General features: G+C 44.5%; 1 protein-coding gene across 1 annotated transcript; it reads right to left on the bottom strand.

The window, feature by feature from the left end:
* Nucleotides 1-30,063: 30,063 nt before the first annotated feature.
* Nucleotides 30,064-53,175, bottom strand: LOC141052506 (uncharacterized). The gene is made up of 5 exons (XM_073549758.1): nt 53,084-53,175; nt 52,358-52,517; nt 51,162-52,247; nt 30,340-30,424; nt 30,064-30,123 (listed from the first exon to the last, which is right to left on the bottom strand). Exons 1-5 carry the CDS (start codon nt 53,127-53,129, stop codon nt 30,064-30,066), a joined length of 1,437 nt encoding a protein of 478 aa, XP_073405859.1. The 5' UTR covers nt 53,130-53,175.
* Nucleotides 53,176-72,089: the final 18,914 nt, after the last annotated feature.

The raw sequence follows: 72,089 nt of genomic DNA, 5'->3' as shown, positions 1-72,089 counted from the left end.
TCCTAGTACAGCGTGAAAATCCAGCAATTTTAAAGGGGTTCCAAACATCCCTTTTGAGTGCGCAGAGAAATATTTAATTTTTATGTGGTATGGTTGAGTAGATTTTTTTTTTTAGTGCCTTACACACTTTCTTGACACTATTTTGCTGAACCCAACCAAAAAAATTCATACAGGCCACGTATTTTACAGTGTGGTATATCTGTGACATGCCTCATCCATCCGTCTGCTAAAATTTTTTGTATTTTTAGCCCTAAATTCAATTATGTTTTGCTGTATGTCACTGTATACAGCACTATTTAGCAAAAAAAAACAAGCCACACATTTGTCATAGTGATACTGTATTTCCGTGCCAGCTGATATCTGTGCATGCTCAAAGTTTGGCCAGTTTAGGCCGGTTTTCCTTTTTTTGTCCTGGGTGTCATAGTACCTATATACAGCACTAGTTAGCCAACAATAAAAAAAAAACAGGCCACACATTTGTCGTAGTGGTATCTCTGTTCCTGCTGATATCTGTGCGTGCTCAAAGTTTGGCCAGTTTAGGACGGTTTTCCTTTTTTTGTCCAGGGTGTCACTGGACTTATATACAGCACTATTTAGCCAAAAAATAAAAAAAATACAGGCCACACATTTTTCGTTGTGGTATCTCCCTAATAGGCCTCATTTATCAGTGCCAAAGATTTGGCCATTTTAGGCCTACACATTGTATTTCTTTGCAGTCTGTTAACGTACTTATTAAATCTGATAAGGCAAAGCACATTTTTACCTAAAGTCCAGATAGGTAAAAGTGTGGTTTTCCAGCACACGTATCATATAAAAGTTGCCTCCCAAATCACCCTTTTGTAGTGAACGTGTATAATATTGTAGTCCATTTACAATGGGCAAGGCACATGGCAAGGGACGGGGAAGTGGACGTGATGGTGATGGTGCAGGCTGAGGCCATGGGCAAGCTGAAATTGGCCCACCAAAAACACCCACATCTTCTCGCTGGACCTTAGTGTCGAAAGTTCTAGGGGACCACGGCAAGACAGCACTATTGAAGCCCGAGCAGTGTGAAAAGGTTGTTGGTTGGATAGAGGATAATACTTCCAGTTACTTATCCACCACCACCAGCACCCTGTCTTCAACACGGACAAGTCACAGTAGCCGTGAATCTGGACCGCATATTCCTTACTCTGATCCTCCTTCCTCCCACCATGCTGAGTGCCCTGAGACAACTGATCCCACACTCGGACACTCCGAAGATCAGTTCAGTTTTCCATTTGGAGATTCGTGCCTCTCACCCGGTTCACTTGAAGTGGGGCAAGATGATATTCCATGTAGCGATGCACAAATCTTTGAGCAGCCATGGTCACAAGAGGTGGACGATGATGAGACACAATTGCCGGAAAGTCAGGAGGACGACCAGGGTGGGGAAGTGGAAGATGAGGTGGTGGATGATCTAGTAACAGACCCAGCCTGCCAGGAAGACATGCAGAGTGAGGACAGCAGCACACAGGGGGAGGTAGGTGTCGCACCACTTCAGGCAGGAAGAAGCAGTGTTGTGACTGCAGACAGAAGGAGTCCAACCGTTCCCTGTAGCATCAACCTGACGGAAGTTGCAAGTTCAACTGTTAGGTCTTCCCGAGTCTGGTTATTTTTTAAAGACTCTGCCAATAACCCCAAACAGGCCATTTGCAATACCTGTCATGCCAGAATCAGCAGGGGTAGCAAAACTGCCATCTTTACCACCACCAGCATGATCAGGCACATGGCAGCAAAGCACCCGACTTTGTGGGCCCAATCCCATGCTTCAGGAACAGTGTCTGGGTGACACCACAGCTTCTTCCAGTGTTGTGCGTGCAAGCCAATCTCCTGTTCACGGTGCAGGCGAAGATGCCTCCTGCCCTGCACCTGCCATTGCCCACAGTCAAATAGCACCATCATCAAGCACATCCATGTCCTTGTCCCAGTGCAGCCTTCAATTGTCCATACCCCAGTCATTGGAATGTAAGCTGAAATGCGCAGCCAACGCCCCACAGGTCACAGTACTCAATTTTCATATTTTTCGTCTGCTTGTGGGCGAAATGTTGCCTTTTAGGCTCGTGGAGAAGGAAGCTTTTCACAACCTGATGGTGGCGGCCATCCCAAGGTACTCGGTCCCCAACTGCTGTGCCATCCCGGCATTACATAAGCACGCGTTCCAAAACATTACCATGCCCTCAACAATGCAGTTACTGGGAAAATACACCTAACCATGGACAAGTAGACAAGTGCTTGTGGCCAGGGACAGAACATCTCGCTGAGGGCACACTGGGTTAACATAGTGGAAGCCGGGACCCAGTCAGACCTTGGGATGGTACACATCCTCCCAACATCAAAGATTGCGGGCCCTACATCAATCAGGGTTGCCCCCAATGTGTACAGCTCCTGGACCTCCTCCTCCTCTTCAGCCTCCATGTCCGAAATGAGCACATCAGTCACAAGCTGGAAGCACTGCAGCACTGCCAAAGCAAAGTGGCAACAGGCTGTGCTGAAGCTAATTTGCTTAGGTGACAAATTGCACAATGCTGAAGAGTTGATGACAGCTCTGAAAGAGAAGGCAGATGTGTGGCTGACACCGCTTAATCTCCAGCCAGGCATGGTTGTGTGTGACAATGGTAGGAACTTGGTTTCAGCTCTGAGGAGAGGCGAACTGACACACGCACCATGCCTGGCCCATCTGCTGAACCTCATTGTTCAACGTTTTCTAAAAAGCTATCTGGAGCTGCCGACTCTGCTGGTTAAAGAACGCCGCCTGTGTGCACATTTTAGAAAGTCAGCTACAGCTTCAGCCGCCCTTGCCATGCTTCAGCAGCGATTGCAGATTCCGGCTCACCGACTGGTGTGTGATGTCCCCACGCATTGGAACTCTACACTGCATATGTTAGAAAGGATTTGTGAGCAGAAGCGGGCAGTTGTTGAATACCAGCATCAACAAGGCCGTCGTTTTTCAGGTTTGACTCCACACATAAGACCTCAGGAGTGGACATGGATGTCAGACATATGTAGCATCCTCCAAAAGGTTGAGGAGTCCACCAAGATGGTGAGTGTCGATGACTCCATAATTAGCGTCACCATCCCGCTCATCTGCATTCTGAAAAGCTCTCTGCTCACAATGAAAGAGGATGCATTGCAGCTACAGCCAGTGTCTAATTATAAACAAGGGTGGGTGGCTATGCTGCACGTAGAATACTTGTTCTGAAAAAGGTTGAAGTGTACCCCACAGGGGAAATGTTTGACAGCCCATACACTAAGTGTATGGGCATTCCAAGTCTATGAGACCTGCTCCTAGACATTGGGCCTACTATTTTAATCAGGCCTTCCTCCAAGTCTCATCATCCACCGCCACTAGATCAAAAGGATTTACGTGTTCCGTGCAGCTACAGCCAGTGTCGAATTATTAACAAGCGTGGTTTTGCTGGTCGTGAAATACTTGTTGTGGAAAAGATTGATGTGTACCCCACAGGGGAAAATGTTTCACAGCCAACACACTTAGTGTATGGGCATTCCAAATCTATGAGACCTGCTCCTTTAAATTGGGCAAAGGTTTTAATCAGGCCTTACTCCACGTCTCATCATCCGCCGCCACTGGATCAACAGCGTTAACGTGTTCCATGATGTTACCGCCAGTGTCGAAATCCTAACAAGGGTGGGGGTTTTTGCTGGGCGTTGAATACTTGTTATGGAAAAGGCTGAGGTGTACCCCACAGGGGAAAATGTTTGACAGCCAATGCACTTAGTGTATGGATATTCCAAGTCTATGAGACCTGCTCCTGGTGGGTACATGGCTTGAAAAGCTTATTGGGGTGCATGTAACTTTGGGGTAAGCCAGGCCATGCATTCAATGCAACATTTTTTCGGGAAGCCCTCCTGGACCTCTCGTGAAAGGGGTATTGGGTTGCATCGTAATTCTTGGCAGCCCATCCACTCACTGCATAGGCAATAACAGTTTAGGAGACCCACTGTTTATTAATTGCCTTTTAAGAAGATTAATGCCGCCTGATGTAAAAATAGGCTCTGTGACTTTGAGTCCCTCCTTTATAAATGAAACAAGATGGGTCTGCTTATGTGTCACACACCACATAGCCAACTAGGGTTGTTAAATGTTACAATGACATTTCCCAGTGAATGCATTTGTATTGGTTGAAAGCAATGTTAATGTTGAAAAACGCTTCAAAAGCGCTGTGTCTGAACATAGCCCAAGAGGTGGAGGAACATTTTGGTCTAGGGTTATTTATTTTGCCTTATATACAAGTCATTAAGCTGGAAAGGATGTACCTTAACATATTTCCCAGCAAAATCTGTTTTGGTTTCGTTTTGGTTTGTTTTTTGGTGCACCTGTAAAAATGGCATGAAACTCTGACAACATTGTTTAAAGCTGTGAACTAGCAGTCGGAAATGCTTCCAGGGGCGATTCCCATAATATCCCTGTATCATTTGAGCAGTGTTTCCATCATTTTCAAATGTTTTTAGACCTTAAAAGGACCCCCGGGGGGGGGGATCGCGGTAAAAATGCTCGGGTCTCCCATAGACTTGCATTGGGTTCGTTGTTCTGTCCAAGTACCTGAGTATTCCAATTTGCTCGCCCCGAGCAACAAGCACCTGAGCATTTTAGTGCTCGCTCATCACTAGTAATGTAGCAAAATAGGCAAAAAGTCAAGGAGGGGTGAATACTCTTGCAAACCACTATATGTGTATATATACATTAGTCACAAAACATTCGGGATATTTGGCTTTCACTGCAAACTTCAGGATGAACCTCAAATGCACCCTAACAATTTCAAATAAACCTAATGTGACCTTTGCAAAATTTTTGAATGCACGTTACCAACTGTTCAATGTTTCAGCGCTTTTGCACAACTTGTTGTTATCTAACAAGGAGCTTAATGTCAAAATTCACAACACATATTTGATCCATGAATCAGCCAATATATTTCGGGGTTCAATTAGAATTGATATTTAAACAGTCCTCCTAATTACGCTGTTCACATTTTGACATCATGAGACCAAGACAACACCTAGTAATTGATCAACAATGCTTCAGCTTTGTGAGGCTTCAAGCAGGATGTTCTCAGACGGCAGTGCCCACTGAGTTTAGAATGTCAGCGAGTGTCATCAGCAGGTTACAACAGACATACAGAGAGAGAGAAACTGGAAGAATCACAGAAAGGCACAGAATTGGACGTTCTTTGGCCACATCCCACACTGATGACCACTTAATTGTGAACAATGCCCTTCGGAATCTGAATGCCACACAACTCCTGACACACTTAAAGGAGATGCGAGTTACCCAAGTGTCATGTCAGACCATTCAAAACCATTTACATCAGTAGGTACACACTACCAGGCACAGGCGTCATCGTATTGCATGAGCCAGTGAGGATCCAAGCTGGACGAGGGACCAGTGGGTCCTCAGGGCAGTTCACTGATGAAAGTCGATTCACACTAAGAAGAAATGATGGTGAAATGATGGTGCAAACGATCTTGGAAATGTCAGAGAGCCCTATGCATCAATCACTGTTGTCATCAGATGGTGATGATGTTACAGTGTGGGCAGGTGTGTCAATACAAATCTGCCCTACACTTTGTGAATGATACAGTGACAATCCCATACTACTTGAATAGCATCTTTAATCCAGTCATTGTGCCTCTGCACGAACAGCACAGGTCTAATTTCATCTTCAAGGACAACAATGCTCTAGCTCATTGAGGTCGCATCATTATGAAATGGCTGTTGGATACTGGGGTACCTCAAATGGAGTGGCCTGCAATTTCTTCAGGCCTGAATTCCATAGAAAATTTATCGGAACAGATTAGTTGGCAAGTAGAGGCTCATAGCTGTGTGCTCCAGAACCTTAATCACCTGAGGACCACCCTTCAAAAAGAGTAAGATCCCATACCTCAGCAGACAATAACTTGACTTGTGATCAGCATGAGATGTTGTTGTCAAGCTGAAAATTGATGCTCAAGGAGAGATGACAAGTTTTTGAGACATTGACATTTTTTGTTAGTGAATACCTGCCACTGTTGTTGGCTTTTGATTAAATAGTTTGAGATGAGGAAATCACCATCGCATGCTTCTACTTGAAAGCCCTACTTTCATGGTAAAATATCACTACAGTGTCAACTTTTGATGTATTCAATAAATTTTGCCCAAAAGCCAAATATCCCTAACTTTTTGTGATTACTGTTTGCTTTTTATGTTGTTTTTAAAGTATTTTTTATCTTGTGTGTCCGACCGTTGCTGTCACAACTAGAATGGGTTCCATTGTTATATGGAGTGTACTTAAAATGTTGCCTTGTGGTCTGTGTTTTAGAGTTGTATGTTTTAGGCTTGAGAAAGGCCAATTATGGCTGACATGTTGCCTGCTCTGTCTTCTTGTTTTAACTAGTATGAAATAAAGATAACATTTTTATTAAGAACCTGTGGTTTTAGTGTCTTGGCTTCTCTGAATTTTCAACATCTTCAACATCTTCCAGCCATGACTCGTCTACTTGTACAGATCTCTCACATTAATTATTGCCCCAAAAGATGGGTTAGGTCTTATTTTCAGGAGATGTCTTCTTTTTTTTTCATGATCAACAATTGACATTTATTCTTGAGCAAAAAAAACAACAACATTTATTCAAATACAGTATAATGTCTTCAAATTCTGGAACATCAATATAACTCTCCAAACTCTGAATTCCATCATGAATTTTTTGAGATCCTATTTCCTTTTTCCATGTACAACAATCTACTCTTTACACAGGCTGACAAAGAATGATGGGGTTAGAACGATGATTAATAGTTAATTCTGTCCCCATGCATATCATATTATCTGCATAACATCTCCTAATTTCCTATTTACACTGGGCAATGTGCTTATGAGAATAATGGCCCTGATTCATAAAGACTGAAGTTGTGCAGGCCAGTCTTAATGAATGGAGCCTCTGGAATAAGACGCATCCAATTCCTTAAAAGGAATCTGTCAGCAGGTTTTTATTACCCTGAGAGCAGTATAATGTAGTCAAAGAGAACCTGGATCCAATGATGTATCACTTAGTTTACTTGGTATAGAAGTTCTGACACAGTTAGAGTATTTAAATTTAGCAATGTAGCAGAGCTGAGAAAGCTAACGCTGCCCACACTAGGCTCTGTATATACAATGTCTATAGACTCTGTGATGCTTATCACAGGAGGGGATGGAGTCAGACAAGGAGATACAGGCTGCTGTGTCCAGCAATGATAAGCTACTGGTGCTAAAATAATCATTACAAGTAAACAAAACCACTCAGCTTCATAAGAGAGGCATCCCTGAAGTTTGTGTTTTCACCCCTACCTCATGCTGTCTTCAGATTACATAGCAAAAACCTGCTGACAGATTCTCTTTAAAAGGTGCACACCACTTAATAAATTGGGAATCTTAAAAGTGCTGTGTGCCTCTGGCAGAAATGTACATACACATGTATATGCACACACTGCACATACACATGTGAGCAGCGTCGGACTGAAGCACCTTGGGCCCATCAGACAAAATCATTCTTGGGGCCCACTATGTAGCTACATAGAAATAAATACAAGACCACCAATTGTGTGGTAAAACACACTAATATCAGGGTATAATATAAGGTAGTACAAATCTTAATTATGTAGCAGGGGTTGACGTAGAATCATAGAATCATAGAGGGGTAGCCCCCTCATAGAATATAATGTAGCCCCCTCATAGAATATAATGTAGCCTCCCTCATAAAATATAATGCAGCACCCCACAAAATATAATGCAACCCCCTCATACGGTATAACACAGTCCCCACCATAGAATATAATGTAGCACCCTCATAGGGTATAATGCAGCCCCCTCATATAGTATAATGCAGCACCACCACAGAATATAATGAACCCCCCATAGAGTATACTGTAGCCCCCTAATATGGCATAATGCTGCCCCACTCATAGTATGATGTAGCCCCCCCAGAATATAATGTAGTTCCCTGAGAGAATAATGCATCCCCACCACAGAATATAATGCAGCCCCCCACAGAGTATACTGTAGCCCCCTCCTATATTATGATGTAGCCCCCCAGAATATAATGTAGTCACCTGATAGAATAATGCAGCCCCACCACAAAATATAATGCAGCCCCCCATAGAGTATACTGTAGCCCCCTCATATAGTATGATGTAGCCCCCCAGAATAAAATGTAGTCCCCTGAGAATAATGCAGTCCCTCACAGAATATAATGTAGCCCCCTCATAAAGTATAATGCAGCCCCTCTCAAACCCCCATCATTGTCCTCATCACCACCTCCATCATTGCCTTCTCCCCCACCACCCCATCACTGCCCATTCCACCACCTCAATCATTGCCTCCTCCTCACCATCATTGTCCATTTCATCACCTCCATCATTGCCTCCCCCACCACCATCATTGTCCATCAAATCCATCAATGCCTCTGCCACCGCCATCATTGTCCATCACCTTCATTATTGCCTCCCCCCACCTCCATCATTGCCCATCATCTCCATCATTGCCTTCCCCCACCATCATTGCCCATCACCTCCATCATGGCCTCCCCCACTGCCATCATTGTCCATCACCTCCATCATTGCCTCCCTCCACCAATATCATTGTCCTTCCCCACCACCCCTCTCTCTCTCACACACACACACACAGCACCGCATCACTCTAACACACACACAGCACCTCATCACTCTCTCACACACACACACACACACACACACACACACACACACACCCCACATACACACGCAGACACACAGCACAACTCACCTCCACACAGCAGCAGCACATCCCAGAAGTCTCTTTCTCTCTGGCAGCTTTCTCTCTGAGACAGTACGCAGGATGATGACGTCATCCAGCTGGTCTGTCTCAGACAGGAAACACCCAGAAAGCAGGACGCCGGGATGTGCTGCGGCTGCTGGGAGGTGAGTTGTGCTGTGTGTCTGCGTGTGTATGTGGTGTGTGTGAGTGTGAGAGAGTGATGTGGTGCTGTGTGTGGTGCAGTGGTGGGGATGGTCTTCCCGGTATTAAAGAGGAATGGTATTCACGCCTCTCCATGCCCATAGGGACGTGGGGAAGCGTGAATATTCATTTCGCTTTAGCAGCGGGGACAGGATCCTGTCTCCCGCTGCTGCTAGCTGGCACAGGGCAGGCCCCCTTGACTCAGGGGCCCCATAGCCATAGGCTTGGGGGCCCCTCAAGCAGTGGGGGCCCTGGGAGCAGTGGGGGCCTTAGGCACCTGCTGGCCAGTATGCCAGCAGGTGTCAGTGCCTGGGCCCACCGTAGGATCCTCCGGTTCTCCGGTGGGCCAGTCCGAGCCTGCATGTGAGTATATATGCACACACTGCACATACAGTGCATACCAGACAGTCTCCTGTTCAGATCTCCAGATTCCTGCAGTTGACCTTTGGTGACATTATGGTCACATGAGTGTGAAGTCACCAAAAGTCCTCAAGCAGTCTCAATCTCGGAATAGAAACGCTGGGAGCCCCTAGGATAGTATGAGGTCTGTGGAATTGTCTAATTTGACTCCTCTTAATGCCAGCCCTGACTCTAACTAGGGCTGCTTTTTGGAGAAGGGCTTATATTTCAATAATACTGCAAAAATCCTGTAAAATCATGCTAGGGCTTATTTTCAGGATAGGTCTTATTTTTGGGGAAACACAATTTTATTTTATACACATATACAGTACATATACACAATACATATACACAATATCCAGTGGGCATATCCCACTTACCCTTAATTCTTTACAAGTTCCTGAAATGTGACCTGTCTCCCACCTCCAATTCATTACAAGTCATTGTCTTGTGACCTCTCACTCACTCACAATTCATTACTAGTCCCTGTCCCATGTAATTTCTCTTACCCACATCCACTTTTTAAAGGGAACTTGTCACCATGAAAATGCAGTCCATCATGTTTTAGGGCAGGGGGATCTGAGCAGATTAATATATAGCTCTGTGAAGAAAACACAGGTTATACTGAATCTTTTCCCATTTGCTGTTCCTGGGACTTTGTGTCCAGCGGGCGGTCCTTTCAGTGATTGACAGCTATCGCTATGTGTACACTTATACATAGAAAGCTGTCAGTCATATGTTGTGATTAATGTATGATGGGGTATAAGGAGCAATAATTCAATACTTGCAGAAATTGACTATTTCAAGAGGGAGGGACATATATGAGCTCTATACATCGTGAACGTTTTTAAGGTGTTATGAATTTTTATGCTTTTTTTTAATCGTTTATGCAAAACTAGCTACAAAAAATATATGGATATTTAGGTATAATATGTTTTGCTATGTTGTAACTTATTTATGTTTGTCAAAATGTAAAAATTAGCATCGCAGCTAAAAGGTTAACGTGGTTTGTATTTTCTGTCTGTGTGAAGTCAATATATTTTTTGGCAAAAATAGATGTGGATTCCATCAGATGAAAGCAGGAATCTTTCCTTGTTTTTCCTTTGATGGGGTTCGTTACCATTATTGGAAATTAATTCATGGACATTCCACAAACCATAAATACAGCTGTGTTAGAGGCTACCTATGTTAACAATTTACTATTTTGATCAAAGGTAAAAACAGTTCATCTCTTGCAATAAATGTAAAAAAAGTAAAGATCACAAAACCAAGGAGCTCAAATCTGCACAATCCACTTTGGGTTGTTTCCCACCTGAGACTAGAAGTATAAAATCTTGCAATGTAAGAATTTGCTTTTTTTTCCAGTCCCTATGTCATAGATACTGGTCTAATGTCCATTATAAGGCAGTCTTCACATCTAACAGAGTCCATACATCAGGATCAACTATTTTTCAAGATTCCATATAAATTGCCATATTATGAAAGCCATAATGTTATTTAATGTTCAGTTCCTTATGTCGCAAATTCATAGTTGTCAGCCTCAGGCTCAATAAAGGTTCCCTAAATAAACGTATTCTAATGTATTCGACAATTTCACAAGTCTGTATTTTTTCATATTTTCACACTATGTATACTATGTCCTTTCTATACCATATAGTGTCTGATAAAGGTACATGTTTCTGAACTAAAACATCACTGTAAATACTGTGTATATAGGAGTGCCTTAAAATGAAGAATTAGCATTAAATCCAACCTTCAACCCATGGAGGGCCATGTATTTCGATATTTTAATCCACAATAATGCATGCGGCCAAGATCAAAGTAATAATAGTATATGAAGCATCTGAACGTCTCTGCTTTATAACTTTTTGGATTTAAAATGGAGTCTTATTGCAGTTTACAGATATCTCTAGGCCAAGTATAAGGAATCCCCTTATTGTGACAAGTGAGGGTTTTTATTTCAACATGTAAGTATTTTCAATTTGTGGGCAACATTCATTTGTGGTAAAAAAAGACCACAAGTCACACAAAAATCCTTCATATTCTCCAAGCAAAAGTTAGACAGATGATATTTCTAGAGACATTTCTTGTAGATTAATGGAACTTAAAAGATTTGAACACTTTCACAGAAAATTTATTTGGCCCCAGTAAACCCAAAATGAAAAACATGCAGTAACTTTGCAAAAAGTCTTGAAATTTCCTATATTTTTATTTCTTCAGCTGCTATTCAAACTATGCTTTTCCATGTAGCATATGGTGACAAACAATTTTTGTGTAGTGTAAAGTTTTGCACACTCATATTTCCTTTATCCCTGTCACGGAGTGACTGGCCCAGTGTGACACGACCCACCAATTGGTCGGTCACTAAATGGTAAAACAAAAGACACAAAAAGCAGCAATCCCAATTTTTTTTTTTGTTCTGCTGAGATGAAGAAAAAAAAACTGCTTCTGCTGCTAGCGATTTTGCCTGTACAACACACCAGTCACTGTGCAGTGCAAGGGGAGGCTATATAGTGGTGTATCAGTAGTGTTGGTTGTTGGGCTGCCTTCTAAGGCTTCCTGACATTCCTGCATTGCTGTTTACCCACTGCTCCGCAAACTGCTTTTTCAAAAGCAATCCCAATTTTTTTTTTTGTTCTGCTGAGATGAAGAAAAAAAAACTGCTTCTGCTGCTAGCGATTTTGCCTGTACAACACACCAGTCACTGTGCAGTGCAAGGGGAGGCTATATAGTGGTGTATAAGTGGTGTTGGTTGTTGGGCTGCCTTCTAAGGCTTCCTGACATTCCTGCATTGCTGTTTACCCACTGCTCCGCAAACTGCTTTTTTAAAAGCAATCACAATTTTTTTTTTTGTCCTGCTGAGGTACTGAGCGTGCATTTTTTCACACCATACAGCGGTGTACGCTCCTAACACAGTACCGTGTAATGGCTGTTATCACAGCCACAGTGAAGCTATCAGTGAGTCACTCTGTGAGAATAAGTCGAGGACATGTTCCGTTCTTACAGACCTGCACTCTAGGGAGATTCCAATTCTGCCCAATTCTACATACACCTTGTAGTTTGTGATACACTAGCCAATTTCTGCCTGTGACATAGCGCTCAGATACTCAGTGGGCCTCACACAATCCATAAGTGTCCAGTGTCCACAACTGTGTGCAGAAATTCAAAATCTCCCTTATCCTCTAGTCACTTTGGTCACAGCTCTGCCATCGAGCCTGTGACAGAGCGCTCAGATACTCAGTGGGCCTCACACAATCCATAAGTGTCCAGTGTCCACAAGTGTGTGCAGAAATTCAAAATCTCCCTTATCCTCTAGTCACTTTGGTCACAGCTCTGCCATCGAGCCTGTGACAGAGCGCTCAGATACTCAGTGGGCCTCACACAATCCATAAGTGTCCAGTGTCCACAAGTGTGTGCAGAAATTCAAAATCTCCCTTATCCTCTAGTCACTTTGGTCACAGCTCTGCCATCGAGCCTGTGACAGAGCGCTCAGATACTCAGTGGGCCTCACACAATCCAAAAGTGTCCAGTGTCCACAAGTGTCTGCAGAAATTCAAAATCTCCCCTGTCCTATAGACACCTTGTACCTTGTTTTACATTACTATATAGTTTGTTGGATTTTGTCTACATTTCTACCAAAAATGAGGAAGGCTGGTGGAAGAGGCCGTGGAATTGGGCGGGGGTTGGCAGCTGGTAATAATGGTGTTGGTGGTGGATCTGATGGTAGTGGCAAGAGCAAAATAGGACCGAATGCAGGAGGTGTTGAGCCTGCATCATCGTCTGGCTACATAAGGCCTCGAACGCTTAGTTTTCTAGGAGTTGGCAAACCGCTTTTAAAGCCAGAGCATGAGGAAAAAGTTTTGTCTTACATTGCTGACTCAGCCTCCAGCTCTATCGCCTCCTCTTCTGAAGTTGTAAAAAGTAAAAGCACTGAGTCGTCATTGGAGGCTCATGTTCATGAACCACACCTTTCCTTGTGTCCTTCACCACAACCAAGATTGAAGGATGACGCCATACTACTGATTACTCCATGGAGCTGTTTTCACATACCATGCCTGGATTATCAAGTGAAATGGTGAATTACCCAGGCCAAGATGAATCTGACATGGAGTGCACTGATGCACAGCCGCTGATGGATGATTCTGCTGGTACATTCACTCAGAGCACTACATTGTCCTCGCAGTGTACAGAGCCAGATTCTGACCCTGATGAGACTCAGGTGCCCCTTCCCACACACTATACCACCATACACGGTGACACAGAGGAAGGTGCACATGACATAGAAGAGGAGGTGATGGATGACCCAGTTGTTGACCCAGATTGGCATCCATTGGGGGAAGAGGGTGCTGCTTCCAATAGCTCAGATGAGGAGCATCCACAGCAGACATCGACATCGCAACAGCTGTTATCTGGCAGGCCCGGAGCACTCCAAAGACAGGTTCCAAACATCAAAAGAGTTGCTGGACAGCTTGTCCAGAGGGTCAAAAGATCACAGCGTGCTAGGCCGCAAAATGTCTGCCAAAGTAGGAAGAGTGCAGTGTGGCACTTTTTTGAACAAAATCCTCATGATCAGGCCAAGGTTATCTGTAAGAAGTGCGCAAAGACCTTTAGCCGAGGGAAAAAATCTGAAAAATTTGAATACCAGTTGCATGCTTAGACATTTAACCAGCATGCACTTGCAAGCGTGGACACAACACCAAACCTCAAGTGCCACATGTGCAACTGATCACAACGAAGGTAGTCAGCAACGCTACATTGTTTCCCCCACTGTAAGCCCACCGGTTAGCACAGCAGCAAATGTTGAGGTGTCGTTGCAATGCCACAGCAGTCAGGGAATCCCACTGTTATATCAACGAAAGACTGATTCTAGGCCATCAGAAAGAACAACAACTCCATCACCATCATCAACCCTCTCTCAGTCCGCCCTGTCCACCGCTACTTCCACCATATGCAGCTCTCAAGTCCAGCTCACCCTCCCAGACACTATGAGTAGGTCAAGAAAGTACTCAGTCTCTCATCCACGTACACTGGGTTTGAACGCCCACATTGCCAAACTAATCTCATTTGAGATGATGCCCTTTCGGTTGGTGGAAAGCGCAGCTTTCCGCCAACTCATGGCCTATGCAGTACCACGCTATGACCTACCCAGTCGCCACTTCTTCTCTCGCAAAGCCATCCCAGCCCTCCACCATCATGTGAAAGACCGCATTGTCCATGCACTCAAGCAGTCAGTGAGCGGAAAGGTGCACCTCACAACTGATGCATGGTCCAGTCGGCATGGCCAGGGCCGTTACGTGTCCATCACTGCGCACTGGGTTAATGTGGTGGATGCAGGGTCCACAGGGGACAGCGGTGGTGGGACAGTGCTGCCTAGCCCACGGTATAGGAAACAGTTGGCTGTAGGCGTTCGACCCTCCTCCTCCTCCTCCTCCAGAAGCGAAAGCTCGTCCACAGAGCGCAGTCGTACGAGCACTCCATCTGCAGCTGCCACTGTTGCACACGATGTGTCCCCCTATCGAGCAGCTAGTGGAAAGCGTCAGCAGGCTGTGTTGCAGATGATGTGTTTGGGCAACAGACACACCGCCGAGGTACTGGCCGAGTACTTGAAGCGACAAACTGAGTCATGGCTGGGCAGTGTACATCTTGAGGCAGGCAAGGTGATAACGGCCGTAATTTTGTGGCAGCCATAGCCCTTTCAAAACTCAGCCACATACCTTGCTTGGCTCACACCTTGAACCTGGTGGTGCAGTGCTTCCTCAAAAATTATCCGGAGTTAACAGCCCTGCTCCAGAAGGTGCGAAGACTGTGCGCGCACATCCGCCGGTCGCCTGTACACTCCGTTCGTATGCAGAAGCTGCAGCGATTGCTCCACCTTCCCAACCACCGCCTCATTATCGACATTGCAACAAGGTGGAACTCCACCCTGCACATGGTGGAGCGGCTGTGCGAGCAGAGGCAGGCCATAATGCATTTGTGGGAGGATACACGGACAGGCACTTTGAGAGCAGACATGGAGTTGACAGGTGTGCAGTGGTCGAAGCTGAAAGACCTCTGTAAAGTCCTTCAGTGTTTTGAGGAATGCACACGGCTGGTAAGCGCAGACGACGCCATCCTAAGCATGAGCATCCCACTTAGGCTACTTTCACACATCAGTTTTTTGCCGTCAGGCAGGATCCGGCTTTTTTTAGAAAAAACGGATCCGGCATAAATTTTGGAGAACTGTAGAAACGGATCCGTTTTTTTGCTGGATCCGTCTCTGTTCCTGGCGGCTGGCCAATTGGATCTGAGCATGCGCAGACTTAAAAAAACGGATCCGGTGGCTGGATCCGTCTTTTTCTGGATCCGGCGCATTCCGGCGCCCATAGACTTTCATTGTAGCAAAAAGATGGAAGCGCCGGATCCGGCGCTTCCGGCTTTTTCGCCGGAGACAAAAAACGTTACAGTAGCCGTTTTTTCCAGACGCCGGAATGAGACAAGTTGCCGGATCCGGCAAAAAACGGATGAAACGCAATGCCATCCGGCACGATCCGGCGCTAATGCAAGTCAATGGGGAAAAACCGGATCCGGCATTGCATTTTGCCGGATCCGGTTTTACAAAAAAAAGCCGGATCGCGCCTGAAGGCAAAAAACTGATGTGTGAAAGAGGCCTTATGCGTCTGCTCATGCAAACTTTGACGCACCTTAAGGAGCAGGCGTCTGCAGCCAATGTTGATGAGGAGGAAGAGGAGGAGGGAATCCTTGATGACATTCAGCCATTGTCTGCTCAGGGACCTCTCCTGGACGAGGTGGAGGAAGAAGAGGAGGAGGAGGATGATGATGGGGATGATTACTTAGGGGAGGAGGATGCATCTCGTGGGGCAAGTGAAAATGTTGGCGTGGCAAGGTCTGGTACAGGGTTTGTGCGTGACTGGAGGGATGTGGATTTGCCAGAAAGTGCTCCTCCAACCAGCACTCGCAGTGCATCATTGACACCGGGAACATTGGCCCACATGTCAGATTATGCCTTGCAGATCCTAAAAAGGGACCCCCGCATTGCCAAAATGATGAACGATGACGACTACTGGTTGGCCAGCATCCTGGATCCACGCTATAAAGGCAAATTACAAAACATCATGCCACAGGAGAACCTTGACCTAATATTGGCTAATAAACAAGCAACTCTGGTAAATCGGTTGCTTGAGGCATTCCCAGCACACAGCAGCGGTGATGGTTCTCACACGAGCCGTTCGGGCCGGGGGCAGCTTGGCAGAGGTGTTCGTGGTGCACACAGCAGAAGTGGCGTTGGAGACAGGGGTTTCATGACAATGTTGTGGACTGATTTTTCAAATACCGCTCACACAACTGGTAATACTGCATCGATGGAAAGTGACAGGAGACAGCAGTTGTCAACTATGGTTACAAACTACTTTTCCTCCCATATCGATGTTCTCCCACACAGGTCATTCCCCTTTGACTATTGGGCCGCTAAACTGGACACCTGGCCTGAATTGGCACAATATGCCTTACAGGAGCTCGCTTGCCCAGCTGCAAGTGTGCTATCGGAAAGAGTCTTCAGTGCAGCTGGATCAATCCTGACAGAAAAAAGGACCCGTCTGTCAACCCAAAATGTGGATGATCTAACCTTCATTAAAATGAACCATGCATGGGTTTCCAAGGATTTTGTCCCACCTTCCCCTGATGACACATAGGGTGACAGAAAAATGGCTTGATTTGGTCCACCTCTTCCTGGGACTTCACCTATTTCGCCTTTTGCATCAGCTGAATGTCCAACACAACATATGCCACTTTCTAAAACTCCCTAACTGTGCTGCCTCCCCCCCCATGGCCGGGGTCACCACCTAGCGCACGACACCGTGCGAGTGCCGTTGCCCTGGACAGGTGGGTAGGCCGACTCTTGGGCGCGGGCACTGGCACAGGGTCCCTCATAGTGCAATCAAGTGTCTCTGACGGTGGTGGTGCACACCCGCCGTCAGACACACCGCTGTACTATGAGGGGCCCAGTGCCAGTACCGACGCCCCCTTGCTTGGGCAGGGCCCCAGCATTTGCAATCTTTACCTCTCCCTGCTCCTCCGCTGTGTAATCTGGGCCGTCAAATCCATACTGTGCCTGACACCGTCTGAGCCTGCCTCCTGTATAGACATATATTTTGAATGTGTACGCTATCCATACATGTTATCTGGGGATACGGTACCCTTTCTAACCTTTGTGCAATCACGTGCAATCCATACTGGGCCTAACACCGTCTGAGCCTGCCTCCTGATGTATAGACATATATTTTGAATGTGTACGCTATCCATACATGTTATCCAGGGATACGGTACCCTTTCTAACCTTTGTGCAATCACGTGCAATCCATACTGGGCCTAACACCGTCTGAGCCTGCCTCCTGATGTATAGACGTATATTTTGAATGTGTACGCTATCCATACATGGCTGGGGATACGGTACCCTTTCTAACCTTTGTGCAATCACGTGCAATCCATACTGGGCCTAACACCGTCTGAGCCTGCCTCCTGATGTATAGACATATATTTTGAATGTGTACGCTATCCATACATGTTATCTGGGGATACGGTACCCTTTCTTACCTTTGTGCAATCACGTGTAATCCATACTGGGCGTGAGAATGGCTGGCGAGCTGTTAAGCAAGCTACAGCACCTGTGGTTTGCACACGTAAGTTTTTAATTTTTTCAGGAATGACGGTTAGGCCTTATTCCTGAACTGCGGTTGACCTGCACTTACTGGGAAATCATCGTTCGCGGGTAATAATTGTAATCAGTGATCCCCATCACTAACGTTGTTCAGCGGGTTATCTGCACCTGTAAGCGACAAACGCTGGCCTTTTCAGTGTAGCGCACATGCAGCCACGGACATGTAAGGGCATGACACACCAGTTATTGGCCAATCTCATGTGCCAGAGCCTCACGTGTCCCTCTAGTAAGCCGGACTCGGACCGTGGGGCATGACGGAGTCTCGTTCGTTAACGGAATTAAGCTTGCAATGTGTGCATCTGTTCTGTAGCTGGCATGGTTGAGGTTTCCCAGGTGGAGTAGAATTTAACCATAGGCTCCACTCCTGGTGGTGCCCTTCTGGACATTCCTTTAAGGTTCAGCTTTGCAACCATACTGCCCACGTAAAACAAACACTTTGCCTTCATGAACGCTGTTTGGAAGGTCATGACTCGTGGGAATAACGCCGCCCAATCAGTTAACCTGCTAGAGAGATCCTTCGTTGCTCCCAAGCATGACATCACACTCCCTAGGAGGAAGGTAATGCCACTGTGGCGACCGTACTCCTGGGGGCGACACAAGTGCACTGATGCCCAGCCACTGCTCGGTGAATCTGCTGGTACATTGACCCAGACCACTACATTCCCCTCGCACGCTACACAGCCTGAATCTGACCCTGATGAAACTCAGGTTACCCTTCCCATATACAGTTCCATCTTACACGGTGACAAAGAGGAAGCTGCAGATGAAAGTGCAGGTTCGGCCCACCCGCCATCAGACACACCACCGTACTATCAGGGGCCCTGTGCCAGTGCCGTCGCCAACGAGTGGGCCCCCCCTGCTTGCTCAGGATCACAGCACTTGCAAGGTTGAAATACTGTGCAGTGAGATGGAAGATGGGGACGACGAGGAGTCCAGACTAGTACAGGGATTCCCTAGCGAGGAGATTTATTTGATTGTTTTCAATGTTGGGACAGCAATTTTTGGGGAGCACTATACTCTGGAGAATGATAGATGGGGCCCACCATACACTGGAACATTCCAAAGGTGGACATCAGACACTGGAGCAGCATTTACAGGGCCCATTATACACTAGAGCATTAGAAATGGGGCCCATTATGTTTGGAGCATTATTTGGGCGCATAAGACAGTGGAGCTTCATCCATGGGGACCAACATATACTGTAGCATTATGTGGAGCTCATCATATACTGTTTCAAACATTATATGGGACCAATGATTCTGTATGGAGAAATAGATGGGCCTCGTCATGATGTAAATAGTGAAGTATTTTTCATTGTACTATACCGCTATTTCTCTGCCGTATCGGAGCATGATGAGTTGTGGTATGTGTTAAAGGGGCGCTCTTTCGCCCAGGGCACATGAAAACCTGGAGCCAGCCCTCCCCCCCACAACTTTAGCCAAATAACCCCCATTTTTCAGTGCGTAACTTGTATTATGAAGTTAATTAAGGTTGACAAGCTTAAGTAAGAAGAATTGATGCTTTTGGCATTCAAATGGGCACTGTAGGTGTGTTTCCTGTCCTCCTCTCACTGCCGACTTTTATTCCCCATTGACTTACATTGGGTTTCGTGTTTCGGGACGACCCCGACTTTTCCCTATAATCGGACGAACTTGCTCGACCCGACTTTTGGAAAAGTCGGGTTTCACGAAACGGAACTCGACCCTAAAAAACCAAAAGTCGCTCAACTCTAGTATGTATGTATGTAGCATATATGTAGTATGTATGTAGTATGTAGTATGTATGTTGTATGAATGTATCGTGAGATTTTGAGTGCAAACCTCCTTCCATCAGCAAGGGCATTGAAGATGAAACGTGGCTGGGTCTTTCAACATGACAATGATCCAAAGCACACCACCAGGGCAACGAAGGAGTGGCTTCGTAAGAAGCATTTCAAGGTCCTGGAGTGGCCTAGCCAGTCTCCAGATCTCAACCCTATAGAAAACCTTTGGAGGGAGTTGAAAGTCCGTGTTGCCAAGCGAAAAGCCAAAAACATCACTGCTCTAGAGGAGATCTGCATGGAGGAATGGGCCAACATACCAACAACAGTGTGTGGCAACCTTGTGAAGACTTACAGAAAACGTTTGACCTCTGTCATTGCCAACAAAGGATATATCACAAAGTATTGAGATGAAATTTTGTTTCTGACCAAATACTTATTTTCCACCATAATATGCAAATAAAATGAAAAAAAAAACAGACAATGTGATTTTCTGGATTTTTTTTTCTCAGTTTGTCTCCCATAGTTGAGGTCTACCTATGATGTAAATTACAGACGCCTCTCATCTTTTTAAGTGGTGGAACTTGCACTATTGCTGACTGACTAAATACTTTTTTGCCCCACTGTATATGTAGTATGTATGTAGTATGTAGTATGTATGTTGTATGAATGTAGTATATATGTAGTATGTATGTAGAATCATAGAATCATAGAATCGTAGAGTTGGAAGGGACCTCCTGGGCCATCTGGTCCAACCCCCTGCTCAAAGCAGGATTCGCTAAATCATCCCAGTCAGATGTCTGTCCAGCCTCTGTTTGAAGACTTCCATTGAAGGAGAACTCACCACTTCTCGTGGCAGCCCGTTCCACTCATTGATCACTCTAACTGTCAAAAAGTTTTTTCTAATATCTAATCTGTGTCTCCTCCCATTCAGTTTCATCCCATTGCTTCTAGTCTTTCCTTGTGCAAATGAGAATAAAGTTGATCCTTCTACAATGTGACAGCCCTTTAGATATTTGTAGACAGCTATTAAGTCTCCTCTCAGTCTTCTCTTTTGCAAACTAAACATTCCCAAATCCTGCAACCTTTCATCATAAGACAGGGTTTGCAGACCGGTCACCATTCTGGTTGCTCTTTTCTGAACTTGCTCCAGTTTGTTGATGTCTTTTTTAAAATGTGGTGCCCAAAACTGGACACAATATTCCAGATGAGGTCTGACCAAAGAGGAGTAGAGGGAAATAATGACTTCACGTGATCTAGACTGTATGCTTCTGTTAATACATCCTAGAATTGCATTTGCCTTTTTTGCTGCTGCATCACACTGTTGACTCATATTCAGTCTGTGATCTATTAGTATATCCAAGTCTTTTTCACATGTGCTGTCACTTAGCCCTATTCCTCCCATTCTATATATGCTTTTTTCATTTTTATTGCCCAGATGTAGTACTTTGCATTTCTCCCTGTTAAAAACCATTCTGTTAGTTGCTGCCCACTTCTCCAGTTTATTTAAATCTTTTTGAATCCTCTCTCTCTTCTCTAGTATTAGCTATCCCTCCTAGCTTTGTGTCATCAGCAAATTTAATCAGTTTACCCTCAATTCCTTCATCTAAATCGTTGATAAAGATGTTGAACAATACAGGGCCCAGGACAGAGCCCTTTGGTACCCCACTTGAGACATTCTTCCAACTGGATGTGCAGCCATTTACGACCACTCTTTGGGTCCGATCACTAAGCCAGTTATGAATCCACCTAACAGTTGCCTTGTCCATTCCATACTTAGTCATTTTTTCAATAAGGATTGTATGAGAGACTTTGTCAAATGCTTTGCTGAAGTCAAGATATACTATATCTACAGCATTTCCTTGATCCACCCAATCAGTAATACTGTCATAGAAGGAAATTAAATTAGTCTGACATGACTTATTAGTTACAAACCCATGCTGACTCTGCTTAATCACTTCATTCTTATCCAGGTATTGACATACATGTTGTTTAATAATTTGTTCAAAGATCTTTCCTGGTATAGAAGTCAGACTCACGGCCTATAGTTGCCTGGGTCCACCTTCTTCCCCTTTTTGAAGATAGGAACAACATTTGCTCTTCTCCAGTCTTCTGGCACTTCTCCTGTTCTCCAAGAATTTTCAAAGATTATGGAGAGGGGTTCAAAAATTTCTTCTGCTATCTCCTTCAGTACTCTGGGGTGTAATTCATCTGGACCTGGAGACTTGAATTCATTTAGGTTAGCTAAGTGTTTCCTCACTATCTTTCTGTTTATAGATATATTGGATTCTTCTATTCCCTTAATAGGACAGTGAATAACAGTTGATGTTACATTTCCTTTCTAAGGGAAAACAGATGCAAAATAGGAATTTAAAAGTTCAGCCTTCTCAACATCCTGTCTTACCATTTCATCATTTTCATCCTGTAAAAATCCTATAGCATCTTTGACTTTTCTTTTACTTTTGACATATCCCCAAAATCCTTTATTATTGCTTTTGACATCTCTTGCAAGCCTCAATTCATTTTCAGCTTTAGTAATCTGATTTGTGCCCTGCAGGTTCTGCAGACAGCATTATATTCTTCTTTAGATATGCCTCCCTCTTTCCATTTTATAAACATTTTTTTCTTCCTTTTTAGCATGTGCTTAAGTTCTGTGTTCATCCATCCTGGTTTCCTTAAATGCTTCCTATTCTTCCCTCTTTTCGGAATTGTTAACAACTGTGCTTTGAGAATTTCATTTTTCAAGATTTCCCATCCTTCCTGGACATTTTTGTCTTTAAGGATATCCAGCCATTGGATCCCTCCAATTCTCTTTCTGAATCCCTTAAAATCTGCCTTTCTGAAATCTAACCTTGACGTCTGAGTCTTCACAGGTCTTCCGCCTCTAGTTATCCAAAATTCTAAAATAGCATGGTCGCTACCTCCTAGGGTCCCAGCCACTTTTACCTCCTCAACCATTTCCTCCCTGTTTATAAGAATTAGATCCAAGGTAGCAGTTCCCCTTGTTTTCTCCCTTACCTTTTGGAAGATAAAGTTGTCAGCAAGAGAGGATAAGAATTTCCTTGACCTGTTAGTTTTGCCTGAGAGAGATTCCCGACAAATGTCTGGATAGTTGAAATCTCCCATGACAACTATGTCATATTTTTTGGAGAACTTGGCCATTTGATGCATAAAGAGTTCATCCATATCTTCAGCTTGCACAGGCGGCCTGTAGTAAATGCTTACAATGGTGTCCTTTCCATTGTTCTGTCCTTGTATTCTTACCCAAACAGTTTCCACAGAACTCCCAGTCTCTGAAGCTTCAATCTCTGTGCAGATATACGCGTTTCTAACATACAATGCGACACCCCCTCCTCGTTTATCAAGTCTGTTTCTTGCAAATAAGTTGGATCCTTCTAGTCTTGTATTCCAATCATGTGTATTGTCCCACCAAGTTTCAGTGATTCCAATGACATCATATTTCTTTTCCTGTGTTAGTAGTTCCAATTCTCCTTGTTTGTTGCCCATGCTTTGTGCATTAGTATAGAAACATTTTAGTTTGTGATTAGTTTCTCTTTCTCCAATATTTTTATTAATTAGATTCTTTCGTCTTTGTTCTTCCTTTCCACTTCTAATAGCAAAGTTCTCAATAGCATTTGTCAGGTGTATGGCTTTTTCTGGTCTTTTGCTTCCCTTCCCACGTTGTTCTAGTTTAAAGCTCTCCTTACAAGTGAAGCAAGGCGACTTCCAAATACCTGCTTTCCAGTCTTTGTAAGGTGCACCCCATCTCTAGCAAGTAGTCCATCGTATAAGTAGTTCACTCCGTGATCCAGAAATCCAAATCGTTGCTGACGGCACCATCGACGTAGCCAGTTGTTCACCTGCAGAATCTTATTCCACCGCCTTGTTCCATGGCCATCCACTGGGAGGATGGAAGAGAAGACCACCTGCGCTCCCAGTTCTTTCACTTTCTTGCCTAAGTCTTCAAAGTCTCTGCAGATGGTTTCCAGGTCGTTTCTTGCGGTGTCATTTGTCCCCACATGTAGCAGCAGGAATGGGTAGTCATCTGTAGGTCTGAAGAGTCCTGATATCCTGTCAGACACATCTTTAATTTTTGCACCTGGAAGACAGCACATTTCTCTTGAAGTTATATCCGGTCTGCAGATAGCGGCCTCTGTTCCTCTCAACAGGGAATCCCCCATGACCACCACTCTCCGTTTTTTCTTCACAACATTTTTCTTTCTCCATCCAGGAGGACTCTGAAGGCGTACAAGGTTGCTGTTTGTTGGTAAAGTCTTATCCTGATGTATTTCTTCATCGTTTTCCTACGTGAGAGCCTGGTACTGGTTTCTGAGCAGTATGGGTGCTGACTGCCTCCTGGTCCTCCTGCTTCTCTGGGTCACATGTCTCCATTCCTCTGTTTCTTCAGGTGCACTTCGAATTTCTTCTCTTTCTGTAACATGAAGAGATAATTCTGCTCTGTCCAAGAACTCTTCACCTTCCTTAATGATCTTCAGTGTAGCTAACCTCTCTTCGAGATTTTGCAACTTTTCCTCCAACAGGGTCACAAGCTTGCATTTGTGGCATGTGAAGTTTGGCTTTTCCACTGGTAAATCTGTTAACATGTAGCAAGAAATGCAGCTCACCAAATGGCTCCTGGCCTCTTCCATCTTGAGATTTCTTAAAAACGATGAAAGATGAGCCAAAAATCGTTTTTTCCGATTTCCTCTTTTCAGCTGCAACGGCCAAAACCCAGTGATCGTTGAGCTCGCGGAGACTCTTCACTTATCCCAGAAGGCACTGGGAATATGCAAATGATCTCCTCAAGACTCTTCCCCTGGTTTGTAGTATGTAGTATGTACAGTATGTTGTATGAATGTAGTATATATGTAGCATGTATGTAGTATGTATGTATGTTGTATGAATGAAGTATGTATGTAGTATGTATGTATGTTGTATGAATGTAGTATATATGTAGCATGTATGTAGTATATATGTATGTTGTATGTATGTAGTATATATGTATGTTGTATGAATGTAGTATATATGAAGTATGTATGTAGTATGTATGTATGTTGTATGAATGTAGTATATATGTAGCATGTATGTAGTATGTAGTATATATGTATGTTGTACGAATGTAGTATATATGAAGTATGTATGTAGTATGTAGTATATATGTATGGTGTATGAATGTAGTATATATGAAGTATGTATGTAGTATGTATGTATGTTGTATGACTGTAGTATATATGTAGTATGTTTTTTTTTTTTACATTCAACACATTAGCCAGATGATGGGACTACTACTGTCCCATCATTGGCTATTGTGTAAATCACTGTCATTGTAGCAGGCATCGCCCGATGGGACTTGTAGTCCCATCGGACGATGCCTGCACACACACAAGAACCCCCGGCAGGCCCGCACAGACCACCGGCAGCCGGCACAGGCCCCCGGCAGAAGGCACAGGACCCCGAGAGGCCCGTACAGACCACCGGCAGCCGGCACAGACCACCGACAGCCGGCACAGGCCCCCGAGAGGCCTGTACAGACATCCGGCAGCCGGCACAGGCCCCCGACAGGCCTGTACAGACCCCCAAGAGGCCTGTGCAGACCACCGGCAGCCGGCACAGGCCCCCGAGAGGCCTGTACAGACCACCGGCAGCCGGCACAGGCCCCCGACAGGCCTGTACAGACCGCCGAGAGGCCCGTACAGACCCCCGACAGACGGCACAGACCCCCCCGCAGTCGGCACAGACCACGCATCATGATGCGCACAGACCGCGCATCATGATGACATCATTTCAGCAGCCAATCACAGCCACAACAGTGGCTCATAGCATTATGGGGACTTCCGGTTCCGGTATCCGATATTGAAAAAATATCGGTACTCGGTATCGGAATTCCGATACAGCGAATATCAGCCGATACCCGATACTTGCGGTATCGGAATGCTCAACACTACTCCTGACATGACGGATGGTGGGCTGGGAGATGAGACGACTGTAGTGGGCACACAGTCAGAGGGTAACTGTCAGGAACACCGCACTGAACTTGCTCACTGAGCCAGTGCGCGTGTCCTGAGTAAAGCGAACTGTGCTCAAAGACACCTGTGGAGCGGGCAGCAGCCGAGTAGATGCATACTTCAGAGCCGCAGGACCTGAAGCACGTGACTGCTAGGGGCATGGCCGAAACTTCACAGAGCTAGGAGCTGCAAGATAACTCCTAGCAGGGTAACTGCGAGATAAAGTTACCAGGGGGCATAGACAGGGAGAATAGTCAAGACGTAGCCAATGAGTCACACACAGAGATAGCTGCAAAGGTAGAAGAGGGGCGAGCAGAGAGTAGTCAGGTCACAGGCAATGAGTCATACACAGAGATAATAACGCAGTACAAAATCAACAGGCAAACTCAAACCGGGAAACAGAACCGGGTCAGAACCATATAAACAAGCTATAGCAACAAACAGGCACACAGGGGTCAGCACACTAGGCCAAAGGCAAAAGTATAACTGGCAGGGATTGAAGCTTCCCAGGGGTATAAGAAGCTCTCCCAGAACCAGAAAGAGGCCACAATCATTAACCCCAGGTGTGCAGGTCAAAACCTGCACCGAGCTCCAGACATTAACCCCAGGTGTGCAGCTCAAAAACCTGCACTGGGATCATGACAGTAACTGGAGAGTTGTCTTGGATGATCGGCGTGACTCAGACTCTAGCTGTGACTGTGGCTCTGAGAGAGAGGGAGCACAGACTGGATGAGCTAGAGAAAGAAGTCTTCGAGCCCAAAGGTCACCTGGCATCGTGGCAAGGTCTGAATAAGTCCCTCAGAGAAGAGGTAGGAGTACTCATAGAAACTGTAAGAGTTCTTCTGCGGGAGAAGAAGTGGGAGGAAGACTTACAGCGGCCAGGCCTGAGTGATGAACAGAGTGAAGACAAGAAGAAACTGGAGAGTATGGAAGCAGAGATGATCCATATGCAAGAGAAGATTGCTGCTGCAGAGCATGCTAAAAGGCAAGCACAGCAGGAAAGAGAAGAACAGAGAAGAACTGGCTGATGTGTTTGCCAACAACAGTGGTAAAGATGCTCTGGCTTTGGAAGAAAAGAGGCGGTTAGAGTCTCGCATTGTTAGCTGGAAGAAGAAGTGGAGGAAGAACAAGGCAACGTTGAATTAGCCAATGACAGGGTGAGAAAGGCCACACTTCAGGTTGACCAGATGAATGCTAATCTGAAGACAGAACGTAGTTATGCTCAGAAGAATGAGAGTGCCAGTCAGCAATTAGTTTGCCAGAATAAGGAGTTGGAAGCAACGGTTGAACAACTGGAGGAACAGCTTGATGCGGAAATTAAAGTTCGACAATCTGCAAGCAAACAAGTACGTCGTACGGAGAAAAAACTGAAGGTTGTACTAAGGCAAATGGTTGATGAAAGGCGTAGTTCTGAGCAGTACAAAGACCTGGCGAAGGGAAATAATGTGCGTCTGAAACAGCTGAAGTGCCAGGTGGAAGAAGCAGAGAAAGAGGCTCAACGTGCCAATACGTTGCACCGTAGATTACAGTGTGAACTGGAGGATGCTACAGAGACAGCAGGTGCAATGAACCGTGAGGTTAATGCACTGAAAAGCAAACTTAGACGTGGTGGGGTACCATTTGTTACAAGACGCTTAGATAGAGAGAGGATGGTAACTAAACAGTGTCTGACGATGCAGACAGACCATAACTGGATGGTCAAAGACAAGGACTGATATTCTGACTGCTTGGGGCGGGGGAGGCCTAACGTAGGAATAAGGCCTTATGACAGATGGAGACGGTTCTCTTGACCTGTGGGGCAAGGTGTAGTGAGTGCCCGGTCTCGAGATCCTGGGGTTATGCTGTGTGTTCAGCCCCACAAGCTTAGAGGGGGGAGGTATGTGGTGTAGTGACCACTGTGTCCACTAGGGGGCGCTGTGTGGATGTCCCAGGAGAGAGGATGAGTGGCAGAATACTGAGAGGATGAGTGGCCTTGGGATGGAGACTTTTGTGTATGTTGATCAGCAGTGATACTGCTGAGGTGCTGTTTCAATGTGTTTGGGAAGTCTCTAGGTAGCTGGTGAGACGGGTGAGACCAGTTACCTACAAATCCACCCAGAGGTGTGGTTAAGAATGCTATTGTAAAGTGTGTATGAGTGGTTGAAGGACCTGTGATGAGGTCATAGCCATGTAACCCGGTGGGCGTGGCTACGGACCATATAAGGTGGCCAGGGTAGGTCACATGAGGTGAATGCTGGGACCTGGTTGGTCCATTTTGGAAGGTCCCGTCTGAGAGAGATGGGGCTGTCTTCCTGACAGCAAGTGAACGCTGTGTTTAATGGCTGCACGTGCCTGATAGTTCCCTGGAGGGAATGGACGTCTGCAGTAAGATGAAGCAGCCATGAGGTAATCCGAGAGAGGGGATGTAACTGTGAAGCTGAAGAGCAAGCGTATGGAACATTGCATAACCTGTGTGACCACAGGCTGGACAGAGTGAAGCTCTGTCATGGACGCTATGCTGTTTTCTATTGCTTTGATGGTTTATGATGCATGAATAAACCGCATGGACTGAGATTATTTTATGGAAAACCCGTGCCGGATCTGATTATTTGGCTGCCAAGCGAGTGTCCCCTATCTGAATGACAGTGCTACCTTACAGGCCTTATAGCTACTTCTTTGAGTAGATATGTGTTTTGGTTTTAATTGTGTTTTAAATATTTTCTGTTGTGCTAATAAAGCTTGTACCACTATATTGTTTTAACCAAACTATATTTGTCATGTGCATTATTTACAGTAGTGCCTTCTTGTTCTAGTGCTTCTGGTTTCGGCTGTGGGACCTTTAGTATCCACACAGCCTCGGACAAAGGGGTCTGGTCAATGTGCTTCAGCTTAGGGGTGAGCTTGACTCCAGTTCAGTCCCGAGCTCGTCTCCACACGTCCACACTCTTCCCTCTCTCTACTCCAACTCACCCACTTCCTTCCTCCCGACAACAGAGAGCAGCACCTCAGCAGTTTGGTTCAGAGCTCCCTCTGCTGGCCCGGAGTAGGAACTGTGCTGTGGGCTGGAACTACCTGATAGAGAGATCCTTCATTGCTTCCAAGCATGACACACTCCCTAGGAGGGAGGTAATGCCACTGTGGCGACTGTAATCCTGGGGACGCCACACTGCCATCCACCCTCTGTAGCACAGACTGCTGCCATCCACCCTCTGTAGCACAGACTGCTGCCATCCACCTTCTCTAGCACAGACTGCTTCCTTTCACCCTCTCTAGCACAAGCTGCTGCCATCCACCCTGTGTAGCACAGACTGCTGCCATCCACCCTCTCTAGCACAGACTGCTGCTTTTCACCCTCTCTTGCACAAGCTGCTGCCATCTACTTTCTCTTACAGAGACTGCTGCCATCCACCCTCTCTAGCACAGGCTGCTGCCATCCACCCTCTCTAGCACAGGCTGCTGCTATCCACCCTCTCTAGCACAGGATGTTGCCAATAAATCTTTCATTTACATTTTTTGTTATTTATTCTTTAAATGAAAAACAAACAAACTAATAAATATTGCATGTAATAATATTAATGAAAGATAGAACACGATACCTCTGGGCATGAGGCGAGGCATGCTCAAATGTCAATGTAACAATTGCTAGTTGCTAGCTACCTGGCTGTTGTGCTTGTTGGCTCAGAGCAGTCTCGGACCACTCCTGCCTAAGATTCTGTGGCTTCTGGTGTCATATGACAGAGCAGCTGCTTCACTCCTGCTCTGTTGATGGGGCGTGACTGTTGATGTCATGTTGATTGACAGGCAGCTCCCCGCTGCATAAAGGCAAGGATCTGTCTATCAGCATGACATCGGCAGTCATGCCCCATTGATAGAGCAGTACAGAAGAGGAAAAGCTGCCCTGTTGACATGAAGCAGTAGAATTGCTGACAGGAGCAGTCCGTGATTGCTCTGACCCAGCGCCAGGCAGAATAGGCAGGTAGTTAGCAGTTTTTAGCTCCATGGGTAAAAAATAAAATAGTCCTGGATAACCACTTAAGTTTTATTTTGAAATACAATTTCATAGGAGAGTTTAGCAAAGTTCAGTAGCAAGCATAATAATATGAATAAAAACAAAAAATACAATTTCCCACTAGAAAAACTAGATATCAAAAGTAACAATCAGGTGGATTGATGAAACATATTTTTACAGATCCTTAAATCCTCTATTCATGAGCATGTTTCAGATCATGTGGACTTTCCATTTGCTTGTTCTACTTTGCATTTCCAAATACTTTCAATTATTTGCTACATTAAGAACCCATGCATCTGTTACAGTGGGTAGTTAAACTTGTTCAAAAGTTTGTGTTTCATCCTGTGTTTCAGATTCCATGCTCTTATTAAAGCCATTTGATTTGTTAAATACTTAATAAGTGGAAAATGTTTGATCCTTTTCACTGCCAGAGGGTTAGTAACGCAGAGCAGAACTATTTATGAAGGTTGTTAGCGGTAATGACTGCTTACTTGGTGGTTATGTTTAGAATTTGAGCTCTTTATCTCACTTATGGATTGATGGAACTTAATGGCATCCCTTGAAGTTTCTGAATACCTTTCACCAAATAGTATTACTGAATTACTTAGGAATAATGATTTTTACTGACATTGGATGAATCTTACCCAATGTTATTTATACAACTGCATATTTAGAATCTGAAGAACGTGTGTAGAGTATGGCAGTGCTATGTCATTGCACAATTGAGATTTTCAATTTATTTAGCATTATTTTGATTCATATAGCAATATCATTTTAAGGTGAACTCAAACATAGTATTATTATGTTTTGTAATTATAATATTTGCATAATAATAATTTTAAGTGTTACATATACAGAAACTAATTAAGAAAGCCTTTCACCAGAGCAGTACTATTGGAGGCTAACTAGAAATGCTGCATAAACAACACACCGTACTTTATGGGGGATGTCCTTCCTTTTATCCTTTATTTTTTGTTAAAGGCCCCAGGATTGACTTAAGATATAGCAAAACTATGTATTCAGCTACTGATCTCCTGCTGCTAATATAATTTTCTCGCTTCCTCTTCCATGCAAACCGTTAAACATTTGGTGCCTTGTCAAAAGGAAACAGCAGCCAAACTTCTTTTTCTGGTAGCATGCTTTTTACAGAAGCGAAGGGCAAGTGGCCAAAGCTGAGTTTTACATATAGAGGCAGAAGTGTACCAATTGCGTAACCTCAATGCTCATGGACCATAAACAAGTCTAGACAGCATCATTACGACAACCGGTGATGGCGCAACATGGCGCAGTTCAGAACTACAAAATTCCTACCTGTTTTTGCACTTGGATTAAGGAGGCAAAGGGAAATGAAGGATCCTTACTTGGATGACTTCTAATTCTATGTGATCCAATACCTGACTCACAAACCAAAAAGAGTGTCAATACCTCTGACAAAGAAACAGAGCTGATCAAGGCACTGTGTTATGGCCTGATTATTGCAGGCTACTTGCGGGGATTGACTGTGAACACCTGTTCTAATTTTCCTACAAGAATCTCAGAAGAAGAAGAAGACTGAGAGGAGACTTAATTAATAGCTGTCTACAAATATCTCAAGGGCTGTCACATTGTAGAAGGATCATCTTTATTCTCATTTGCACAAGAAAAGACTAGAAGCAATGGGATGAAACTGAATGGGAGGAGACACAGATTAGATATTAGAAAAATTTTTTTGACAGTTAGAGTGATCAATGAGTGGAACAGGCTGCCACAAGAAGTGGTGAGTTCTCCTTCAATAGAAGTCTTCAAAAGAGGCTGGGCAGACATCTGGCTGGGATGATTATTTAGCAAATCCTGCTTTGAGCAGAGGGTTGGACCAGATGGCCCAGGAGGTCCCTTCCAATTATACAATTCTATGATTCTATTGGGTAGATATCAATAGCTTACAGCTAAAGGTATAAAGGAAAATATCACAAATATCACATAGCTGAAATATTTTGCACTGGTACAGAAGACCTTTGTGCTGCAACAAGTGTGTAAATAAGAATTGCTAGTGGATAACAGCCTTAATTGATGCAATATTTGAAAGGGGTGGAACCATCAAGAAATCTAAGATCTATTTGACAATGTATATCAAAAAAGGCTATTATCTGACTAACTTTTGTAGTAGTGCTCTAGCTAGTAAAATGATGAAAAGTTAAAATACTTTCAAAATTTGAAGTGTTACTAGTTTATGTCAGGAACACCGCACTGCACTTGCTCACTGAGCCAGTGCGCGTGTCCTGGGTAATACAAACTGTGCTCTAAGATACCTGTGGAGTGGGCAGCAACAGTGAAGATGCGTGCTTCAGACCCACAGGACCTGAAGCACGTGACTGCTATGGGTGTGGCATAAACTCCAGAGAGCTAGGAGCTGCAGGAAAACTCCTAGAAAGGTAGCTATGGGACAAAGTTACCAAGGGGCATAAACAGGGATGTAAACCAGATCAGGCCAGGGTCAAAGCAAGAGATAGCATGACAATACCAAAGGATTTAGACAGAATGGATAATCAGGATGTAGCCAAGAAGTCAGGAACCAGAGAAACAGATATACAGTATTGAATCAACAGGCAAACTCACAACGGGGGACAGAACCGGGTCAGAACCATAAAAGCAAGCTAGAAGACAACGAACAAGCACAGGCACACAGGGGTCACCACAGGGGTCACCACACTCGGCCAAAGGCAAAGGTATAACTGACAGGGATTGGAGTTTCCCAGGGCTATAAGAATCTCTCCCTGAACCAAAGAGTCCACAATAATTAAACCCAGGCATGCAGGTCAAAGCCTGCACTGAGCTCAAGACATTAACCCCTTACGTGCAGGTCAAAACCTGCACTGGGATCATGACAGTACCCCCCTCTCAACGGGGGGCCTCTGGACCCCCAGGCTTCCCCGGGTATTTGGCATGGAAAGCCCAAACCAGGCCATCTGCATGTACAGAGTGAGCAGGGACCCATGAGCGATCCTCCAGTCCATATCCCTTCCAGTGGACCAGGTACTGCAAAGAGCGGCGCACCCGCCGAGAGTCCACAATATGTCCGACCTCATACTCCAAGTGACCCTCCACCAACACTGGAGGAACAACAGGCTCGGAGTCCTCCTTGACAGACCGCACAGGTTTCAACAGAGATTTATGGAACACATTGGATATTTTTAAGGAGGCGGGGAGACGCAACCTATATGCCACTGGGTTGACTATCTCTACAATCTTGTATGGACCAATGAACTTTGGTCCCAACTTAGCTGACAGTACCTTCAAGTTGATGTTACGTGTGGAAAGCCAAACCTTCTCCCCCACCTGAAACATGTGTCCCAGGGCTCTCTTTTTGTCAGCAAAATATTTGTACCTCCCCTGGGTCCGAGAGATATTACGCTGGATTTCAGCCCAGAGGTTTTTTAACCGTTGAACGAACCCCTTTGCCCCTGGACAACCGGAATCCACCTGTGAAAACTCCCCAAAATGAGGATTAAATCCATAATTGATCAGGAATGGGGACATGTTGGTGGACTGACTCATTCGGTTGTTAAAAGCGAATTCCGCCAACGGTAACACCTCACACCAATCCTCCTGTCTGGCGGAGGTCAGACACCTGAGAATTTGTTCCAGGCATTGACTGGTGCAGTTCATCTGACCATTACTCTCCGGGTGATATGCCGACGAGAAGGAGAGTGAGATGCCCAATTTCATACTGAATGCCCTCCCAAATTTGCCACAAACTGCACACCTCTGTCAGACACCACATTCAGGGGTACCCCATGCAATAGGACCACATGCTGCACAAACAACCTTGACAATGTTTCTGCTGAGGGTAATGCTGCCAAGGGAATGAAAAGGGCCTGTTTTGAAAAGCTATCCACCACCACCCAGATCATGGTATTGCCCCTGGAAGGTGGAAGACCGGTAATAAAGTCCATGGCCTATCAGGAACCGATAAAGATATGAGTTCCCCAGCCGGCCGGTTAAGCGAGTTTTTGGAAAGGGCACAAACTCCACAAGCAGCAATGAATTTCTTGACATCAGAACCAGGTGAAGTCCACCAAAAAACCCTGGTTACTGCCTCTCTAGTGGCCGTGATACTGGGATGAGCACTCAGCCTAGACTCATGAAACTCCTGCAGAAGTCTAGGCCGCAATAAATCTGGAACAAACATTTTATTCCATGGCCTGGTCGCCGGAGTTAGGAACTGAGCCATCAAAATTTCTTGTTCCAACTCTGACGAGACCCCCGCCACTACTACCCCTGGGAGAAGAATGGAGGACGGCTGCTCGGGGGGAGATACTGGGACAAAACTTCTGGACAGGGCATCTGCTTTAACATTTTTGGACCCCGGTAGAAAAGTAATGGAGAATTGAAATCATGAAAAAAAGTGACAACGGGCTTGTTTGGAGTAAGCCTCTTAGCAGATTCAAGGTATGCCAAATTTTTGTGATCCGTGATAACAGTGATAGGGTGAGCTGCACCTTCCAAAAAGTGCCTCCATACTTCGAATGCCAGCATGACCGCAAGAAGTTCTCTATTGCCTACATCATAGTTTCTCTCAGCGGAAGAGAACTTCTTGGAGAAGAAGGCACAGGGTTTGAGATTAGTAAAGGTGGCCGGACCCTGGGACAACACAGCCCCCACCCCTACCTCAGAAGCATCCACCTCCACAATGAATGGTTTGGACGGGTCTGATTGGACCAACACCGGGGCCGACATGAAACATTTCTTAAGAGCTGTGAAGGACTCCTTAGCGGGTACAGACCAATTTTTTACATCAACCCCCTTCCGGGTAAGATCTGTGAGTGGTTTAACCACTTGTGAGAAACCTTTAATGAATCTCCGGTAATAGTTTGCAAACCCTAAGGAGCGCAGGAGCCCCTTGAGATCTCAAGGCTGAACCCAGTCAGCGATCGCCAGTACCTTCTTAGGATCCATGCGAAACCCCTCACAGGACACAATCAGCCCCAAAAAAGACAGATCCTGTATGAAAAACGAACACTTTTCCAATTTAACAAACAATTGGTTCTCTCTGAGTCTCTGGAGAACTGTCCGTAGGTATTGCAAGTGAGACTGACTGTCTGGGGAATACACTAAAATGTCATCCAAATAAATGATAGCAAAATGGCCTATCAGGTCAGAATACACAACATTGATAAAGTTCTGGAAAATAGTGGGGGCATTAGTTAACCCAAATGGCATAACCAGGTTTTCAAAGAGTCCCTCTGTTGTGAGGAACGCAGTTTTCCACTCGTCCCCTTCCCGAACCCTTATCAGGTTGTAGGCCCCCCAGAGATCTAACTTGGAGAACCATTGGGCCCCAGATAACTGGTTACATAAGTCTGGGATGAGGGGAAGCGGGTAAGTGTTCCTAACCGTTATCTTGTTGAGTTCCCGAAAGTCGAGGCACGGCCGCAAGCCACCATCTTTCTTCTTCACAAACAAGAATCCTGCTGCCACGGGTGACACAGAAGGCCTGATATGCCCTTTGTGGAGACTCTCAGCTATGTACTCCCTCATGGCTGGGCGCTCAGGCCCGGACAAATTGAACAATCGAGCCTTAGGTAACTTGGCCCCGGGTACTAACTCAATGGCACAATCGTAGGGTCTATGTGGTGGCAGCGCCTCAGCCTCACTTTTGGAAAAAAAGTCTTCGAAATCCTTCAGGTACTCCGGAATACCTTCCAGACCGACAAACGACACAGATACGGGTTCAACAGAGTTAACAAGAGGTCCCAGGTTACAACATTTATCTTTGCATCCCCATTGAGTGATCTCCACTGTTACCCAATCAATGGTAGGATTATGGCGTTGAAGCCAAGGCATCCCCAGTACCAGTCCTGCAGGCAAGTTATCTACCACAAGATAGCTTAGTTTTTGCACATGAGTGGGACCCACTTTTAGAAAAAAAGGTTCAGATCTGAAACAAATACCGTCCTGGGTAAGAGGGGACAAGTCAATTGCCACAAGTTTAACAGGATCCTGAAGCCTAACTGTCCCTATTTTATTAAAAGTCATAAATCAGGCATCAATCAGGTTCACAGCAGAGCCACAGTCAACAAAAGCAGTAGTCTGAACAGGACCATAACCTAGTTCCAGTTTCACCTGAAGCACAATTTTTGCAAGTGAGGAAAATTGTACCTGAAGGTCTGGGTAGTCTCCTTGACTACTACCCAGACCTAGTCGTTTCCCGCCATCTTGGAGGATGACGGAAAGGAGGGTCAGTCCTTCTTCCAATGTCCAGATTCCCCACAATAGAAGCACAACTGCTTCTCCAGGCGGCGTCTTCTTTCCTTCTCATCACAGGTGACAGCGCTCACCTCCATAGCCACAGGAGGAGTCCAGGTCTCACCTCCACTGGAGAATGATGTTTCAATTCGCATAACACCTCTTGCCCGCAGTCTGCGATCCATGCGAACCGCTTGGGTCATGGCCTCCTCCAGGGCGTCAGGTGAAGTATGGAGTGCCAGGGCATCCTTCAGACGTTCACACAGGCCTCTACGGAACAGCCCCTGAAGGGCGGCATCACTCCAAGAAATCTCGGCTGCCCATCGTCTAAATTCAGAACAGAACCACTCGGCCGAGTGCTTTGCCTGATAGACACTCATCACCTTGTCCTCAGCCATTACGCACTCTATCAGGCTCATCATAAATAAGCCCTAAGGCCTCAAAAAACGCATCCACAGTCATTCTCTCTGGGGCAGAAGAGGAAAGTGAAAATGCCCAGGCTTGTGGGGACCCCTAAGCACGGAAATAACCAACCTCACCCTCTGTTTCTCATCCCCAGAGGAACGGGGTCTCAAGGAGAAAAAGAGCTTACAGCCCTCCTTAAATGCTCAAAATTCATTTTTGTTACCATCAAACGTATCTGGTAACTTAACCGGGGATTCGGGTGGGACTAAAATGACATCTCTATTCCCCACCTGCTGAAAGCCTGCGGAAAGCGCCCCCTGAACCGAGTCCGCAACCTGCCGTTGGGACTGGGCCAGAGTTTGGTGCTCCAAACTTAACTTCTGCAGTGACTGAGTCAACCATTTCACCTGCTCAGATAAAGCATGCATTGGGTCCATGCTGCAGAAGTGAAAGAAAAAAAAAGTTCACGGTCAGTTATAATGTCAGGAACACTGCACTACACTTGCTCACTGAGCCAGTGCGCGTGTCCTGAGTAAGGCTGGAGTCACACATAGCGACTCACCAGCGATCCTGACATCGATATCAATGTGTCAGGATCGCTGGTGAATCGCTATGTGATCGCTGGTGAGCTGTCAAGCAGACAGCTTCATCAGCGATCAGCACAGCGACGCCCAGCGCCCGGCATCGCTGTGCATATTGGTAACCAGCGCGGTGATGCAGGAAGCTGGTAACTAGCGTACACATCGGGTATCCAAGGGACGTGCGTCCCTAGATACCCGATGTGTCCCTAGATCGCTATGTGTGACGGGGCCTTAAGACAAACTGTGCTCTAAGATACCTGTGGAGCGGGCAGCAACAGTGAAGATGCATGCTTCAGACCCACAGGACCTGAAGCACGTGACTGCTATGGGCGTGGCCTAAACTCCAGAGAGCTAGGAGCTGCAGGAAAACTCCTAGAAAGGTAGCTACGGAACACAGTTACCAAGGGGCATAGACAGGGACGTAAACCAGATCAGGGCAGGGTCAAAGCACGAGATAGCACGACAATACCAAAGGATTTAGACAGAACGGATAGTCAGAACGTCGCCAAGAAGTCAGGAACCAGAGAAACAGATATACAGTATAGAATCAACAGGCACACTCACAACGGGGGACAGAACCGGGTCAGAACCATAAAAGCAAGCTAGAAGACAAAGAACAAGCACAGGCACACAGGGGTCACCACACTCGGCCAAAGGCAAAAGTATAATTGACAGGGATTGGAGTTTCCCAGGGCTATAAGAAGCTCTCCCTGAACCAAAGAGAGGCCACAATAATTAACCCCAGGCGCTCAGGTTAAAGCCTGCACTGAGCTCAAAACATTAACCCCTGACGTGCAGGTCAAAACCTGCACTGGGATCATGACAGTTTATTTTATCAATTAACAAAATCCAAACAGAATGAAAGAAGAAATCTAAATCAAGTCAATATTTGGTGTGACGACCCTTTGCCTTAAGAAAATAATGTTCATTCTTCTAAGTATACTTGCACAAGTCAGGGATTTTTGTAGAATTTTAGTCAAGTCCATGAGTATACAATTATACCAAACAGGTGATAATAATCATCATATTCATATGTAGGGTGAAGCACAGTCATTAACAGAGACAGAAACAGCAGTGTGGGAGGCTTAAAACTGAGTGAGGAACAGACAAGCTCTGCTACACAAGTAAGGTTGTAGAAGAGACAGGTCACACACCATGGCAAGACTGAGGCACCGCAATAAGACACAAGATAGTTATACTGTATCAGCAAGGTCTCTCCCTTTCAAGATGTTCAAAAGACAAAAGACATAGGCAATGTTGTGGACTGCAGATGTAGTAGTCAGCCAAAGAAAACTTAGTGCAGCCAATGAAGACACATCATGCTTACTTTCACTCCCTCTAGATGTCCAGCAGTGCTAGAAAATGGCAGAAATAGTATCAACCAGAGAGACCCAGCTACACCCATCTACTGTTCGCAGAAGTATGGACAGAAACTGGGACAAAAACTTACCTTCAACACGAAAACATGGCCAAATGACTCAACTATGCTTGAAAACATAGGAACTGGGGTGCAGAAAAAATGACTTAAAACATTCCCTCTCTCATTATTCTGGCATTTGGCAAATATTAAATTTATGGTAATCCTAATTGACCTAATACGGGAAAGGTTTATCCTGATTTCATGTCAGATATTGAGAAAAATATGCCTATGTGTCTTTTTATATAGTGTACGTAAATTTCTGGTTTCAACTTTAAGTCCAGGAGGAGAAGGAAGCAGATTTCTTAGATAAGATGTATTAAAAAGCTTCTTAGGTTCATGTGAGCTATTGATGTCATATCCGCTGTACTTGTATGTTGAGAGCATATGTACGGAGTAGGCTTAGAGGCTGAGCCTACACCATACCCTGAAGATAATGACTAAATTGTACTGCTTTACTTGATTGCAGACAAAAAAGGAAGATGATATTTATTTTACTCATTTTTATAGCGCCATTAATTCCACAGCGCTTTACATACATTATCGGCACTGTCCCCGATGGGGCTCACAATCTAAATTCCCTATCAATATGTCTGTCGAATGTGGGAGGAAACCCACACAAACATGGGGATATAGAAGCCAAATTAAATTATATTGAGGATGGGTTAAAGCAAAATAACATATTCATATGGGGTGATACAGAAGATTAAAATAGACCAATTAGTCAAATAGGTGTGGAAATTTATAATGACAGTTCCCCCAGATGCTACAACTATTGATTAACATAGCTCAATTAACATAGCTCACAGACTTAGGAAATCTAGACATGCTTCTGTATCAGCTCCCGGAAACGCCATAGTGAGAATTCATGTTTTTCACATCAAGAATAATTTCATCTAGGCTATTTGCGGCAGAACAGATCTCCCGGGTAACTTTAAAAACATTGCTGTCCTGACAGATTTTTCACCAACCACACTGGAAAAAAGAGAATTCTAAGACATAACCGATGCTTTAAAAATGAAGAATATTGAATATAATGTAGATGAGTCTTCCCTGTCATGCTGATTATTCTGACGAATTGTTGCCTTATTCACTTGATAATTACGCCGCTACGGTGTTGAAACGCATTGTGAAAATTAAACCTTTTTATCATAATTGACGGAGAATCAACTTACTCCTGCAGCACAGACATCTTAGAAGACCTCGATTTAGATGACTTATCATGAATATTTTTTTCCTGTATGTTTTCAGGTTGAAGAATCTATTTACCTTCTTAGTGACCATGCCAATTTTGACATTAATAACCAGGCTAAATTTTTCAAAACCTGACCGGTGTCAATTTATTTAACAATAAGTTTAATGGATCCCACTGATTCTGGGATTGTTTTCTTGTGACATATTGTGCTTCATAATATTGTAACATTTATTAGATATGACTTGCATTTATTTGTGAAAATATCAGAAATTTGGCAAAAATTTTGCGATTTTCAAATTTTTAATTCTTATGCCCTTAAATCAGAAAGTTATGGCACACAAAATAGTTACTAAATAACATTTCCTACAGGTCTAATTTACATCAGCCCAATTTTTGAAACATAATTTTTTTATTAGCAAGTAAGAAAGGTTAAAATTTGACCAGCAATTTTGAATTTTTACCAACAAAATTTACAAAACCATTCTTTTAGGGACTACATCACATTTGAAGTGACTTTGGGCGGATTATATGCAGAAAATACCTAAAAGTGACACCATTCTAACAACTGCACCCCTCAAAGTATTCAAAACCACATTAAAGAAGTTTATTAAACCTTCTGGTGCTTCAGAGGGACTAAAGCAATGTGGAAGGAAAAAATGAACATTTAACTTTTTTCACAAAAATGTTAATTTAGTTCTAAATTTATTATTTTTACAATGGTAATAGGAGAAAATGGACTCTAACATTTGTTGGGCTATTTCTCCTGAGTAAGCAGACTCTCCATATGTGGGGGAATCTTACTATTTGAGTGCACTGCTGGTCTGGGCGTGTACCCTACACACGCACCTAGCACCTGTCCCCTACACACGCACCTAGCCTTGCACCTTGCTTTGTATCCTGGCATGTCCCCTACACACGCACCTAGCCTTGCACCTTACCCTGGACCCTGGTGTGCCCCTAGCGCCGTCTGGTTCTGCAATCATCTCTGCATGTCTGGAACCCCTGATCATGTGGCCTTTCCTAGGTTCCAGTACTGTCTGGTTTTGCAATCATCTCTGCATGTCTGGAACCCCTGATCATGTGGCCTTTCCTAGGTTCCAGTACTGACTGGTTTTGCAATCATCTCTGCATGTCTGGAATCCCTGGTCATGTGACTGCTCTCTGTGATCCTGGAGGAGCTGAACTGGAAGTTCTCCCCTGGTCTTGACCCGGAAGTACTGGTGCTATGGTGCTATATCAGACTTCCCCTCCCTATGGTCAGTGCCTGATTATTGTGTTGCTTCCCTGCATGGCTGTTTGGTCTGCTCGGTCGCTCCCTGTATTCTGTACCCCTGCACTCTGATCTGTCGTGTGTCTCTGCACACCCTCTGTGCTTGTACTCTGCCTCTTGTCTCGTGCCATGTCTTGTGTTGTCTCTCGTGCCATGCTTGTCCTTGCCTTGCTTTGCTTCCTCTGTTCTCTGCCTTAGCCTGTTTTCGCCATGTTGTGTCCTTGCTCTGCCTTGCCTGTTTCGCCATGTCTGGTTTTTGCTATTCTGAGCCTTGTAGTACTTCTCATGTTTCTTGTCTCAGCCTAATTTCCATACTCTGTTCTATTGTGCTCTCTTGCACATTTCTATGCCTAGTCCCAAGGCTCTGCTTTGGCCCGGCTCTGGGCTTCGGCTTACGCTCCGCTGCTAGCTCTGTTCTTGCTCTGATCCGACTCTGTGTTTCTGTCTCTGTTCCTCTCCGTGTTCTGCTCCCTGCCTTGCCTTGCTCCCTGTCTTGCCTGCCCTGAACCCCAGCATGGGTTCCCTCGCCGCCTCCTGTGCCTTGGTCGTGCCTCGTGCTTGTGTACAGCCGTGTGCACTGGCCAGTGAGGCGTGCCTCCTGCGTGGCTCCTAGCACGCACCCTGCCTTCAACCCTGGCATGGCTCCTAGCACGCACCCTGCCTTGAACCCTGGCATGGCTCCTAGCACGCACCCTGCCTTGAACCTTGGCGTGGCTCCTAGCACACACCCTGCCTTGAACCTTGGTGTGGCTCCTAGCACCCTGCCTTGAACCCTGGCGTGGCTCCTAGCACACACCCTGCCTTGAACCCTAACCCTGGCGTGCCGTCTGCACGCGCAGGACTCTGCTTTGAACCCTGACGTATCTCTTTGCACGTGCAGGACTCTGCTTTGTTTCTTGTGCTTTGGCGTGTCTCTACACACGCACCCTGTCTTGTTTGTTGTATTTGAACCCTTTTGTCTTGTACCTTGTGCCTTGGCGTGTCCCCTACACACGCACCTTGCCTTGCACCTTGCTTTGTACCTGGTGTGTCCCCTACACACGCACCTAGCCTTGCACCTTGCTTTGTATCCTGGCATGTCCCCTACACACGCACCTAGCCTTGCACCTTACCCTGGACCCTGGTGTGCCCCTAGCACGCATCCAGCCTGGAATCCTGCCTTGGACCTCGGCGTGTTCCCTAACAAGCACCATGCCTGGAGATCTGTCATGCCTCCTTGCCTGAACCCTGGTTTGCCTGCCGGATGCCCGCAACCTGCCGATCGCTGCCAGAGATCGTAGGCCTGATGACTGCGGCCTGATGTCCGGAGCTGATGTCCGCAGTCCGATGCCCCGATCGTGTCAATCGTTGCCAGCTGTCCGGAGTCCGATGCCATTGTGCCTTTACCTGTACCCAGGCATGCCTCCTGGCCCGTACCATGCTATGGACCTTGGCGTGCCCACGCACGCACCCTGCCATGTTGCTTGTTTTCACGTTCGCACTGAATGTTATCCTGAAGTTCTTAATGAAGATACCTTGAACTTACCTCTTGTCTTGTCTTACTTTCTGCTCGTCCTTGTCGTCAGACACTTGCACATAGTGTTCCCCTGAGCCGGCCGACTGGTCCCAGCAGTCGTGGTGGCTCACCCCCTTTGTCTTGCCCCTGACGCTCCCTGTATAGGGGGTGGTTTCTCACAAGGTAAGCTCGCCCTCGGTGGGTGGGTGCCACGACCCAGAGGGTCCACTCAAAAAATCGGCTCAGCTGAGTCCGTCACAGTTAATCAGACCTTGGACTCCGCTGGTACCTCGGCTACTCTTCTGATGAAGAATCTGACCTGGTCTATGTCCTCTGAACTCGCTTGGAAAATGGCAGTACCCCGGCCACTCTTCTGATGTGAATCAGACCCGGCCCATGTCCTCTGAACTCGCTTGGAAAATGGCGGTACCCCGGCCACTCTTCTGATGTGAATCAGACCCAGCCCTTGTCCTCTGAACTCGTTTGGAAATTATGGCAGCCAGAGTAAGAAGGCTTTCCTGTCTACCCACAGTCCTCCCCACTGGATCTCCGTGTCTCGTCCACGGCTCCTGTATCTTGACCGATGCAGGTGCTCGTTTCAGATGTCGGATCAACGTTGTTTGGAGTGTTTGTGCTAAACTCTGGTTTCTGACAAAGACATTTTTTTTCTTTTTTCCAGCCCCGGTAAGAGGGGGCTTAAGGAGGGGGGTACTGTCACGTCCGCCATGTCCGATATGTCTGTTTTGCCTCATGACCCCTGGAGCGGTGTGCACGCTCATCTCATGTCTGCTATCCTGAATGTCCCCCAGAGCAGTGTGCACACTCACCTCATGACTGTTGGGCTGCAAGATGTCTGTGTTTCTGCACTGCCATCTGTGATCATCTCTGTGTTCCAAGAACCCCTGATCATGTGACCTTTCCTAGGCTCCAGCGCTGTCTGGTTCTGCAATCATCTCTGCATGTCTGAAACCCCTGATCATGTGACCTTTCCTAGGTTCCAGTACTGTCTGGTTCTGCAATAATCTCTGCATGTCTGGAATCCCTGGTCATGTGACTGCTCTTTGTGATCCTGGAGGAGCTGAACTGGAAGTTCTCCCCTGGTCTTGACCCAAAAGTACTGGTGCTATGGTGCTATATCATACCGCCCCTCCCTATGGTCAGGGCCTGATTATTGTGTTGCTTCCCTGCATGGCTGTTTGGTCTGCTCGGTCACTCCCTGTATTCTGTACCACTGCACTCTGCTCTGTCGTGCATCTCTGCACACGCTCTGTGCTTGTACTCTGCCTCTTGTCTCGTGCCATGTCTTGTGTTGTCTCTTGTGCCATGCTTGTCCTTGCCTTGCTTTGCCTTGTAGTGCTCCCACTGTTCTCTGCCTTAGCCTGTTTTCACCATGTTGTGTCCTTGCTCTGCCTTGCCTGTTTCGCCAAGTCTGGGTTTTGCTATTCTGAGCCTTGTAGTACTTCATGTTTCTTGTCTCAGCCTGGTTTTCTGTACTCTGTTCTATTGTGCTCTTTTGCACATTTCTATGTCTAGTCCCAAGGCTCTGCCTTGGCCCGGCTCTGGACTTCGGCCTACGCTCTGCTGCTAGTTCTATGTCTTGTTTCCTGGCTAGCCCCAAGGCTCTGCCTTGGCCCGGCTCTGGGCTTCGGCCTACGCTCCGCTGCTAGCTCTGTTCTCGCTCTGATCTGACTCTGTGTTTCTGTCTCTGTTCCTCTCCATGTTCTGCTCCCTGCCTTGCCTCGCTCCCTGTCTTGCCTTCCCTGAACCCCGGCGTGGGTTCCCTCGCCGCCTCCTGTGCCTTGGTCATGCCTCGTGTTTGTGTACAGCCGTGAGGCGTGCCACGACCCAGAGGGTCCACTCAAAATATCGGCTCAGCAGAAGCTGAGTCCATCACAAAGGTGTGGTGAGGACTTTGAACCTCCAGCTGCTTCACAGAAGTTTATAACACAGAGCTGTGAAAATTAAAAATCACATTTTACTCACAAAAATGTTATTTTAGCCCGAATTTTTTTTATTTACACAAGGGTAATGGGTGAAAAGGAACCCCAAAATCTGTTGCACAATTGCTCCTGAGTACACAGATACCCCATATGTGGAGGAACACTACTGTGTGCGTGCGCGGCAGGGCTCAGAAAGGAAGGAGCGCCGTTTTGGAACGCAGACTTTAATCTAATGGTCTTCGGGAATCATCGTGTTTGGAGAGCTCCTCATATGCCTAAACAGTGAAAAAAACCATAAGTTACCCCATTTTGGAACCTACACCCCTCATGGATTTCATCCAGGGATATAGTGAGGATTTTGAACCCACAGGTACTACAGTCATAGCCAAAAGTTTTGAGAATGACACAAATATTATATTTTCACATGATCTGCTGGCCTCTGGTTTTTATGTGTGTTTGTCAGATGTTTTTATCACATACAGAAATATAATTGCAATCATATTATGAGTAGCAAAAGGTTATATTGACAGTTAGAATGAGTTAATGCAGCAAGTCAATATTTGCAGTGTTGACCCTTCTTCTTCAGGACCTCAGCAATTCTCCCTGGCATGCTCTCAATCAACTTCTGGATCAAATCCTGACTGATAGCAGTCCATTCTTGCAAAATCAATGCTTTTATTTTGTCTGAATTTGAAGGTTTTTGTTTGTCCACCCATCTCTTGATGATTGATCACAAGTTCTCAATGGGATTAAGATCTGGGGAGTTTCCAGGCCATGGTCCCAAAATCTCTATGTTTTGTTCCCTGAGCCATTTAGTTATCACCTTTGCTTTATGGCAAGGTGCTCCATCATGTTGAAAAAGGCATTGTTGATCGCCAAACTGCTCTTGGACGGTTGGGAGAAGTTGCTCTTGGAGGACATTCTGGTACCATTCTTTATTCATGGCTGTGTTTTTAGGCAAGACTGAGAGAGAGCCCATTCCCTTGGCTGAGAAGCAACCCCACACATGAATGGTTTCAGGATGCTTGACAGTTGGCATGAGACAAGACTGGTGGTAGCGCTCACCTGGTCTTCTCCGAATAAGCCGTTTTCCAGATGTCCCAAACAATCGAAAAGGGGATTCATCAGAGAAAATGACTTTACCCAGTCCTCAGCAGTCCACTCCCTGTACCTCTTGCAGAATATCAATCTGTCCATGATGTTTTTCCTGGAGAGAAGTGGCTTCTTTGCTGCCCTCCTTGAGACCAGGCCTTGCTCCAAGAGTCTCCGCCTCACAGTGCGTGCAGATGCACTCACACCTGCCTGCTGCCATTCCTGAGCAAGCTCTGCACTGCTGGTAGCCCGATCCCGCAGCTGAAACACTTTTAAGAGACGGTCCTGGCGCTTGCTGGTCTTTCTTGGGCGCCCTGGAGCCTTTTTGGCAACAAGGGAACCTCTCTCCTTGAAGTTCTTGATGATGCGATAGATTGTTGACTGAGGTGCAATCTTTCTAGCTGCGATACTCTTCCCTGTTAGGCCATTTTTGTGCAGTGCAATGATGACTGCACGTGTTTCTTTAGAGATAACCATGGTTAACAGAAGAGAAACAATGATGCCAAGCACCAGCCTCCTTTTAAAGTGTCCAGTGGTGTCATTCTTACTTAATCATGACAGATTGATCTCCAGCCCTGTCCTCATCAACACCCACACCTGTGTTAATAGAGCAATCACTGAAACGATGTTAGCTGGTCCTTTTAAGGCAGGGCTGCAATGATGTTGAAATGTGTTTTGGGGGATAAAGTTCATTTTCTAGGCAAATATTGACTTTGCAAGTAATTGCTGTTAAGCTGATCACTCTTTACAACATTCCGGAGTATATGCAAATTGCCATTAGAAAAATTGAAGTAGTCGACTTTGTAAAAATTAATATTTGTGTCATTCTCAAAACTTTTGGCCATGACTGTACACAGAATTTGATAACATTAGGTCATCATATTGAAACGTTTCATTTTTTTTACAAAAATGTTGCTTTTGCCCCAAATTTGTAATTTCCACAATGGATAATAGGAGAAAACGTGACCCCATAATGTGTTGTGCAATTTGACCCGAATGTGACGATACCCCATATGTGGAAAGGAAAGAGCGCTATTTGCCTGGGATAGATTGTGAATGCCATGTCATATTTGAAGAGCCCGAGACCTGTGAAAACAGCAGAAATCCCCCACAAGTGACACCACTTTGAAAGCTAGACACCTCAAGGAATTCATCTAGGATTGTAGTGAATAGTTTAAACCCATACGTGCCTCACATAATTTTATAACATTGAGACATGAATACTGTATATGACTATTTAGGGGTAAAAATGTAATTTTTGTATTTCCTGCAAATTTATCATGTGCACAAGGGTTAATAGTTGAAACGAAACCCCAAAATTTATTGGAAAATTTCTCCTGAACATGGCGCTGTCCCATATCTTGACAGAAATTACTGTTAGGTCACATGTCAGGGTTATTAAGGAAGGAGCACTATTTGGATTTGGAGCACAGATTTTGTTAGAATAGTTTATGATCAACATTTACGGAGCTCCTAAGGCTAGTTTCACACTTGCTTTTTTTTGCAGCGCGTTTTTCCCGCAAAAAAACGCATTAAAAAAACACATACAAATGCATACAAACGCTGCGTTTTTTCCAGCATTTTAATGCGCATGCAGGAAAAAAACGCAGCGTTTTTGCGCGTTTGTATGCGTTTTTTGTGCGTTTGCGTTTTTTTTACAGATTTTGGAAAAACCCCACAAAAAAGAAAAAACAACCATTCAACAACACACAAGACCAATGGGACTTCATTGTGGGTGTGGTATGTTAATATATATAGACCCTGTCTACAGTATTCTTCACATTTGCTTGATTCTTCTCGTGACCATGGATCTGCGCTGGAAGAGTTTTCACTTCAACTTGGATTTGGACATCGCGATGGCTCAGGCGTATGCAGTTGCTTGCCATGAACAAAGGAAGAGAGAGAGGCAGCGAAGACGGCGGCGTATGTGGATACATCCGATTGTTGAACTCCGGGAGAGCCGTGGGGCATACCACACCCTCTACAGCGAGCTACGTGCAAACCGGGAGAAATTTACTGATTATATCCGGATGTCCCACGAAAGTTTCATGGATTTGCTTGCTCGTGTCCAACAATCCATCCGGAGACAGGACACACAGCTCCGTCGTGCGATTCCTCCTGAGGAACGGCTACTGGTGACATTACGGTATGTTTTAAAAACAAAGGGGTGTGGTCTGATTTTTTTTTTGTAAATTTAGTATTCAAAACCTTGGGTAATTAGTTTTCGTGAATGTACTAATATTTTTTTTTATAGTTTTTAAAAATAATATACATAAATATTAATTTTACTTCTTTGTCTGTTCACAGATTCCTGGCGACTGGAGAAACCCTATCCTCACTACACTTCCAGTACCGTATTGGAATCTCTACCTTGTCTGGAATTGTTGCTGACACCTGACGGGCTCTCTGGAATGTTCTTTGCCCAGAATTTATGCCCCTGCCCACCGCTGAAAAGTGGATGGAAATTGCTGACAAATTCTGGACAGTATGCAATTTTCCCAACTGTTTGGGAGCTGTTGATGGGAAACACATACGGATCATCAAACCCCAAAGAACGGGATCTGAGTACTATAATTACAAAAAGTACTTTTCAATAGTACTCATTGCAATTGCGGATGCCGGATGTATGTTTGTAGCAGTGGACATTGGAGCATTTGGCCGTGGTAATGACTCGCAGGCTTTTAAAAACTCAGACATGGGCCGGAGGTTGTATGGCAACCAATTTAATTTCCCTATGCCACGGCCTCTTCCTCACACCGAAGCTCCGCCACTGCCCTTTGTAATGGTTGGCGATGAGGCTTTTCAAATGTGCGGAAACTTACTGAAACCCTACTCCAGCCGGGACTTGGACCACACCAAAAAAATTTTTAATTACAGGCTGACCAGGGCCAGAAGAACTGTCGAGTGTGCTTTTGGGATTCTTGTTTCCAGATGGCGAATTCTGGGCACGGCCATTAATCTTAAACTTGAAACAGTCGATGAGGTGGTGAAGGCCTGTGTGGTTCTACATAACTTTGTGATGGCTAAAGAGCACACGACCTTTGAACTGGACGATGATGCTCCTAACCCATTGCCTGAATTCACTCAGCACACTCTCAGGTCATCCGTTGAAGTTGGCCAAATGAGGGACAAATTTGCGGCCTACTTTATTTCTGATGTAGGACGGGTGCACTGGCAAGATGAAATGGTGTAATGTTGTTGTTTATGGTAATAAAAATCCTTATTTGATACCATTACTGAGTGCACTATATTTTTTAAACTCCAATTAATTAAAAAACTTCCCATGTATAACTGAATTTTGTTATGTTCACACACCTGGGCAGGTAAATACACATACGAGTTAAAATGCAGCATTGCTAGTCTGCGTGAAATATATTGGAATGAGCAAAGCTGCAGGCCATGAATCAGGAAACCATTTTTTTTCAAGAGAAAATTGTGCAACTAGTTTAAAACAAAGTATGTGATTTTCTCAAAACACAACCCTCAAAACCCAACCCCAATGAAAGTCCATGGGGAATACAAGTCAGCATTGAGTGGATGAATGTAATCTGCTCATGTAATCTGCTCCATTACAAGTTATTACACTAGGCCTAGGAATGACTATACTAGGCCGTGGTATTTCAAATATGAGTATAGTAGGCCTTGGGGCTAGTAGTATAGTAATATGTGAAATACCACGGCCTAGTATAGTCATACCAAGGCCTACCGTAATAACTCGATTTTTAACAACTAGCATCTTGTTTCACAAAAAACAAAGTGTTGAAACTAGAAAGAAACTTATTTTTTAGACAAGTTTCAACAATTTGTTTTTCATGAAACCAGATTCTATTTGGTAAAACTAGAGTTATTACACTAGGCCTTGGAATGACTATACTAGGCCGTGGTATTTCAAATATGAGTATACTAGGCCTTGGGGCTAGTAGTATAGTAATATGTGAAATACCACGGCCTAGTATAGTCATACCAAGGCCTACTGTAATAACTCGATTTTTAACAACTAGCATTTTTAACAACTAGCATCTTGTTTCACAAAAAACAAACTGGTGAAACTAGAAAGAAACTTATTTTTTAGACAAGTTTCAACAGTTTGTTTTTCATGAAACCAGATTCTATTTGGTAAAACTAGAGTTATTACACTAGGCCTTGGAATGACTATACTAGGCCGTGGTATTTCAAATATGAGTATACTAGGCCTTGGGGCTAGTAGTATAGTAATATGTGAAATACCACGGCCTAGTATAGTCATACCAAGGCCTACTGTAATAACTCGATTTTTAACAACTAGCATTTTTAACAACTAGCATCTTGTTTCACAAAAAACAAACTGGTGAAACTAGAAAGAAACTTATTTTTTAGACAAGTTTCAACAGTTTGTTTTTCATGAAACCAGATTCTATTTGGTAAAACTAGAGTTATTACACTAGGCCTTGGAATGACTATACTAGGCCGTGGTATTTCAAATATGAGTATACTAGGCCTTGGGGCTAGTAGTATAGTAATATGTGAAATACCACGGCCTAGTATAGTCATACCAAGGCCTACTGTAATAACTCGATTTTTAACAACTAGCATTTTTAACAACTAGCATCTTGTTTCACAAAAAACAAACTGGTGAAACTAGAAAGAAACTTATTTTTTAGACAAGTTTCAACAGTTTGTTTTTCATGAAACCAGATTCTATTTGGTAAAACTAGAGTTATTACACTAGGCCTTGGAATGACTATACTAGGCCGTGGTATTTCAAATATGAGTATACTAGGCCTTGGGGCTAGTAGTATAGTAATATGTGAAATACCACGGCCTAGTATAGTCATACCAAGGCCTACTGTAATAACTCGATTTTTAACAACTAGCATTTTTAACAACTAGCATCTTGTTTCACAAAAAACAAACTGGTGAAACTAGAAAGAAACTTATTTTTTAGACAAGTTTCAACAGTTTGTTTTTCATGAAACCAGATTCTATTTGGTAAAACTAGAGTTATTACACTAGGCCTTGGAATGACTATACTAGGCCGTGGTATTTCAAATATGAGTATAGTAGGCCTTGGGCCTACTAGTATAGTCATATGTGAAATACCACGGCCTAGTATAGTCATACCAAGGCCTACTGTAATAACTCGATTTTTAACAACTAGCATCTTGTTTCACAAAAAACAAACTGGTGAAACTAGAAAGAAACTTATTTTTTAGACAAGTTTCAACAGTTTGTTTTTCATGACACCAGATTCTATTTGGTAAAACTAGAGTTATTACACTAGGCCTTGGAATGACTATACTAGTCCATGTTATTTCACATATGACTATACTAGCCCTTGGGTTGGTTTTTAACATGTATTTACCCATCAGTGTGTGTGAGCGGCGCAAACAACATTAATGAAACTTATTAATGGTGAACCACAAATGTAAATTTATTTTTTATCACAAAAAAAAAATTATTTTTTACGGCGTTTGGGGGCAGATGGTTTCAATTTGGGGGTGTGCAGGGAATATGCAACACTTGCAGTTGAAGACGGTGTTTGAGGGGAAGGGGCAACAAAACTTGTGGGGGAAGGTAGTCCAGTTAAGGGAATTAAACTTGGAACACTTGTAGGAGAGGAAATCTGTTCAGTTACATTAGTTGTAATGGCATGTCGCTGTAGGCTTGTGTGCCTGGACCGACTTTGGCCCAATGCCCGCCTTGATTGATTTCGCCTTGAAGTAGGGGCAAATATGGAATGTAGGTCCCCCGTCTGCTGAGGTGGCGGCTGCTGCTGAGGTGGCTGCTGCTGCTGAGGTGGTTGCTGCTGCTGCTGAGGTGGCGGCTGCTGCTGAGGTGGCTGCTGCTGCTGAGGTGGCGGCTGCTGCTGAGGTGGCTGCTGCTGCTGAGTTGGCTGCTGCTGCTGAGGTGGCTGATGCTGCTCTTCGTTGTCAGTGCTCGTCCTTGCAGGAGGACTGGTGGCGGCAGTGATGGCCCAGGTTTGCAGAGTGGTGGTGGCAGGGCTACTACATGTTGTTGTAGCGGCAGGGCTGTTCCATGTTTGCCTAGTGGTGGCTGAGCTCCACGCATGCATGGGATTGGCGGTGGTGCTCCAGACAGGAGCAGCGCTTGCCATGGTGGTGTCGGTGAAGTGACCAGCTGCACTCAGACTTGTGGTGGTGTAACGGTGGGTGTCCTGGCTTTGAATAGAGGTGTCCGTGCAGTGGTATGCAGCACAAGTCGGTAGTGAGGTGAAGCGAGTCAATGGTGGCACAGGTGGAAAGGACACCACTGACTGCTGACCGTACCGATTATGCTGCATAGCCTGCAAGAAAGCATTGTTGCAGGCCTGCAGCACATTCAGCTGTTGATCAGGACTAAGGTGTTCCGCCATGCCCTTTTCAATCTTACTAAAAAAATGGTGTGCTGGTCTGTTGAGGTCGGCCTCCAGACGGTCAAGGCGCTGTTCTACAGAATTGAAGCGGTGTTCAAAGTGGTTAAAACCACGTTCCATGAGTGCAAAACCGCTTTCAACTCTGTCGGACAGTGACTTGAGGCTGGAATTAAATGTCTCGCTCAAATGCATAAACTCGGGCAAGACATTCCTGTCCAAGGCCCTCTGCCGCTGGCGGGTAGTGCCCGCATAACCAGTGGCAGAGACCTGGGACAGGGGAACACCTGATGGCCCAGCTTCCTGGTCACCAGCTGTGTGTGTGGCTGACCTGCAAGGTGCTTCCTGGCTGTCGGATGGCTGGGACGGGTCAGAGGACGTCCGAGGAAGGACCGCTCCAGGGCCAGGTTGCAGGGTGCTGCTCCAGGTGCTGTGGAAGAAAGGAAAATCATTACTACCATGCCTTTACAAGAAGCATCAGCTGTGGATTAGAAAAACACAGATTAATAAAAATAAAAACCCAAAATGTATAATACTTACGATCTTGTGGCAAGGACCGGTCTTAGGAACTGCAACGCGTGATAGTGACGGTATCTAGTTCTGGTCCTTGACGCAGATCCACTGCGAACCTGGCCCTCAGCACGAACATCACTGTTGAAGCGGTCCTTGATTGAACGCCAACGTGTTCGGACTTTGTCCACTGTTGATAAAAAAAAACAGTGCCGTCAAGGACAACAGTCACTGCGGCACAATGTAGCAATACAATACTCAAAGCAGTCACTGTAGACCCCGATGACACTGTTGGGTTTCCTGCTAGAATACGCCAAGCACGAAACACAACAGTGCCGTCAAGGACAACAGTCACTGCGGCACAATGTAGCAATACAATACTCAAAGCAGTCACTGTAGACCCCGATGACACTGTTGGGTTTCCTGCTAGAATACGCCTAGCACGAAACCCAACAGTGCCGTCAAGGACAACAGTCACTGCGGCACAATCTAGCAATACAATACTCAAAGCAGTCACTGTAGACCCCGATGAAACTGTTGGGTTTCATGCTAGAATACGCCTAGCACGAAACCCAACAGTGCCGTCAAGGACAACAGTCAATGCGGCACAATGTAGCAATACAATACTCAAAGCAGTCACTGTAGACCCCGATGACACTGTTGGGTTTCCTGCTAGAATACGCCTAGCACGAAACCCAACAGTGCCGTCAAGGACAACAGTCACTGCGGCACAATACAGAGCAGGGAAATACTCACTAAACGCCTTTTTGGAGGATGCTGTGGCGCTGTCCCAGCCATCCATCAACGCTGCGGCCACCTCATTCCATAGCCGCCGGGTCACCACATTGTCCTTGTACAGCTGTGGGTCACGGCTGTCCCACAACGGCGAACGCTCCTGGACCAGGCTGATGAGCTGCTCATTATCCAGGTAGACGTCTTCATCCCGTTGTGGAACCTAGACAAAACACATTCATTAGAATAATCAAATTTAAATTGAATAAAAAGTTACAAAAAAAGAAACAAAAAAATGAGTAAAAATAGAAGATAAAAAATAAAGAACATTACAAATCATTTGATACTTACATTCCGTATCACCACCGGGACTTGGCTTCGCTGCTCCTGCTCTTCGCCCTCACTAGTGCCGTCCGCAGATGATGATGACGATGTCTTAAGAAAGTTGAAAAAAACGTAAGAGATTTGGAGAAGCAGCAGATATACTTACCAGATGCGCGAAAATAATCACCTCACGGTCTGCTTGCGCCAATTCCTGCCGCGATGGGGAATACTCTGATTCTGAAGACATACTGCATGTAAAAATAATAAAAATCATTAGTACATACATAATTTAAAAGGACAGGCATATAATGTAATATACTCACATTCTTCGCTGATATAATGGGTTCTTGGTTGACTGTCTGCTCTTCAATCTCTCAGTGTAGTAGTGGCAGAGTTTTGGCAGGCACCTCCTTTATATAGACTTTTTTTTTTGACTTTAGAAGATTCTAACTAGGATAAAAAGTGGACACCACCCAAAAAACGCAGCGCTAAAAAATCGCATACCTGCGCATGCCAGTGCGCACGTATGCGCATCCATAGGCTATAATGGCCATTTTTAGCGCAAAACGTGCGCATACGTGCGCATGCGCTTTTTTCCAGGGCCAAAAAATGCAACATGCAGCGTCTGGAAAATACCAACGCACACCCCAAAAAAACGCAGCGCATGAAAATCGCATACATGCGCTTACAAGCGCGCATGTATGCGCACCCATGTTAAATATAGGGGAAAAATCGCATGCGCACGTATGCGTTTTTTTCCAGCGCTAAAAAACGCAAATGTGAAACCAGCCTGACCCCATTGTAGAAACTGCACCTCTCAATTAATTCATCCACGGCTGCAGTGACATCCAAGCCAGGTTTTTTTTCTGGGGAGTTGCAAAACTGCCAGTCTAGTACCCATACATTGTATCCCCACACAGTGTAGAGCCCCGATATATTGTAGCACCCCCAAACATTGTGCCCAGCTTGTGCTTCTGGCGATACAGGTGCATCTCACAACATTAGAATATCATCAAAAAGTTGATTTATTTCAGTTCTTGAATACAAAAAGTGAAACTCATATATTATATAGAGTCATTACAAACAGAGTGATCTATTTCAAATGTTTATTTCTGTTAATGTTGATGATTATGGCTTATAGCCAATAAAAACCCAAAAGTCATTATCTCAGTAAATTAGAATATGTTATAACACCAGCTTGAAAAAATGATTTCAAAATCCGAAATGTTGGCCTACTGAAATATATGTTCAGTAAATGCACTCAATACTTGGTAGGGGCTCCTTTTGCATCAATTACTGCATCAATGAGCGTGGCATGGATGCGGTCAGTCTGTGGCACTGCTGAGGTGTTATGGAAGCCCAGGATGCTTTGATAAGAGCCTTCAGCTTGTCTGCATTGCTGTGTCTCGTGTCTCTCATCTTCCTCTTGACAATACCCCATAGAAATCTATGGGGTTAAGATCAAGCGAGTTTGCAGGCCAATCAAGCACAGTGCTACAGTTGTTTTTAAACCAGGTATTGGTACTTTGGCAATGTGGACAGATGCCAAGTCCTGCTGGAGAATTAAATTTCCATCTCCAAAAAGTTTGTCGGCAGAGTGAAGCATGAAGTACTCTAAACATTCTTGATCGATGGCTGCACTGACTTTGGTCTTGTTAAAAAACAGTGGACCTACAGCAGTAGATGGCATGGCTCCTGAAACCATCATTGATTGTGGATACTTCACACTTTTTTCATTTTATTAAAATTTTTTTTAAACTTTTCATTTTATTTTTTTCACTTTTTTACATTGTCCCACTGCGGGACATGTATAATTTTTATTTTAATCACTTGTCTCGTACACTGCTGTACTCATGTACAGCAGTATATGAGACTGTCAGTGTCTCACAGGCTGTGCCTTTGAGCAGGGCCGACGTCACCGTGAGACACACCCGGACATGTGCCATGGCCTTGAGCAAGAAGGGGGCTCACTCAGCATTGAACACGGCACGCTATGGGTTCCTTGAGTCAGGGGAGCCCGGTGCCAGCGCCTGCGAGTGGGCCCCCCAGCTTGCTCAGAGCCCTGGCAGAGGGTGCGATAACGGCGAAGATGATGTTTTCAGTGATTACATTTTTTTTCTACATGACTTTTTAATTATCATTTTTTATTTTTGCCATGATTTTTATATTCCTTTTAATGGTGTTTACCTTATGGGCTATGTTACAGGTCTTCTTTTTCACTTCAGCTTTTACATAAATCAGCATTTTTAGTTACTAAATATTTTTCTGTTATTTTTTTCATACTATGTTTTGAATATTTAAAAAAAGTTTTTCACCATGCAGGATGCTTGACATTTGCCACAAAACACCAGGATTGGCAAATTCGCCACTGGCGCCCTGTGCTCTTCACAGATGAAAGCAGGTTCACACTGAGCACATCTGACAGAGACTGGAGACGCCGTGGAGAGCGATCTGCTGCCTGCAACATCCTTCAGCATGACCGGTTTTGCAGTGGGTCAGTATGGGTACACGGTGGCATTTCTTTGGAGGGACGCATGGTGTTGGGCTGTGAGCACAACCCCCATCTGTGTATGTCGGGCACTCAGAGCATCCTCATGTAGTCAGTTTCTAACCATTTTTGCAGACACATGCACATTTGTGGCCTGCTTGAGGTCATTTTGCAGGGCTCTGGCAGTGCTCCTCCTGTTCCTCCTTGCACAAAGGCGGAGGTAGCGGTCCTGCTGCTGGGTTGTTGCCCTCCTATGTCCCCCTCCACATCTCCTGGTGTACTAGCCTAAAAATCCCATCCACTGTTATCGTATTGTAGTATGCGGTGTTTTAAAAGCAGCGAAAATGCTCTGCTATTCCTGATCAGGGGCATGCAGCCAAAATATCCTATACAGATATGGGTTATAAAGTCACTTACACCAAACCGTACAGTAAATCACTTAATAAAGAGGCATGCTAAATATTTGAAAATATTCAGAAAATGTCAAAAACTTGCTACATAAAATCTAATGATCATGATAATCATCCTAAAAATAGTCGTCATGTTACATTTTATAACTAGCAGTCTAGTGAGGGAAATTAATGTTATCATGTGTTATCACCCTGGCTGTTCCCGGAGACAGGCTATGTACGTCAGACGTTGCCATATTCTGGCTCTGCTCTTTGGATCATTAGTAGGTGCGCTCCTCCTTGCCACACACGGTGGCTCATGGATGTCACAAAACCTTGAGGTAGACTTTTCCACCGTTGTAAATGAAAACATCTTACAGGAGGTGCAACATGGGCTGAAGCAGTCACTTTATTTATTTATTTTCAAAATATTTTAATTACATTTCCTGGACTTGGGAAAAAAAGAGAAGTCTCCACATTACCTCAAGAGATCAAATAAAAATGTCTAAACATTTCCTACAACTTGCTGTTTGCTCTTTTTTTTTCGTTCTGTTTTGCTGTATTTTTTTTTTTTTCTGAAAGTGAATAACATACTCGAGGCATTGCCTGTGGCTTGCAAACATTCCTTCTTGTGTGGTCTGAGCAGACTTTATGATTTATTCAGGTAATGGGGAAGGATCATGACCCCCAGCAGCCACAAAAAGAGAACTGCAGATGGGTTTAATGCTTTCACCGCCAAAAAAAAATCTGCTATGACTAAGATGTGTGGCTGAAGTCACTGTCTGAATGGTGCTAGAAGGGAATTTAAGTGTGCACCATTTACTAGAGATTCTCTCCTGGGGTCCTGTCAATAGTTTCATACGCAATTTCAAAGTAAATCATGGTGACAGCTTGGAATATTAGAACACAGGCTTCTTCAGATACCCACGCTCAGTTACTCATTTAATTGTTGTCCTGTAATGATTTCACGTTTGTTTATTTTATGTATTTTTATAGAAAGTGGATTACCTACACTTGTGTTTGTACTTATTCTAGTTATTTCAGCCAGTCACACAACTGTCTAACGCTGGTAAGGTTATATAATGAAGTCAAATCTTTCCTAAAGTTGCGAAGATATTACTGAAGACTGTCTGTCAGACTCCAGCTACAACTCATTTTTTGCAGCATGATGACAGCTGCATTAGCGCAACATTTGTAGTCTGCGGTAATAGAGTAAGTGGCGAAAAACATTACATTACTGTATATCTCCTACAATCGAATTGATATCTCCTAAAACTACATTTCCCTTATATAAACCTAAAAGTTTGGGCAGTAAATCAAATGGGCCAGTATACAAAACAAATATATTTGTTACAGTCAGAGCAACAATCGATCCAACCTACAGGATGACTGCATTCAAAGTGTAAGATACCAACATGCATTATTTACCCCAACGTGATTAAAAATGCAAACAAAAGTGGGTAATTGCATCTAAAATGCAGCAAAGAAAATAAGAAGAAAGCTGGAAGTTATACATGTGGAATAGTCAATATGCATGTAAGGATTGGTATTAGTATGAGGTATATGCAGAAAACTAGTGCCCGTTAGCCTTTCCAACATGTTTCGCTTTGCGGCATCATCAGGGGAAAGCTATAGCCTCTTTCCCCTGATGATGCCGCAAGGTGAAACATCTATAGCTACAGCTCTGGCAAAAATTAAGAGACCACTTTCAAATGTTCAGTTTCTCTGATTTTTCTCTTTATAGGTATATTTTTGAGTAAAATGTAAATTATTCTTTTAGTCTTCAAACTTCTGACAGCATGTCTCCGAATTTCCAAGCAATAAGGTTTGTTTGTTTTTTTTTTCGGAAAAGGAGAAATGGTCAAAATTAAAAAAAACCCAGTGCTTTCAGACCTCAAATAATGCAAACAAAACAAGTTCATAATCATTTAGAAACAACAATACTAATGTTTTAACTCAGGAAGAGTTCAGAAATTAATATTTTGTGGAATAACCATGATTTTTAATCAAAGCTTTCATGCGTCTTGGCATGCTCTCCACCGTTCATTCACACTGCTTCTGGCACAAAAATTTAAGCAGTTCTTCTTTGATGGCTTGTGACTATCCATCTTCCTCTTGATTACATTCCAGAGGTTTTCAATAGGGTTCAGGTCTGGAGAATGGGCTGCCCAAGACAGGGTTTTGATGTGATGGTCTCTTAATTTTTGCCAGAGCTGTATATCCTCTCTCCCCTAATGATGCCTGCAAGGCAAAACATGTTGGGGAGGTTAATGGCTGATATCTTTTAATAGCATGCTCTAGATTTGGAATAAGGGTTGGTTTATAGGCAGGCATTGGTGAAAAGCCTATTTTATACCTATAGGCATCTCATAAGCTAAGATTTGAAGCAAGAGTCAATGGATGAGGCTGGAGTCACACTAGCGAGAAAAACAGACGAATGCAATGCGATAAAAAATCGCATTGCACTCGTCTTAAGGTTAATCTGTGGGGTAGCTCCCATCATGAGATTTTTTCTCGCCTGTTTTAATCGGGCTGAGAAAATCGCAGCATGCTGCGATTGTCACCGATTCTTGGTCAAGACTCGCCAATGCAAGTCTATGGGTGCGAGAAAAAATCTGTATATATACATGCCATTGAGACACATATATATATATATACATATACAGTGTATATATATATATATATATTTCAATATGGAAGAAAAAAGAATGGATGGCACTCACCATTCAAATACAAAAGCTTTATTCCAAAATACAAGGCATCGGCACGGGAGACATGTGAATAGTATGGACTACGGCCGTTTCTCGCTCCTGCACTTCAACGGGTCCAGATACTAAACGGATGTGGAGAGGCACCTAAAAACCTTTGCAGGTAAGGTCCCGCCCTCTCACATTCTTAAGCATAACATACACCCACCTACCAGTGTGATTACAAGTTAAAATAACCTAATTAAAAGCCAAAATCAAATATACATAAAACATCTACAAGACAGGACAAAGAATTTATAAGAACACTGACATGTCAATCTTCTCATTTAGACCCAAAGGTCCCATTGCATTTGCACGCAAAATCCATTTAGCTTCTCTCACTAGCAGAAGCCTACAGTGATTGCCACCTTGCTCAGGGAGACTAACCTTCTCTAGCCCTGCAAACGGCAAGGTTTCTGCATTATTAGCGTGACAATCTCTTACGTGTTTTATAAGTCGTAGGACTCCTCTCCTTGTTGTAATTGAATTGAAATGCTCCCTAAAACCTTACGTATAGGGGAAAAAAACGCATGAGCAAAATATGACATATACTACAAAAGTAGTTTTACAAGAAATAACATCTTTATCTCGGTGGTAAATAGGACCAATATTCAGAACACTACCAGTCAGCTTAAATCGATAAAACGGGCAATTTTTATATTTAAAGTTTCCTTTGGGAATACCATCTTGTAACCAATTATCCCTATCTTCCTTAAGCCAATTATGAACCAAAAGGTCTCTTAAATATTTTTTTCTAAATTCTGAGCAGTACTGACAAAGATACATATCTCTCCGCTGTTCAGTCAGGTCCCTAGCTGCAATCCATCACAAGGGGTTAACTGTAAACCACTGCCGAATGAATCTCTTCATCTCTGCGCAGCCTCCCCAACTGACCGGAGATGAACTAATAAGTAGAGTTGAGCAAAACGGGTCGGTCAGATTCAAAAGTCACCGACTTTCGCTAAAGTCGGGTTTCGCCAAGCGAAACCCGACCATAGTGTGAAGTCAGCCATGCGGTAGCCGACCTGAGTTACAACGTCGCGTTTCCCGTAATGCTTTCAGACGCCTTTTCTCCTCCAATGAGCAAGGATGCACACTGTGGGCAACGCGATGACATGGGCAGCGACCACCACCATCTTAGAGAAGGGCATTGCAGTGATTGGCTTGCTTTGTGTGGCATCACAGTGGCTATAAAAGCCCTGACCACCGACCGCCATTTTACTTCTGTCGATCTTAGCATAGGGAGAGGTTGCTGCCGCTGTTTCTCAATAGGGAGAGTGTTAGGCAGGAAAGAAAACAGATAGGCAGGAAAGAAAAAACATTCTGTGCTTCTGCTGATAGCAATTGTGCTGCACAGTTAGTGTGCAGTGACAGGGGAGGATTTTTTGGCGTGCAGCAGTGCTGGTTATTAGGCTGCCAGATAGCTGCATTGCTGTGTGCACACTGCTGTGCAGACTGCTTTTTACACAGCAGTCATAATTTTATTCTTTTTTTCTGCACAGTTACCGAGCGTTCATTTTTACCCACACCATCTAGAGCTGTACGCTCCTCAGACACTGCCGTGTACCGGCTGGTATCATGGACAAATACATGCTATCTGTGTGTGACTCCGGAAATACAGAGATTTACATTTTTACATACACTGTACAGAGCTGTCCGCTTCTGATACAGTACCGTATATCTGCTGTTTGGATTACGATCAAATCCATACTGAGACAGCGGGTGTGTGTGACTCCGGAAATAAATATACGGAGATGTACATTTTCCCCTACACCATATTCAGCTGTCTGCTTCTGATACAGTACCGTATATCTGCTGTTGGATTAGGGTCAAATCCATACTGAGACAGCGGGTGTGTGTGACTCCGGAAATAAATATACGGAGATGTACATTTTCCCCTACACCATATTCAGCTGTCTGCTTCTGATACAGTACCGTATATCTGCTGTTGGATTAGGGTCAAATCCATACTGAGACAGCGGGTGTGTGTGACTCCGGAAATAAATATACAGAGATGTACATTTTCCCCTACACCATATTCAGCTGTCTGCTTCTGATACAGTACCGTATATCTGCTGTTTGGATAACGGTCAAATCCATACTGGGACAGCGTGTGTGTGTGACTCCGGAAATAAATATACGGAGATTTACATTTCCCCCTACACCGTATTCAGCTGTCTGCTTCTGATACAGTACCCTATATCTGCTGTTTGGATAACGGTCAAATCCATACTGAGACAGTCTGTGTGTGACTCTGGAAATAAATATACGGAGATTTACATTTCCCCCTACACCGTATTCAGCTGTCCGCTTCTGATACAGTACCATATATCTGCTGTTTCAATTACGGTCAAATCGATACTGAGACAGCATGTGTGTGTGACTCCAGAAATAAATATATGGAGATTTAAATTTCCCACCTACACCGTATTCAGCTGTCCGCTTCTGCTACAGTACCGCATATCTGCTGTTTGGATTACGGTCAAATCCATACTCAGACAGCGTGTGTGAATGACTCCGGAAATAAATATACGGAGATTTACATTCCCCCCTACACCGTATTCAGCTGTCCGCTTCTGATACAGTACCGTATATCTGCTGTTTGGATTACGGTCAAATCCATATTGAGACAGCGTGTGTGTTTGACTCCGGAAATAAATATATGGAGATTTACATTTTTCCATACACCATATAGAGCTGTACGCTCCTCACACACTACCGTGTACCAGCTGGTATCATGGACAAATACATGCTATCTGTGTGTGACTCCAGAAATAAATATACGGAGATTTACATTTTTACATACACCGTATAGAGCTCTCCGCTTCTGATACAGTACCATATACTGTATCTGCATGTTGGATTACGGTCAAATACATACTGGGAGAGCATCTGTGACTAAGGAAATATATACGGAGATTTAAATTTTTCCTTACACCGTATACAGCTGTACATTTCTGATACAGTACAGTAGATCTGCTGGTTGGATTAGGGTCAAATACATACTGGGAGAGCGTCTGTGATGAAGGAAATATATACGGAGATTTAAATTTTTCACTACACCTTATACAGTTGTACGCTACTCATATAGCACCATATATCTGCTGGTATTTTTGGTACATTTTCTCAAACATGAGGAAGTATGGTGGAAGAGGCCGTGGACGGGGGGAGGCTGGTACTGATGGTGGTGCATCTGCTGGTTATGCCAAAAGCACAATAGCAGCTAAGGCAGGAGATGTTGAGCCTGCATCATCGTCTGGATCAAGAAGGCCTGTAAGGTTCCCTTTTCTGGGAGTACTTAAACCGCTTTTAAAGCCGGAGCATCAGGAACAGGTTTTGGCTTACATTGCTGAAACAGCCTCCAGCTCTATCGCCTCCTCTTCTGAAGTTTCAAAAACTGCAAGCATTGAGTCATCAGTGCAGGCTTCTGGTCAGGAACAACACCTTTCCTTGTGTCCTTCACCCCCACCGAAAGTGAAGGATGCAGCAGGCCACACTTCAGATTACTCCATGGAGCTCTTTTCACATACCATGCCTGGGTTATCAAGTCAAATCCTGAATTCCCCAGTCCAAGATGAATCTGACATGGAGTGCACTGATGCACAGCTACTGCTAGATGATTCTGCTGGTACATTGACCCAGAGCAGTACATTGCCCTCGCAGTCTACTGAGCCAGATGGTGACACAGAGGAAAAGATGAAATTGAAGAGAAGGTGATGGATGACCCAGTTGTTGACCCAGATTGGCATCCATTGGGGGAAGAGGGTGCCGCTGTCAAAAGCTCAGAAGAGGAGAAGGATCCGCAGCAGGCATCGTCATCGCAGCAGCGGTTATCTGGCAGGCCCGTAGCTGTCCAAAAACGTGGTAAAAAAGCAAAAAGAGTTGCAGGACAGCTTGGCCAGACGGTCAAATTAGCACAGCGCGCAAGCCCTGAAAATTTATACCATAGTAGGAAGAGTGCAGTGTGGCACTTTTTTGACCAAAATCCCATTGATGAGGCAAAGGTTATCTTTAAGAAGTGCAGAAGTACCTTTAGCCAAGGGAAAAATCTCCGAAATTTGAATACCAGTTGCATGCTTAGACATTTAACCACCATGCACTTGCAAGCGTGGATGGACTACAAAACCTCAGGTAGCACATGTGCACCTGCTCCGACTGAAGGTAGCCAGCAATGCTCCATCGCTTCAGCCACTGAAAGCCCACCAGTAAGCACACCACTAGCAAGAAATGTTGAGGTGTCGTCGCAAGGCCAAAGCAGTCAGGGAATCACAATGTTTTTGCAATGAAAGACTGAATCTAGGCCATCACCACCACCACCATCACCAACCCCCTGTCAGTCCGTCAGGTCCACCGCTAGTTCCCCCATATGCAGCTCTCAAGTCCAGCTCACCCTACCAGACACTCTGATTAGGACAAGAAAGTACTCATTCTCTCATCCGCGTACACTGACTTTGAACGCCTACATTGCCAAACTGATCTCATTAGAGATGATGCCCTTCCGGTTGGTTGAAAGCGAAGCGTTAAGAGAGCTCATGGCCTATGCTGTCCCACGCTATGACCTACCCAGTCGGCACTTCTTTTCGCAAAAAGCCATCCCAGCCCTCCACGTGCATGTGAAAGACTGCATTGTCCATGCACTCAAGCAATCAGTGAGTGGAAAAGTGCACCTCACAACAAATGCATGGTCCAGTAGGCATGGCCAGGGCCGTTACATGTCCATCAATGCACACTGGGTTAATGTGGTGGATGCAGGGTCCACAGGGGACAGCGACAGTGGGACAGTGCTGCCTAGTCCACGGTATAGGAAACAGTTGGCTGTAGGCGTTCGACCCTCCTCTTCCTCCAGAAGCGAAAGCTCGTCGACAGAGCACAGTCACACGAGCACTCCATCTGCAGCTGCCAGTGTTGCACATGAGGTGTCCCACTATCGAACAGCTAGTGGTAAGCGTCAGCAGGCTGTTTTAAAGATGATGTCTTTGGGCGACAACAGACACACCGCGGAGGTACTGGCCGACTACTTGCAGCGAGAAACTGAGTCATGGCTGGGCAGTCTACATCTTGAGCCAGGCAAGGTAGTCAGTGATAACGGACGTAATTTTGTGGCAGCCATAGTCCTTGCAAAACCTGGTGGTGCAGTGCTTCCTAAATAATTATCCGGAATTAACAGCCCTGCTCCATAAGGTGCGAAGACTGTGCTCGCACATACGTCGCTCGCCCGTAGGCTTGAGTCGTATGCAGAGGCTGCAGCGATCGCTCCACCTCCGCAAGCACCGCCTAATCATAGATGTTGCAACAAGGTGGAACTCCACCATGCACATGGTTGAGAGGCTGTGCAAACAGAGGCAGGCTGTAATGCATTTGTGGGAGGATACACGTGCAGGCAGTTTGAGGGCTAGACATGGAGTTGTCAGGTGTGCAGTGGTCAAAGCTGAAATACTTCTGTAAAGTCCTTCAGTGTTTTGAGGAATGCAGATGGCTGGTAAGCGCAGACGACGCTATGATAAGCATGAGCATCCCACTTATGCGTCTGCTCATGCAAACTTTGATGCACATTGAGGATCAGGCATCTGCAGCGGAGGAGGAAGATGAGGAGGAGGGAGGCCTTGATGACAGTCAGCCATTGTCTGCTCAAGGAACTGTCCTGGACGAGGTGGAGGAAGAAAAGGTAGAGGAGGAGGATGAGGATGAGGGGGATGATTATTTTGGGGAGGAGGATGCTTCTCAGGGAGCAAGAGAAAATGTTGGCTTGCCAAGGTCAGGTACAGGGTTTGTGCGTGACTGAAGGGATGTGGATTTGGCTGAAAGTGCTCCTCCACCCACCCCTGTCAGTGCATCATTGACACCTGGAACATTGGCCCACAAGTGTGATTATCTCTTGCGGATCCTAAAAATGGACCCCCGCATTGTCAAAATTGTGAAGGATGACGACAACTGGTTGGCCAGCATCCTCGATCCACGCTATAAAGGCAAATTACAGAACATCATGCCACAGGAGAACCTAGAGCTAATACTGGCGAACAAACAAGCAACTCTGGTAAACCGTTTGTTAGAGGCATTCCCAGCACACTGAAGCAGTGCAGGTTCTACCATGAGCCATACTAGGCCAAATGGAAGAGGTGATCGTGGTGCACACAGCCAAACTGGCGTTGGGGACAGGGGTTTCATGACCATATTGTGGACTGATTTCTCGAAGACGGCTCACACGACTGTTAATATTGAATCGATTGCAACAGACAGGAGACAGCAGTTGTCAACTATGGTTCAAAATTACCTCTCCTCCCCTATCGATGTTCTCCCTCACAGTTCATTCCCCTTTGACTACTTGGCCTCTAAACTGGACACCTTGCCTGAATTGGCACAATATGCCTTACAGGAGCTCGCTTGCCCTGCTGGTAGTGTGCTATCAGAAAGAGTCTTTTGTGCTGCTGAAGCAATCCTGACAGAAAGAAGGACCCGGCTGTCGACCCAAAATGTTGGTGATCTCACCTTCATTAAAATGAACCATGCATGGGTTTCAAAGCATTTTGCACCACCTTCCCCTGATGACACATAGGTTGCCAGCAAAATGTCTCGCTTTGTCCTCCTCTTCCTCCAACTTCTGCAATTCCTCCATTTGCACCTGCTGAACGTCCAACATATGCCAGTTTTTCCACCTCCCTAACTGGTCTGTCCCCTCCAGGGCCAGTGTCAGCACCTGGCACACTCTGACAAGTGCCAGGGCCCTTAGCAGGTGGTGGGGCCCACTCGTGGGTGACGGCACTGGCACAGGGCCCCTCACAGTACGCAAAAGTCTCTGATGGTGGGGGGGCCCACTCGCCGTCACAGACACAGTCGTACTATAAGGTGCCCTGTGCCACTGACGTCACCCACGAGTGGACCCCCCCTGCTTGCTCAGGGCACCACCACTTGCAAAACTTACCTCTTCCTGCTCCACCGCTGTGACCTCTTCCGCATTTCCTGACAGTGACATTCATATCAGAGAGCTTGATGACGTCACATCTGTACACCCTCTGCCTGAACAGTCCAAGTTCAGAGAGCTGGAAGATGGCGACGCTGAGGAATCTAGAGTAGAGCAGTGCCCAGCGAGGAGAGGCATTTCTTTTTTTAATGTTTGGAGCAATATATGGGGAGCATTATACACTGGAGAATTATATATGGGGCTCATCATACACTTGAGCATCATAGATAAGACCCATTATACACTGGAGCATCATATGGGGTCCATTATATATGGAGCATTATATGGGCCCATCATACACTGAAGCATTATAAATGGGGCACATCATACACTGGAGCATCATCTATGGGGCCCATCATACACCTGCGCATTATAAATGGGGCCCATCATACACTGGAGCATTATAAATGGGGCCCATCATACACTGGAGCATTATAAACGTGGCCCATCATACACTGGAGCATCATATACGGGGGCCCATTATACACTGGAGCATTATTAATGGGGCCCATTATATATGGAGCATTATACACTGTTTGCATAATTATTATTAGGCAAGTTGTATTTGAGAGGATTCTTTTTATTATTGAACAACAACTATGTTCTCAATCAACCGAAAAGACTCATAAATATCAAAGCTTAATATTTTTGGAAGTTGGAGTGGTTTTTTTTTTAGATTTGGCTATCTTAGGAGGATATCTGTTTGTGCAGGTAACTATTACTGCGCAGAATTATTAGGCAACTTAATAAAAACCAAATATATACCCATCTCACTTGTTTATTTTCACCAGGTAAACCAATATAACACAAAATGTAGAAATAAACATTTCTGACATTCAAAACCCAAAAAAAGGGACCAACATAGCCACCTTTCTTTACGATGACACTCAAAAGCCTTCCATCCATACATTCTGTCAGTTGCTTGATCTGTTTACGATAAACATTGCGTGCAGCAGCCTCCACAGCCTCCCTGACACTGTTCCCAGAGGTGTAATGTTTTGACTCCCTGTAGATCTCACATTTTATGAGGGACCACAGGTTCTCTATGGGGTTCAGATAAGGTGAACAAGGGGGCCATGTCATTATTTTTTCTTCTTTTAGATCTTTACTGGGCAGCGACGCTGTGGAGTATTTGGATGCATGTGATGGAGCGGTGTCCTGCATGAAAATCATGATTTTCTTGAACGATACCAACTTCTTCCTGTACCACTGGTTGAAGAAGGTGTCTTCCAGAAACTGGCAGTAGGTCTGGGAGTTGAGCTTCACTCCATCCTCAACCCGAAAAGGTCCCACAAGTTCATCTTTGATGATACCAGCCCTTACCAGTACCCCTCCTCCACCTTGCTGGCGTCTGAGTCAGAGTGGAGCTCTCTGGCCTTTACTGATCCAGCCTCGGGCCCATCCATCTGGCCCATCAAGAGTCACTCTCATTTCATCAGTCCATAAAACCTTACAAAAATCTGTATTGACATATTTCTTGGCCCAGTCTTGACGTTTTATCTTGTTTATTGTTCAAAGGTGGTAGTTTTCCAGCCTTCCTTACCTTGGCCATGTCCCTGAGTATGGCACACCTTGTGCTTTTTGATACTCCAGTAACGTTGCAGCTCTGAAATATGGCAAAACTGGTGGCAAATGGCATCTTGGCAGCTTCACGCTTGGTTTTACTCAATTCATGGGCAGTTATTTTGAGCCTTTTTTTATCAACACGCTTCTTGCGACCCTGTTGGCTATTTGCCATGAAACGCTTGATTGTTCAGTGATCATGCTTCAAAAGTTTGGCAATTTCAAGACTGCTGCATCCCTCTGCAAGACATCTCACAATTTTTGAAATTTCAGAGTCTGTCAAATCTCTCTTCTGACCCATTTTGCCAAAGGAAAGGAAGTTACCTAATAATTAAGCACACCTTATATAGGGTGTTGATGTCATTAGACCACACCCCTCCTCATTACAGAGATGCAAATCACCTGATTTACATAGTTGGCAGTTGGCTTTCAAGCCTATATAGATTGGAGTACAACAACATGTATGAAAAGGATTATGTGATCAAAATACTAATTTGCCTTATAATTCTGCACACAGTGTATAGGCCCATCATACACTGGAGCATCATCCATGGGGCCCATCATATACTGCAGCATCATATGGGGCCAATTATATATGGAACATTATATAGGCCCATCATACAATGGAGCATCATCCATGGGGCCCATCATATACTGGAGCATCATATGGGGCCCATCATATACTAGAGCATCATATGGGGCCCATTATATATGGAGCATTATATAGGCCCATCATACAATGGAGCATCATCCATGGGGCCCATCATATACTGGAGCATCATATGGGACCCATTATATATGGAGCATTATATAGGCCCATCATACAATGGAGCATCATCCATGGGGCTCATCATATACTGTAGCATCATATGGGGTTCATTATTTATGGGGAATCATATAGGGTATGGAGCATTATATGGAGCACATATGGGGCCTATTCTGTATGGAGCATTATATGGAGCCCATTCTGTATGGAGCAATATATGGGGCCCATCATATACTGTATGGAGCTTTATATGCGACTCATTATACTGTATGGAGCAATATGTGGGGCTCATTCTACTCTATGGGGACTGTCCTATACTGTATGGCACATTATATGGGGACCATCATATACTGTATGGAATATTATATGGGACCAATTATTCTGTATGGAGCAATATATGGGGCTCATTATTCTGTATGGCGCACTATGTGGTGACCATAATACTGTATGGAGGAATATACTGTCCGGTTTTTGAGTTATTGTAGAATTTAAAATAGATATCAGTCATGTGATGTAAGAAGTGAAGTATTTGTCATTGCACTATACCAATATTTCTCTGCCATATCGGAGCATCATGAATTGTGGTATGTGTTAAAGGGGCCCACTGACACTCTTTCGCCCGGGGCACACGAAAACCTGGAGCCAGCCCTACCTCCCACAACTTTAGCCAAATAACCCCCAGTTTTCAATGCGTAACTATTATTATAAAATAAATTAAGGTTGACAAGCTTAAGTAATAAGAATTGATGTTGTTGGCATTGAAATGGGCACTGTAGGTGTGTTTACTGTCCTCCACTCACTGCCGACTTTGCTTCCCCATTAACTTGCATTGGGTTTCGTGTTTCAGTCGGACCTCCGACTTTTCCCGATAGTCGGCCGATTTCGTTCGACTCGACTTTTGAGAAAGTCGGGTGTCATGAAACCCGACTCGACCGTAAAAAAGGCAAAGTCACTCATCTCTACTAATAAGCATGGGAAAGTTATTGAACTTTTTCCCACACTCATCAGTTCACTTCAGGTCAACCAGGGACTCCACGCAGCCTCACTGATGTCAGCGATAGTCAGTGAGGCTGTGCAGAGTCCCTGGCTGACATGAAGTGAACTGATGAGCATGAGAAAAGTTCAGAACCTTTCCCATGCTTATTAGTTCATCTCTGGTCAGCCGGGGAGGCTGCGCAGAGATTAATTAGTTCATTCTGCAGTGGTTTACAGCAGGGCCGGTCGCATTAGCACCGGTCCCCTTTGCAAACTAGTTAACCCCTTGTGATGTATTGGTGCAAGGGAACTGACTGAATGGCGGAGAGGTATGTATATTGTTGTTTTTTTATTTTTTGTTTTTTATACAGGACAAGGGATTCTTTTGTATTAGCAGATTAATAAATGTGGTCAAAAACTTACTGTGATTATTTCATTAAAATAATTTTTTATTAATGTGTGTGTCTTTTTTTAATCCTTTACTATTCTAGGGTTAATAATGGATAGGTGTCCTATTGACACCTCTCCATTATTAACCCGTCTTAATGTCATCTTTCAATAGCAAGCTGACATTAACCCAATATTATTAAATCATTAGCCACCGCTAAAGGCAATGGGAATAGAGAGGCTAAGTGCCAGAAAAGGCGCATCTTATAGATGCGCTTTTTCTGGGGTGGCTGAAGGCAGATTTTTTAAGCCAGGGGGGCTAAAAACAATGGTCCCTCTCTGGGCTATTAATATCTGCCCTCACTCACTGGCTTTCCCTCTCTGGCGGAGAAATTATCGCGGGAGCCCACGCAATTTTTTTCAATGAATTAACCCCTTAATTTAACACCTACATGTCCCAAATTTTACACACATACCCGAATCTAATTATTAGCCAAAGACATATAAAAAACTAAATGAAATGAAATGGTTTACTGTATGTAAACCATGTGTCATTTCATGTCGGGTTCTGTAATGATTTTACAGAAGCCGGCAATTGATTTAGCTGCTATTATGCTAAGTAGAACTCTATGAAATATAAATATGTACAGTATATATGTGAATCCAAAAGTAGAAAGCACTAAGCACCACTGTTCCTCCTAATCCTCTATTATAGATCCGATAGGTAAAGCGCACATATTGCATTTAAATTACCACAAAAACCCCTATATCACAGAACGGGTGCTCACTACAAAAGAAGCAGCATGCAATGAATCCATATGGAAGATAAAAGAATGGATGGAACTCACCATTCAAATACAAAAGCTTTATTCCAAAATACAATGCATCGGCACGGGAGACATGTGAATAGTACGGACTATGGCCGTTTTGCGCTCCTGCACTTCAACAGGTCCAGATACTAAATGGACGTGGGGAGGCACCTAAAAACCTTTGCAGGTAAGGTCCCGCCCTCTCACATTTGTAAGCATAACATACACCCACCTATCAGTGTGATTACAAGTTACAATAACCTAATTAAAAACCAAAATCAAATATACGTAAGGACAAGACAGGACAATGACATGACAATCTTCACATTTAAACCCAAAGGTCCCGTTGCATTTTGCATCCAAAATCCATTTAGCTTCTCTCACTAGCAGAAGCCTACGGTGATTACCACCTTGCTCAGGGAGACTAACCTTTATGTCCATTTTGGAAGCCGGCGAGAAAATCTCGTCATACGGATGCCATACGGATGTCACACGGATGCTTAGATGCGAGAAAATCACATCGTCGCATGACAATCGGATGACATATGGATCACTGTTCATGAAACATTTGTGCGATTCTGGTCCGTTAAAAACGGACCAATTTTTTATAGCTTGTGTGTGACTCCAGCCTAAGCAGCATGCTTGGCATCCTGACTTATTGAACTAAGGAGATATTGGTAGAGCCATTGATAATGAAACTGCTGATCCTATAAAGCTAGCACAAACAAATGTAGTTGCTATAGGAATTTATTCATACAGCTTGGTATCAGAGTTATTAGCAAACTGCATGTGTGATTGTAGCAACATTGATCTGACACTGCACATTACTGTCAATACCAATGAGACAAGCATAAGTACTTGAATTAATGAATTAAAGACTGACTGCCCTAATCTAGTGTTATGTGTTCTTTAGAGTTTTTCCATTATTTTAGTCATAATAATTAAAAGTTAAGTTTTATTTTGGGTCTTTATAAGGGATCTTTATTTGCCTTTTGGCAATGTGGTGTCAATACAAACCTAGAACACCTCAGAGGGTCATACAAGTGTTTTTTTAGGGAAACTAGAGGCATTGTAGCATGGCAATTTGTGGCAGATCGATTCACTGTGAATTAAATTTTTGGAAAACTTTCAATGAAACTGGCTAATTTGAAATTTAAAAGATTCTATCACCACTATTTATATTCCTGTTTTTCAATAAATTATATAATAAATCATGGCATTCTAAACTACAAATCATCACAAAAATCAAACCCTTAAAAAGTTTTTAACAGAAAAATAAAAATAAATTGAAACCTCTTGGAAGAAAAAATGAAAAGGATCAATTTGTGAAGAATTGAGTTGGAGTAATTTTGTGCAGTTATGGTATCTTACGGATTATCATGCCTTGTACAGTGGTGGCCATTACCTGGCGTTTTACCAAATCAAGTTAATGAAGGCGAATACGCCCTTACTTACGAAGCGCTCACTAACATGCGCGTTAGGCACACTGTAAACAGTTTTTGTGGTAAAACAAAGTATTTTATTTATATATAATAGCATTTTTAAGCATGAATTAAAGGATATATAGTGACTATCAGAGTCATGTCATAAACATGTAACAAATTACATAGGAATGAATACGCAT

Source organism: Dendrobates tinctorius, unplaced genomic scaffold, assembly GCF_039654945.1.
Source record: "Dendrobates tinctorius isolate UK_male_01 unplaced genomic scaffold, ASM3965494v1 ptg000161l, whole genome shotgun sequence".
Classification (NCBI taxonomy): domain Eukaryota; kingdom Metazoa; phylum Chordata; class Amphibia; order Anura; family Dendrobatidae; genus Dendrobates; species Dendrobates tinctorius.
This window is presented reverse-complemented; position numbering and strand designations above follow the sequence as displayed.

Coding starts and splice junctions, on each gene's coding strand:
- LOC141052506 (XM_073549758.1), bottom strand. CDS start 53,129: ATGGATGGCTGGGACAGCGCCACAGCATCCTCCAAAAAGGCGTTTA. Junction 52,248..52,357: donor CCGGTCCTTGCCACAAGATC/GTAAGTATTATA, acceptor TTTCTTCCACAG/CACCTGGAGCAGCACCCTGC. Junction 30,425..51,161: donor ATATTTGCCCCTACTTCAAG/GCGAAATCAATC, acceptor ATTTGGTGAAAG/GTATTCAGAAACTTCAAGGG.